The following is a 72,089-nucleotide window of genomic DNA, read 5'->3' on the forward strand; positions in this document are numbered from 1 at the left end:
TAGAAGCCAATCGTCTAAATATGGGACGATTTCTAGGCCTTCTAGTCTCAAGATTGCTACCACGGCAACAACAACCTTGGTAAAGGTATGCGGAGCAGAGGAGATTCCGAAGGGAAGGGCAGCAAACTGAAGGTGTTTCACTACGCCACAAAGGGATACAGCCACCCCCAGATATTTCCTGTGGGCTTGGCAAACAGGAACATGTAGGTAAGCGTCCTTCAAGTCTATTGAGATATTTATTACAGAGCGTATGGACTCCATGCAGAATTTCTTTCTCGCTATGAACTTGTTCAAATAGCGTAGATCTAAGATCATCCGCCAGTCTCCTGTGATCTTGGGCACTAGGAAGACTGGCGAATAGACGCCGAATCCACGCTCTTCTGGAGGAACTTCCTCCAAAGCCTTCTTCTGTATATAGGCGTGGATAGATTCCTCTAGGACTCTTTGCCTCTCGCGCGAGAGAATCCTTGTCAGAACAAAATTTGGAGGAGGTAGGGGAAACAAAATTTATTTTGTAGCCTGATCGGACTACATCTAACACCCAAAGGTCTGGTATGGACCTCTCCCAAGCCTCCAGAAAAAAATATAGACGACCTCCCACCAGGGGGTCTAGTACTGGAGGAGGGGTTACCTCCGGACTCTCTGGCGCCAGACTCTCGGCGTCAAAGGTCCTTTCTCTTCTCATAGGACCCGCGGGAGCGACCTGCTCCTCTCTGCTGAGTCCCCTGACGCCATTGGGATCTAGAAGGTCCCTGGGACCTGGATCCTCTGGACAGTCTGCCCCTCCCTCTGGAAACCTGCTGGGGGAGGGATTTGCCTTTCTTGTCCGAAAGGCCCTCCATGATCTTGTCCAGCTCACTGCCAAACAGCTTGCCAGGTTCATAAGGCAACCCACAAAGCGAAAATTTGGAGGCATTGTCCGCTTTCCAGGGTTTTAACCATAGGGGTCTCCTTGCAGCAGCAGATAGCGCCATAGATTTGGAGGCTAGCTTCAGATGTTGAGGCGCAGCATCCGAAAGGAATTCCACAGCCAGTTGAGCTGTCTTGAACTGCTTCAAGATATCGTCTCTACATCAATATCCGACTGGATTTGAGACATTCTGGTGCTCAGAAAATTAGTAACCTCAGTAGAGGCTATAGCCACAGTAGCAGAGGCAGAACCAGCCGCATAATTGCGGCGCAAGGAACACTCTATGCGCCTATCCATAGGATCCTGTAAAGAAGATCCATCATCCGCGGGTACCACGGTCCTCTTGGACATCTTGGCGATGGCCATATCGACTTTAGGGGGAGGACCCCAAGGGCGCTGCTGGTCTACATTAAGCGGAAACATAGATTTGAACCGCTTGGTGATAACCGGACCTTTTTCCGGGAGTTTCCATTCAGTCTCCATTAACTTAATGAGAGACTCATCCACTTTGAAGGCCCTAGGCCCTCTAGAGGTGGTCTCGGGAGCTTCCTTAGAGTCAACATCTTGGTCCCCCGACCGGATGGACTTTAGCAACCGTTGGGTTTTCTCAATGGGAAACCAGAACGATGAAGCAAGTTCTTCTTCAGAAGAAGAGTCAAGCTCATCTACAGTGAGATAAGCGTCTTCAGACATAGGGACCACCCTTGCAGGGGACTGGGCCCTAGGTCTCTTTATCTGGAGTGTATCCTCAAATCTCTTGATAGAGGATCCAACAAAATCTTTAACCCAAATCATCATATCCCGTATATTGGGTTCTGCCTCAGGGGAATCTCTGCAGCTTGGGCAGCGACTATAAGGGTAAGCATCCTCTAAAGGTGTATCACACCCACGGCAGGTAAAATGTCTGCGCTTGGCAGTGGACTTGCGCCCCTCAGGAGCAGGATCCTCTGCAGTACGGGAAGACATCTGCAAAAGAGATGACCAAAATAATATAAAGACATTTATTTAAACATAAAAAAAAATCTTATTAGTTATACCTACCTTGAGATTGAAAATGCAAGGGAAGGATAACACACAAAGCCAAAGCTAGACAGCAGATTCTAGGAAGGCTACTAATAGCTGTACCAAGAGACAGCCTAAAGGACACTAACAGGTTAATATACACTGGCAGAGGGCCAAAACAGGAAGCCACACCCCCGGAAGTGACATCAGACGCCACAAAAGAAATCAGGAATCCAAGTAAGAACATAATCTCTAATGGATACTACTGCTGCTGAGGGAAAGAAATGGATTCCTCCCCCTCAGCAGCTCAAACAAGTACAGCAGACATGAAGATAAGCAGCTGGGAGGAGACATCCAAACCAGTCAGGTATAGATCCAAACAGGAGAACACCTGAAAGAAAATAAATAAAATAAAGGTTAGCAAGCTAACACAAGGTCTCAAACAGAGACTACCACCTGTCCCAATATGTCCAAAGGACAGAAAAAAGCACACTGTGGTTAGGGGTGGAGTTCCCTTTATAGGGGGGGGGGTAAGGGGGTTAATTGTTTATTTAATTGTGTAAATCATTAATTTTCCACCTGTCCTAATTGTTCACAGGGGCAGTAATACCCCTCTTGTGCTGCCAGTTAGGACGTAAGGGAAAGCAGGATTTTATAATGTCAGGACAAGGACCATATAGTAAGAACAGGGATATCAGGTAGACCCTATTAAAGCTCGTAGCTTCTCCGAAGCTTCTATATACCTCAAATAATAAGTTTAGTGATCCCTTATGATGACACTGCCCAGGGCCAATGTGGGGGTGACTGGATACAAAAGCTAACGTAAATTAGGTATGCTACAAATGTAAGATTTTAAAGCTATTTTTGAGCCAATTGGCTTGAGACAAAAGTTTATGAAGTTGCATGATCCACCAATATAAGGGAAAGGCATGTTCTATCATTTTGCTGCCTCTACATGGCATCAAATCTCAGACACTTTATTCCTGAAAACATGCATGTTCAGACTATTACTTGCTCCTCCCTATTTGATTATGTAAGACAAGAATCTGCAGTAGCCCACCAGAATTGAGGAAGGGTCCTGATGCAAGCCTTAGAGATTATCTATACCACTGTAAATTCCATTTTGTAGGACATGTTCCTCAATCTGTGTATAATCAACATGTCTGAGATGTTCTCACAGTGATGGAGAGTCTTTCTATAAACGACTTGAGGCCCATGTTCTTTGCATATCTGAACAGTGACATGTAGCCAAGAACTCTGGTAGTTCTCCCTAATGTGGACAAGCATCCCACTTTTGATGGAGTTGACAGTTGTACTACTCTTTCCATTTTCATGAGGAATTATTCCTGTTCATTCTTTTAATTGAACTTGTATGTCAAGTTAACAACATGTTTCTCTCCATCTCAACTCACATGCTTCACAGTTTAGTTTAATCTTGATGAGAAAACCAACTTAGTTATTAACCAACCCCTATGTTGCTATTGAGCTGCAATTTTACAATTAACTCATTTAAACTTGGTGCTTATCGGTAGGCGGAACTAGTGTCCATGCCTCAACAATGAACTAGGATTACAGACATAAATATATTGCTTCCAATCCCAGTAGATGTCCCATAAACTCATCTCATCTTTTGGTACACAACCAAAGTTACCTCATTCTGTTCTATCAGTAATAAAGGTAAATTCTGTAGATGCAATTAGTATGTATCATTAACCATTTAATTAGAAACAAGGCACAGGGAGAGTTGTATACACTGGGGAAGGGCATTCCAGAGGATGGAGAGAACCCTTGAGAAGTCTTTTAGGGGTCCATGAGAAGTGGAGATAAGTACGGAGGACAGGTGAAATCATCAGATGAGTAGAGAGACCAGTAAAAGCCCAGCTTTAAAAGTAAGAGTCATGATTTTAAATTGAATCCTGAAGTGCATAGGCAACCAGTAAAGAGACTGACAGAAGGGAAAGGTGTTAGTAGAGCAATGGGTAAGGAAGATAAGTCTGTCAGCAGCATTCATAATGGATTAAGATAGAGTTACAGTAATTAAGATGGGAGATAATGAGAGCATGAACAAGAGCTTTAGTTGCATCTTGCATTAGGAATAGGCCAATGCAGTCAATGGTTTTAATGTGTAGAAGGCAGTTTTGTGATACAGACTGGGAGTGTTAGTATTGGAGAGAGGGAACTAAGTCTTGGGGTTCACCAATTGGGAGAGAAAGGGTAAAGGAAGAATTAGTAGGAGAGACGTTGAAGGGGCAATCAGAAAGGTAGGATGTGAACCAAGAAAGAGCAGTGCTATGGGTTGCAAAAAATGTGATTAGCAGAGAATAATGGCCCTTGAATTGAGCACTGATTGAATTATTGATCACATTAGTATTCTCAGTCGAGTGTCAAAAGCGGAATCTATATTGAAGATGATCAAGTAAAGAGTTGGAGTCAAGAAACTAAGTTGGGTGTATACAAGTTGTTCAAGAGGCTTAGAAGTAGAGAGATGGGGCGGAAGTTTGACAGATTGGTGGGGTTGAAGGAGGGCTTTTTCAAGATTGGAGTTATGGTAGTATGATTGAGGGAGAATGAGAAGGATCCAGGAGAGATGGAAAGATTGAAGATGTGAGTTAGCATTTAAACAAGAGTTGATGAGAGACACCAGGTAAGGTGAGAGGGAATAGGATTGAGGGGACATTTGGTCGGGCAAGAGAAGAACAGAAGCCTTGCCTTCAGTGACCAGAGAGAATCTAATTTAATGTAGAGGAGGAAGGAGGGATCAGTGTGAGTGAAGGAGCAGAGTCAAAAGGAGGTTGAGAGCAGGAGGGAGACTCCTGAAGATGTTGCATATCTGACTACCTCAATTTTATCATAAAAGTAGGTTGTGATGTCGCTAGTGCAAGGAATAGTTAGGACAGGGAGAAGAGGGGAAGTAAGGTAAGAGGTAAGAGGTTTATGGTTATGAGACAAAGAGGAGCTGAGAGGTCATGAAAGTGGAACGAAATGTAACCATAGAAAGACATAACAGCACGAATTTATACACACAAATAGCTACTTTACAATATACAAAACATTAAAATATACATACCATTACTGAGAAAAATTACACATTCTATGGCATATTTTACACTGTATCTAGATTTTTAACATTCTAAATATCGAGGGAAAGATTTACTCACTAACCTGAAGCTTGTGAAGTGTTAAAAAGTGGGTTTTTTTCTCCTTTTAAATAGATCTTTTTAAGTTCTATTTAGGTAACAATCCTATCCCTCTCGGATCTCAACATCTAGCCAAATGCTCTTCAGATAACTAACTTCCCATTATTTATCTATTATTTAACAGGATGTCAACATCAAAAGATAATGGCTTTTTTTCAGGTTATTATATTCCTTCATTTGAGGGTCACAATAAGCGCATGTATCACTTATTTTGTTAACAAAGTAGCATACCTTAAGTTATCCACTAGGACACTTTACCCGTTTTACTTTGCTTTACATTAAGTTGTCGATTTTGTTTTCTTTTACTCATGAAATAGCCGATGTCATACAACATCAATATATGGAAATAAAACACAGGAGCAACCTGTGAAGCTGTCCGGAATATTTCAGATGCACAGGTATCCTTATCTCTGATATGTAACTGCGTAGGTGTGTTCACGTTGCCATGGAGATTCCATGTATTTCTGAGTTCCGTCAATGACCATGACAAAGAAGCACGACTGTTGATGGGATCCAGAATACCAATCTTTCCAGCCAACATCCAGATCTCCCCTCCTTTATGTTGGCTCCAATTAAGTATGAACTTTAGACAATATAATTTTTTTTGTATTCTTTATTTTAGCTGTTTCAGCTTTCTATTGATGTAACAGCAGATACACATCATGTTGAGACATACTGAGAATGTAGTTACATATTTGTTATTTAATTATATATAACATAACATATAGCGTTACATAAATATATAACGATAATTATAATTGTGGGTATCGCTACAGTGTAACAGAAAAGACAACCAAGGAAAACATACTAGGTTTCATGCATGTTAATCTTAAACAAAGATGGAATAAGGTTAAAATAGTGCGTGTGTGTATGATATATATATATATACACATACATACAATGATATGTTGGTAGTTGTGATTATTTATCGGCTGTACTAGAGATCTCTTCCTATCACGCTGCGCACTAAACAGCGAATCCCATCTGCTTTCGGTATACCAGCGCATGTCGATATTATACTATTACCGAAGTTCGAACCTCTGTGCCAGCCCTAAACAATCATGGCGAAACCAGCCGCGTCACCTGACTGACCGGGCGACGCCCCATTCCGTGTCGCGGGGAAAGGTGACGTAGAGAGGGTGATTCCTCTCCTCACAACAAACAGTACCGAGCAGCTGAGGCTAGTCGGCAGTGCAACGTAGGTCAGCTCGGGCCCGGCGTAACCCGCAAAGCGGAGCGAAGATTGCCATATCTGCTAAGCACTCTTTTCTTTTTTAATTTTAAACACCGAGGAATGGCGGAGGAAACAGAGCTGGTTTCTACTTCGGACAGGGGACTGATAGGCTCCCTGAGAGCGGCTGCCTGGTCTCTCCTGTATCTCCCGGCGAGGCAGCTCGACAGAGAGTGAGTGCGCGCCTTTCCTCTCTAGGGGTAGCGGTCACCTGTGGAACCGGCGGGGGGGCCAAATGCCTTCTATTTACAGAGTGGGGAAGGGGGCGGGAACGTGCTGGTCAGGAGCTCGCAGCCCTCCCACCCCGTGACCTCCACGCGGAAGGGTCCTGCTCAGTCCGTGGGTGAGATGAAGGTGTCATTATTGTGGCTGGGGCCACGAAACGTTGTGCGCGGCCCCGGCAGTGACACCTCATCCATACAGCAATGGGTTCGCAGTGCGGTTATAGGGGACTATTAACCGTTGCGTGAAATCTTTGGCTGTTACTTCTATGGCATATTCTTGTAGTTTACTGTTAAATGATTTACTGAAGTCATGGTGTGGCTTTTATATGACTTTGTGTTTTTGATGGAAGTGATGGCATTAATAATGTGCTGTATGTATTATACAGTTATTTTACAGGGATGTGTAGGCAGAATGTGTTGAATGTACCCGCTTTGTGAATAAAAGATACTGTTCCACTTAGCCATAGCATAACCCTCTCTAGTATGTTAATAATAATAAGCTGCAAACTTTTAAGAAGCTTTTTCAGTTTCTATGGCAACAGCCACCAGTGTCTGCTTGTGTGTCACATGACAAGTGTCCCCAGCAAAGATTATTATAAGAAAACGATGTGATGGATTGGCAAGAAAATGGAACCTTAGTTGAAGTTGATAACTTTTTATTGTTGGGCAAACTTAGACAAGGACGTAAACTGGCAGAAGCTTTCGGGAGGTCACAGGTCTTCTATCTGAGAAAGAGACCTCTAAGGTCACGAAAAGTTCATGTAACATAGTATTTTAGGTCTGGAAAAGTTCACCAAGTTCAACTGTTCTGCCTACCCTTCCAGCTGTTGATCTTAAAGAAGGCCAAAACATTTTTGGAATTTAACCGTTTAGGGGGGAAAATCCTCCTTGACTTCAAAAGGCAATCAGATTTCTTCTTGCATCAAGAAGCTTTAAATATGAATTATTTATTTATTCTCTAGTACATATTTTTCTAAATTGACTCAATAAAAGGTTACAACCAAAGAAGGCAAAAATTATAAATGAGGCAAAATATAATGTGATTACAGATTGTTTTTTTTTTTTTTTTCTTTTTCTGGGAAAGGTATTAGCAATTCTGTTTCTAATTCTGGATCAGTGTTTAACAACGTTATCCATTCTTTACAAGCTTTTGGCCTCTAATGGTTTATGTTGCTACGCTGTGTCATTGTGTTATTACAAAGTCTTCAGAAGTTCCTAATAGCCTTATGTGGGTAAAAACACATTCATAGAGTCAAATAACCTTCTGACGTAAATGAGATGTATAAAGGACCACTGAGGACTTAATTTCTCCACCTAATGTATCGATTTGTCTTAGTCTGTCAATTCCAGTCTCGTCATTCCCCTTGAATATATGGATTGTAAGAAGCGCTGTGTAAATTGTTGGTGCTATATAAATAAAAATAATATAATATAATAATAATAATAATATTGGTCCACTGAAAGGTGTCACTAGCTTTGGTAACTGCGTTCCACAGCAATACCCACTTTTGTGGTGTGTGCGTGAAATTAAGTTTCGGGATGCCGTTGTGTCGACTAGAGAGACATTTAATTTGTGTCTCTTGTGGATGCTGACTTCTTCTTTCTCCTGTAAACCGGGTGTCTTTAACCCCTTCAGGACCGGGATTTTGATACTAACGTGTCGCTAAAGGACCGGAGCCTTTTTTGTGTTTTTGCCATGTCTTTCTTCAACTGTAATTTATCTCTTATCAATTGGTGCACCCACACAAATCATATATTGTTTTTTTCAGCACAAGTAGGGCTTTCATTTGAAACCATAGTAAGCTGGGTAGTACATTGTTTTGTTTGAAAAAAACTGGAAAAAGTGGGGAAAAAATGAAAAAAAACGCATTTTTTTACAGTTTTGTATACATACAAATTGTACACACATTAAACCAATGGGAAAAAATTATCCCAGATATATTCATTAACTTGTCCTGATTTGGAAACCACCCAACATGGCCAGGATTTTTATCTATTTTGACCAGTATAGGGCAAATATTGCAAGGCATGCATCACGTTTTTGAAATGTAATTTTTTTCAAATTTGGCATGGTAGTCTAATAACTGCAATAGTTGTCACAGATACTGATTACCCCCCCAAAATTATATGTTTATGAACAGTAGATAAGTCAAGGTGTACAACTAGGGTCATTTTGACACTTTTCAAACAGGGATTTTATCGCCAATTGCTGCCAAATTTTGAGGTATTTTTATATTTATTTTGGTTTTTTTGCATATGTTGCAATGTTGCTTTAGATTTTATATTATATTTTGTATAGAATATGTGCAACTGCAGAACAAAACACCAAATTGTGTTCACCAACATCCCCCGGTTCCAACAAGGCCTCACATGCATGGTTCATGCATTTTTTGAGGAAGCTATGAGGGCAAAACTGGTACATGCACATTTTCGTTTTCACATTTGGAATTTTCAGAAATTGGTTTCCTGGGCCCATATCCCATTTGGGACATTTTGGAAGCCCCCTGCTGTAAATTACCCCATAAAAGTACATATTTATGAACAGTAGACAAGTCAAGGTGTTCAACTAGGGTAGTTTTGACAGTTTTCAGCTAGCCTTTTCTTCACTGATGTCTGCCAAAGTTCACGGAAAATTTATTTTATTGCGTTTTTAACAAATACATTTCAATGTTAAAATTTATTTCTTGCACAGCATATGTGCAACAGTGGAAGAAAGCACCACATTTTGTTCACCAACACCCCCCGGTTCCAACAAGGCCTCACATGCATGGTTCATGCATTTTTTGAGGAAGCCATGAGGCCATAACTGGAACATGCGCAAGTTTTCAGAAATTGGTTTCCTGGGCCCATATCCCATTTGGGACATTTTGGAAGCCCCCCCACTGTAAATTACCCCATAAAAGTATATATTTATGAACAGTAGACGAGTCAAGGTGTTCAACTAGGGTAGTTTTGACAGTTTTCAGCCAGCCATTTCTTCACTGATGTCTGCCAAACTTCACAGGGAAATTATTTTATTGCGTTTTTAACGCATACATTTCAATGTTGCAATTTATTTCTTGCACAGCATATGTGTAACACTGGAAAAAAAACACCACATTTTGTTCACCAACACCCCCCGGTTCCAACAAGGCCTCACATGCATGGTTCATGTATTTTTTGAGAAAGCTATGAGGGCAAAACTGGAACATGTGCATTTACATTTTTTAAAATATTTTTTTTCATCAGATTACTTGTAAGTGACAGGTTTAGGCCGCTGACATCAATCAGGGAGACCGATCAATAATCAGCGACTTAAAATGTCACCGACAAGTGATCAGGTAATAATTATGATTTTTTTCATTTATTAATAATTTGTGTTTTTTCATAATTACCCTAGATGACCCCTCTCTCTTTGTAGAGCAGGGTCATCCGTGGGCTGCCATAATGATCCGATCACTCCTATTGGCCAGGAGCGATCTGATCAGCCCAGCATTTGACCTGGAAGCACCCTGGACTTTCAGGTCAGTGCTGTTATTTTTTTTTTATTATTATTATTATTTTATTAATTTTTTTTAATTTATTTATTTTTTTATTATTATTATTTTTTACATTATTTTTTTTAACTCTTTCAATGCTGATGCTCCATTGAAGCACAGCATTGATTGATATTTAGTCCCCACAAGCTTGTGGGGACTAATATTAACCCCTGCAATGCTGCGATGGGGGTCATACACAATCGCAGCATTGAAGGGGTTAATTGAGGAAGAGGGGGGTAGGGGTTAACTGAGGAAGGGTGGGGGTGGGGGGGTCTGGTCTCCACACTCCTGTGGAGACCAAAGAACCCTGTCTCCCTGTCCCTGAAGCTGCCTCTGGCAGCTGGGACACAATCTCCAATAGACTGGAGATTGTAGGGGAGGAGTCTCTCTGATCAGTCCTACAGGACTGATCAGAGGACTTCTGGGGGCTCGTTTTTGCTGTTGCTGGTCTGCCTGGGCTTCCAGGCAGACCACCAGCAGCAGAATCCCCTAAAAAACGGGAATTAACCCCTTCAGGACTCCTGGGCAGACAGCAGCAGCAGCAGCGCCCCCACGATCACCGCGATTGTGGTGATGTGGGGGCATTTTTTGGAGGAGACGTACCTGGTACGTCCCGGTCTACCGGTGACTGTTAACCAGGAAGTACCAGGTACGTCCCGGTACTGAAGGGGTTAAAACAGTTAAACTAATGGATTTAGTTCCGCTAATAGCTATGGCAAGACCTCTTTAAGGTTGTACGTCCTTTCTTTCGATGGACACAAACGAGACCAGCAGTGTAGTGAAATAACTTGTGTGTACAAAAAAAAAAAATCCTCAACTTGTCCTATTATACATGGAAAATAGATACCTTTAGACAGATTGACATTAAACCGCCTCCTCTGAAATGTCCATGTGCTTTGGGGGTATTTTGTTTGGTTTTCATCTTCCCGTGATGATAAATTAGATATAACATTGCAAATGCATGCGCTTTCCTATTAAAAAGAAAAGAATACAACTACATTGGGGTTAAAGAAAGATCTGACCTCATTTATCTTTTGCTACAGGAGGAGCTGGACTGACCCTGGATCATTAAGTTTTTTTGAGTGCCAAACTCAACTAGGGCTGCAACTAACGATTATTTTCATAATCGATTAGTTGGCCGATTATTTTTTTGATTAATCGGATAAAAAAATTTAAATTTTTAATTTATTTAAAATTTAATAAAGTAACGTAGGATGTAAGAAACGAACAGCAGAATAAAAAAACTGATAAAAATGCATTTCTTGTTTTTATTTCCCAACCTGCCCCCCCCAGTTATGCACATTTGAGCCCAGAAATGCCACACTGCCCTCCGAAATGCCACACTGCCCTCCCCACATATGCCTTATATACCCTATATGCCTTATACCCCCAGATATGTCACTCCGTCCTCCCAAGGTATGCCGTATACCCCCCTATGCCATAGTGCACTCATAGATTTGCAGACTGGTTCACAGACAATACTTTTATAAATAAGTACTGGGTTAATCTTCACTGCCCCCAGGATTTAGATTCCCCTCAGTTTGCCCCCCTTTAGCTCTAACTGCACCTTAAGTTAACTTTATTTAATAACAACTGCCCCTAAATTAACCCTAAACACCCCATCAACCCCAACTGCCCCTTAATTAACCCTAAACACCCCATCAACCACAATTAACCCTAAACACCCCACTAACTATAACTGCCCCTAAATTAGCCCTAAACCCCCTCACTAACTATAACTGCCCCCCATTTGCTCTGAAAAATCCTCATTTTATAATCGATAAAAATCGATTCAACTATTTGATAATGAAATTCGTTGGCAACGATTTTCATTATCGATTTTATCGATTAGTTGTTGCAGCCCTAAACTCAACTAAATCAACAGCCCAGTGATTACACACCAAAGAGCCCTTGTATTCCAATAATGCTGCAATCTGGTGACAAAACAGGCCAAGAGTTTAGTAAATGACTCAATATGCAACACCAAACGAGTCTGTCACATCATTAGAGCCTATAAAAAAACATTCAGAACACGCTTGATGTGTCATTCACAAAAGGGCGGTTATCTCTTGGTAGAATGAGTACTGAATACTGTTTCCATCGCTGACTGATCAAATGATTTGCTGTACTTGTGCACATCCTTTTTGAAGACCAAGTCCACCACCATGAACAGTCAGGTCACAGCACAGGTCTGTGTTTTACCAACTAGGCACCGATGATGCACATCACAATTATAGCTGCATTTGTCCTTTTGAGGGACTTGAGACAATTGTGACACGATGATAAAATTGAACAATGGTGGTTATTCAATATATCAACAGCGAAGTTGCCTGGGGAGTTGTGGTTTGTAACTCCCACTTTACTATTAAAGGCCCTACACAAGAAAATGTGTCCGGGCCGAGTTGGAACCATATAATACATAATTCAATGTGTAAGGAGGCTGAAGAGATCTCACCAATGTAATTATAAATTCTAATTTATTGTCAATAAAATATGAATAACAGTGTAACAAACTACAGGCACAGAGCTCCACATACAGTTATTGAAAGACATGTAGTTTGCATAAGGTCCTGTATAATTCTTGGCATTTGTTTATTACATGTATTTACTTTTTACACCAATCTTCATTTTTCCATTATTTTCATTACCATTATGTAGAAATTAGTCCTTTATCCTCTATGGATGTATCTCCCCATCTTTGAAGGAATGGAAAGGTTTTGTTTTACTTGACATTGTATATTCAACAATACTAGAAGTGACAGAATAAGACAATCTGGCACACTGGGTAGAGAGGGCCCTGCTCAGAAGTTTATAATCTACATATTAAAATAATCTAATAAAAATCCATATTTTAACAGTTAGACCAATGCCTTAGACTGAGGTTATTGTATGTGCCGAAAGCTCTCGTTGGCACACGGGAGGCAGGGGGTACCAATCATTGGAGGCAAATAGCTGGAAGATGATAGGAGTTAATGCAAGTATATATTTTTTGTCTTAAATGTCTCTATTCAAGAACAAAAAGTCATCATGCTTCCCACACTCCACAGTTTTTCCGTGTACAGCATTCTGTACCTTGAGATGGGGGGAGGGGCAAACTACTCTGTATGGTGGGTTAGTGTGCCAAAAGCACTATTGGCTGCTGCCGGGTTAATATCTGAACCTAGCTGCTAGGAGTGAAGGAATTTGGAGTGTGTGAAGGACAATTACATTTCTTTATACAGCCTATCTGTCTCAACCGTAAGGTGTAACTAGAATAACCGTTTGTGTAATGACTGTTTGGACCATCATTGAATGTCTTATTGCTAGAAAATGAACTCCTGACTTTGCTATTATTTGGAAGGTCCCGATGTAATTGCTTATCCTACCGCGAGTACTGCTCTGCTTGGGAATTACCGTATTTGCTCGATTATAAGACGACCCCCCAAATCTGAATATTAATTTAGGAAAAAAAGCCTGAATATAAGATGACCCTATAGGAAAAAAGTTTTACCAGTAAATGTTAATTCATCTAAACTATTTTTTTTTTAAAAAGCTATGATTGAGAAAAATATTTTGGTTTTATTTCCTTCTATTTTCCAACTTGCCCCCCAGTTATGCACATCTGCCCCAGAAATGCCTTATACCCCTATATGCCACTGTGCCCCATGATATGCCTTTTAACCCTCTAAATGCCACTGTGCCCCATGATATGCCTTTTAACCTTCTAAATGCCACTGTGCCCCATGATATGCCTTTTAACCCTATATGCCACTGTGCCCCATGATATGCCTTTTGACCCCCTGTGTGCCACTCTGCCTCCAGAAATGCCTTATACCCCTATATGTCACTATGGCATTTAGAGGATTAAAAGGCATATTATGGGGAAGAGTGGCATATAGGGAGGTTTAAGGCATTCAGGAGTCAGAGTGGCGTATAGAGGGTTAGAAAGACATTTCTGGAGGCAGAGTGGCATTAAGGGGGTTAAAAGGCATTTCACAGAGCACTCTGCCTCCAGAAATGCCTTATGCCCCCCATTTAACACTCCCCCGCCCCCCCCAAACTTACCGGTGCTTCTGACTTCCCTATCATGTAGCCGGGGCAGCGTGTAGATCCCAAGCACTTACGCTGCAGCCGGAAGGAGGCGTGGTTAGCAGCGGGGGTTGTCTGCGTCCATCGCGCAGACCTTCCCCGGCTGTCAGAGATCAGAGTTCCCGGCACCGGCACCGGTGCGGGGAACTCTGATCTCTGACAGCTGGGGAAGGTCTGCGCGATGGACGCAGACAACCCCCGCTGCTAGCCACATCTCCTTCCTGCTGCAGTGGAAGTTGTCTACGCGAATCGCGTAGACATCTACACGCTTCCCCAGCTACACACCGGGGACTCAGAAGTTTGAGTTGATTTGAGGTCTGATTATAAGACGACCCCGATTATAAGACGGGGGGTATTTTTCAGAGCATTTGCTCTGGAAAAAACCTTGTCTTATAATCGAGCAAATACGGTATTAAACAGCTGAATTCTGTATTGCGAGTTCAGTTCTCTCAAAGCATAACATTCCACAGCACATCTGTAGTCCTTAGTGGATTAATCACGCTATATGCCTTTTGACCTAGTTTCTTTCTATTGTTCTGTCTATTGCCAGAGATTATCCTCCTTTTTGCTATGGGCATATCAAGTCAAAGCAGGGTCCCAACTTCTAAAAAAAAAAAAAAAAAAAAAAAAAAAAAAAGCTTTATATGAGTCGGTGGTGCATGAAATGTGCAAAAAGATTTTACTGAGCTAATCATATTTTAAAAAAAGAAGTTGTCCGTGGTCTGCTATCACACATACAACCGTCTGATTCTAATGAAAAAGTATATTTTTCTGAACCTGTTACTTTATAATGTTAATATTATGGCCCGATTTAACCTCTGATGCTATTTCTGGGCCTGTGAAATCTTTCACTGTTCTAAAACTTTGAATGCTGTAAACCTGGACACTAACTAAAATCCCAGTATCTCCGAGCACCCCTTCAATGTGTTCTTAGGAGTTCTCCACATGCTATACATCTATCATGTTCAAGTATCTGTCGTAGATTCTAGGGCCACTTATATGCTAATAGAAACCTAACATTTACGCTCGGCTTCCTGCCCCCTTGTATCTCGTATCCCCCCTGTGTCTGCTGTGTCTTATTGTAGCTCCCACCAATATTGAAGACATAACAAATCATCACCAGAGCTTAATATTAAGCTTTGCTACGTACTCCATTCAATAGCACCTCAAGCACCATTTACACAAGATGTTTGTGTTCGAGTTATATTTTGATATATCGCTTTCCAAGCTTCACCTTAAGTCCTTCACCTTAAAGCAGATCTGACACTTTACGTATTGGTTTTTACATATTATTTTTATTAGCTTTTATTTATATAGCGCCAACCGTTTACACAGTGCTACTTAGAATACTTATATTCAACAATACTAGAACTGACAGAATAAGACAAACCGGTACATTGGGCAGAGAGGGGGCCCTGCTCAGAAGTTTATAATCTAAATATTAAAATAATCTAATAAAAATCCACATAACGGTATATGTGCACGATGAACACAGGAATTGATCGGATAATACTGGTTCTACCACGAGCCTCTGCCCATCCCCCATTCCATCCCCCACTTTAAGTACATTTCAGTATTACATACGTGCTCTGGGGCCCCATTGTGTACTTAATGCGGAGGATGCCTGTAGTGTGTTGTAAGTACAATAAAGACAGACAGATCAGGCAGAAACTCCTTTATTCCATGCTCTCTCTTCCTCTCTCTCTGCTGCCCCCTCCTAGTTGCATAACAGGACTTAAGGTAGACCATATATTAGTATTTAAGGTAGAACTTTAGAGTTTGGAAATTAACAACATTAACAGTGTCACAAATCAACATAACATTACATCACATCTTCCCCCTCAAACATTTACTCATTTAATGTGTAACAAAGTCCTCCCATATTTTAGGTTTCAATCTGCGACCGTAACTAGAGTAGGTGTCCCTTGATTCCATAGGAGTGTTCAGAGCATTCTCTCTTTCTGGAGCCGTAGAACATGCTAAACCCAGGGAGTCGGTAGTTTTATATGGTTCAGTGTTGTCCTCAGAATACGAGTCAAGCTTGTCTGTTAAGGCGGGTGTGCTGGAAGCTGCAGCATCATTTGAGGTACATGTAGTAGAACTTGAAAAGTCACGACGTAGATGACATCTGTTTCGTCTGAGTTCCTGACCCAGCCGATTCTCGATTACATATGACCTTGGGGTTTCCAATACTCGTACTATACGTGCAGGTTCCCAAGTTTTTCCATCTACTCTGTGTCTTACAGCTTGTCCTGTGGCAAGTGGTGTCAGAGATTTGGCTGATTGGTTATAATATTGCTTTTGTTTGGAAATTATTTTGTTTCGTTGCGCAGCTACATGCTCGTGTGCAAGGTTCTGTGGCTGAAGTTTCTTTGGAGAAATTGGCACTGTAGTTCTCAGTGCTCTGCCCATAAGTAACTGTGCAGGAGAACATAAGCCCTCCAGAGGTGTTGCACGATAGTTCAGAAGACCCAAATGAACATCCTGCCCGGACGATTGTGCTTTCCTTAGAATGGATTTGGCAATGCCTACATATTTTTCAGCTAGTCCGTTAGCCTGTGGTAGATGTGGACTAACGGGACTGTGCTTGATGCCCCATTCGTGGAGAAAAGATTGAAATTCAGCGCTGGAGAATTGTGGACCATTGTCAGAGACAAGTTCTTCACATACACCATGCCTGGCTAGTATTGATTTGAAAGCCGAAATTACAGATGAGGACTTCAGATCCTTCAGTTGTACTATTTCAAAGTATTTACTGTAATAGTCAACAATAATCAGGTAGTCATTTCCTTCAGTATGAAAAATATCAGTAGCCAGTCGTTGCCAAGCACGAGAAGGGCTACTCCAGGGGATGAGGGGTTCTTTTGTGTTTCGTCGTTGAAATTCGTTGCAGGTTTCACAAATCTTCACAAACCTCTCAATGTCAGAGTCTATGTTAGGCCAATAAACCAATTCCCGTGCCCGTCGTTTGCACAGAGCCATGCCTAAGTGTCCTTGGTGAATTTGTTCCAAAACCACTTTCCGTTGACTTCTAGGAATGAGTATACGTTCACGCATGAAGATAATGCCCTCGTTATTTGACAATTCATGTCTCACAGGCCAGAATTCCTGTAATTCTGGTGATAGTTTTTTGCGCTTCTCCGGCCAACCATTGCACATGACCCGGCAAAGTTTTTCTAGTTGCTTGTCCAGTAACGTTTCCTTTTGAATACTTTCCAATCTGACATCTGAGACGGGTACATTGACTAAGACTGTGTGCACTTGTTCCTCCAGATCAGGTTCATCCCGTGCGTCATGTCCTGCTGGAAACACTCTGGATAGCGTGTCTGCCATTGGGATTTCTTTCCCTGGTCTGTATTTGACAGTAAGGTCATATGGTTGCAGCTTCATTACCATTCTCTGTAGGCGTGGAGGGACTAAGTTTAGTGGTTTCAGCATTATGTGTTCTAAAGGCTTGTGGTCCGTTTCCACTAATACTGGACGCCCATAGATATATTGATGAAATTTTTCACATCCGTTGACAATGGCTAGCATTTCCTTTTCAATTTGGGCATAGTTTGATTGAGCTGCCGTAAGTGCCCTCGAGGCATAGGCCACTGGGTGACCTCTTTGTGTCAGTACTGCACCCAACCCAAATTGTGATGCGTCTACTTGAAGAACAGTATCACAGTTTACATCAAAATATTTCAAGATGGGTCCGGGCTGTTTGCTTATGGTGGCCTTTATTTTCTCAAACGTTGTTTGCATATTAGCATCCCAAGACCAGCATGCATTTTTCTTCAGTAGAGTTCGTAGAGGTGCTGTTTGTTGGGCTAAACCCTGCGAAAACTTTGACAGATAATTGAAAATGCCCAGTGCTGTTTCTAGTTCTTTTCTGGAAGTTGGTGCTTGCATTTTAATGATTGCTTGTATCTTGTTGGGATCAGGTTTTAAACCATCTTTACTGATGATATGCCCAAAGTAGCTTACCTCCTCAACACCAATCTGCAGTTTGTTCGGGTTGAGCTTCATATTCTTCTCACGACATCTCTTAAGCAAAGCAATCAGGTTCTTGTCATGTTCCGCACGGTCTTTGCCATAGACCAATAAATCATCAATTATGACTTCCACACCCTGCAGGCCTGAAATTAGCTTGTGTGATTTTTTCTGGAACATTTCTTGAGCAGATGCTACACCAAAAGGTACTCTTGTAAATCTCCATCGTCCAACCGGGGAGTTAAACGTGGTGAGGCGACTGCTGTTCTCATCTAAACGTAGTTGCCAGTACCCAGACTGTGCATCTAGTACACTGAACACTGATGCCCCAACAAGTTTGTGTGCTATGTCCTCTAGAGTGGGTAGTCTGTAATGTTCTCTCATTATTACCTTGTTCAAATCACGTGGGTCAATGCATATACGGATTGCTCCTGTGTTTTTCTTTTCCACCACCACCATAGAGCTGACCCATTCAGAAGGTTCTGTGACCTTTTTGATCACTCCCAATTTTTCCATCCTTGAGAGTTCTTGTTCTACTTGGCTTTGAAGCGTTAAAGGTATTTTCCTTGGTGCATGTATAACAGGGTGTGCCCCTTCTTTGATCCGGATTTTGCATATCCCTGGAAGACATCCGAGTCCTCTGAATACATCACTGAAATCATGTTTAATGCCGTGAGCTGTAAGTATGTTTTCACCGTTGTTAACAGTCATTATAATTTTGATAAATCCAATCTCTTGGCTCGTCCGCAGACCCAGCACAGCAGGAGCCTGTGTTTCTATTACAAACACCTGTAAGTTAGTTTCAGATCCTTTATAGGCACATTTTGTATGACAATGTCCAATAACATCCAGGACCTCTCCTCCATAACCTCTTAGCTTTGGTAGCCTTTGCGTTTCGAGTTGTAATTCCTTACTGAGGAATTTGCGATATATGTGTCCTGGCACGCAATTTACCTGAGCTTCTGTGTCAATCTTAAACTTGACAGGGATCTTAGCATCCCCTAGATGTAAGGTGACCACTGCTTCATCTGCAGAGTGTTGTGTGTTCTGCACCGATGCAAGGTATATCTGTGAGCCGTCTGTGTCATCATCTGAATGGTTGTCCAAATCATCTATATTATACACTGGTCGTGTCTGTGGCTTCCTATAGCTCATTCCATTATGACACATTTTGGCAAAGTGCCCCTTTTTTCTGCATTTATTACATATTTGGCCTCTTGCAGGGCATAACATATCTTTGTAGTGTGTGTTTCCACAATATCCACAGGTTGTTTCTGTGTTCCTAGCTCTGTTTTCTCTTTTATTCCCTCTCCAGTCAGCTTTTTCTCTTATGTGACTTCTAGATTGCTTTTCAATTGCACTGACTTGTGGTTGTGGACCTCCCAGTACCTGCAAGTCTTTTCTTGACATCTCATATGCTCTCGCAATTCTGATAGCTTTTTCAAAGGTTAATTCTTCCTCTTGCAGTAACTTTTCCTGCACTTCTTTGAACTGACTGCCCATTAATAACCTGTCTTTTATCATATCACTGCTATCATGAAATGCACAGTCTTTTGCAAGCAATTGTAACTGTGTGACCCACTCATCAACTGATTCACTGCCCCCTTGGTTCCTCTCATAGAACAGCTTTCTTTGCACTGTGGTGTTTTTTCGTGGATTACAATATTCATCAAACTTTGCAAAGAGTACCTCTGTCTTTTTCTTGTCCTCTGGAGCTATGTTTCCACTTGCACACCATGCTCTGCATACATCCCGGCCTGTTTGGCCAACACTGATGAGAAAGTATGCAGCCTTTTGTTGATCAGTCCATTGTGCTGCATCAGGGCCTGCATAAACCAGCTCTATCAGCTCCTTCCACTTTGCCCAGTTCTCTGATACATTTCCAGATTCTAAATCCAGGGGAGGAATGTTTCTTGTGCTGCTTGCCATTATTCTTTAGATACACTCCTGGTACCATGTGTTGTAAGTACAATAAAGACAGACAGATCAGGCAGAAACTTCTTTATTCCATGCTCTCTCTTCCTCTCTCTCTGCTAGTGATGTCCGGATCATGAACGAATCGTTCATTTGATCCGGTTCTTTTTAGTGATCCGGATGAGTCGGTTCACTAGACTGAACGATTCGTTTGTAGCGGTTCAATCTGTGAATCATCATGCAGCTGTAACCTGATCCTAGAGCTGTGAGTCATCTGCAGAGCACTCTGGGGTCAGGTTACAGCTCATTAATTCTCACAGGAACGATGACTCATAGAGTCAGAGATTCGTTCAAAGAGTCGAATGAACCGAAGAGTCGAATGAACCGAAGAGTCGAATGAACCGAAGAGTCGAATGAACCGAAGAGTCGAATGAACCGAAGAGTCGAATGAACCGAAGAGTCGAATGAACCGAAGAGTCGAATGAACCGAAGAGTCGAATGAACCGAAGAGTCGAATGAACCGAAGAGTCGAATGAACCGAAGAGTCGAATGATTCGAATCTTACAGGGATCCGGATCTTACAAGGATCCGAATCTTACAGAGATTCGAATCATTCAGAGAAAATCACTGATACCATACTTTTATAAATAAATACATTAATAATGTTCACACTGCCCCCAGGATTTAGATTCCCCTGAGTTTGCCCCCCTTTACCTATAACTGCACCTACAGTTAACTTTATTAAATTAATTAAATTAACCCTCAATCATCAGCATAAAATTAACCCTTATACCCCATCAACCATAACTGCCCCTGAAATTAACCGTAAAGATCCCATTAACCATAACGGCCCCTGAAATTAACCCTAAATACTCTATTAACCATACCTGCCCCTAAATTAATTGCATGTACTCCAGATAAATTACCTAATAAATTGGTATGGTTGATGGGGTCTTTAGTGTTAATTTGGGGGCAGTTATGCTTAATGGGGTGTTTAAGGATAATTTAAGGGCAGTTATGCTTAATGGGGTCTTTAGTGTTAATTTAGGGGCAGTTATGCTTAATGGGGTGTTTAAGGATAATTTAGGGGCAGTTATGCTTAATGGGGTCTTTAGTGTTAATTTAGGGGCAGTTATGCTTAATGAGGTGTTTAGGGTTAATTTGGGGGCAGTTATGCTTAATGGGTCTTTAGTGTTAATTTAGGGGCATTTATGCTTAATGAGGTGTTTAGGGTTAATTTGGGGGCAGTTATGCTTAATGGGTCTTTAGTGTTAATTTAGGGGCAGTTATGCTTAATGGGGTGTTTAGGGTTAATTTGGGGGCAGTTATGCTTAACGGGGTGTTTAGGGTTAATTTAGGGGCAGTTATGCTTAATGGGGTGTTTAGGGTTAATTTGGGGGCAGTTATGGTTAATAGGGTGTTAAGGGTTAATTTTAGGGGCAGTCATGGTTGATGGGGTGTTAAGGGTTAATTTTAGGGCAGTCATGGTTGATGGGGTGTTTAGGGTTAATTTAATGGTGAGGGTTAATTTAATTAATTTAATAAAGTTAGCTTAAGGTGCAGTTGCAGGTAAAGGGGAATGTAAATCCTGGGGGCAGTGATTATGAATGTATTATTTATAACAGTATGGTGACATTCTCTGAATGATTACAATGCCAATGAAGGCAGAGAGTCGTTCAAAGATCCGGATCTTACAATGATCCGGATCTTACAATGATCCGGATCTTACAATGATCCGGATCTTACAGTGATCCGGATCTTACAGTGATCCGGATCTTACAGTGATCCGGATCACTGTAAGATTCGGATCCCTGTAAGATCCGAATCTTTGAACGACTCTCTGCCTTCATTGACATCACTGGAGGCAGGGGGGAGGATTCATAATGAAAGGGGCGGGGCCAATCGTTAGTGTGCCTGCACGGAGTTACTGGAAAACAGTAACTCCGTGCAGACACACTGAGTGATCCGAAGATCCGGATCATGAATCGGATCATTTCAGTGAACGAATCGAAATGATCCGATTCACTTTAATGATCCGAACTTCCCATCACTACTCTCTGCTGCCCCCTCCTAGTTGCATAACAGGACTTAAGGTAGACCATATATTAGTATTTAAGGTAGAACTTTAGAGTTTGGAAATTAACAACATTAACAGTGTCACAAATCAACATAACATTACATCACATGTAGTGTCTAATTTAACCCCTTAATGACAATTGCCGGTCCTGGCACGGCACGGAAAAGCATGTGCTTTACGACAATTGACGTGCCAGGACCGGCACGTCTTTAAACGGGTGCAGAAAGCGATCTACTATCGCTTTCTGCACCCAAAAAGCGTTGCTGAATGCCTCGACCTCGAGGCATTCAGCAACGCCGCGATCGGCACGAAGGGGCCATCTCTGGCCCCTCCACGGGGCGTCAACATCCGCCATACTTTGTATGGCGGCGGACGCCCGTTTTAAAAGCGTTTAGGAGGCGATCGACGATCGCCTCCTAAACTTAAATGGTGTCGCTGGAATGCCTCGATCAGGAGGCATCCAGCGACACCAAACACTAACCTTTTGATGGGCTGTGACCGCTCCGGAGAGCGGTCACAGCCGCAGCTGCCGGCAATCTTCGCCATCAAGGAAGATGGCCGCCGTCCTGTAACAGGAACCACAAATTTTAAAAGTTCGCTAGATAGTCCAGACCATCTAGAGAACTTTGGCTCCACTTGCAGGTTGAATACAGGTACTGCATTCACCATGCAAGTCAATGGAGCCCAGCTTTCTAATCACAGTGTGATTAGTAAAAATAAATTAAAAAATAAAATAAAATTAATAATAATTAGAAAAAAATAGTAAAAAAACAGTAAAATGTAAAAATCATTTCCCACTGATGTCACTATCAGGGGAACCTCCAAGTTGAAAAAAAATGTTAAATTTAAAAAAAAAAAAAAAAAAAAATATATATATATATATATAAAAAATATATTTTTGTGAGCAAGTCCTAAAATTAGCATATTAGCTTAAAACAATTCTCGCATGGAAAGAGTTAAAATACTGGCATATTAAATGCCCGTGGGGTGTCTACTTTTAAAAAATGTATGATTTGATGGGGTAAATTGAATGGGCCAGGTTCAACAACGTCCCAATTAACACGGGGGGAAGGATGGCCACACATCTAATTTCCAATTAGAAAAATGCACACGTACCAAATGTGGCCTTTTAGTTCCCCAAAAAAATGACACACCCATGCATGTGGGGTATCACTGCACTCAGGAGATGTTGCTGAACACATTATGGGGTGTCGTGTGACAGCGGCATATACCAGGAGCTGTAAATTCATACATAAAGTAGGTGTGTGTGGGAAAAATATACACACAAAAATATTACTGCAAACTTTGAAAAAATGCTGGTGGTAAAATATGTGCATGCAAAGAGTTAAAATACCAGCATTTAAAATACCCTGTGGTGTCTAGTTTTGAAAAATATATGGTTTTGTTGGGCACACTGAAATGGCCTGGCTCAAAGATGTACCAAATAGGGCATGGGCAGTGGATCCCCAAATGCCAAAGTTCAACATTGAAAAATGCGCATGCCCCAAATGTGGCCCTTTTGCCCCCAAACAGCCAGGCAAAATCATTCATGTGGGGTATCGCTGCGCTCAGGAGATGTTGCTGAACACATATTGGGGTGTTTTGTGATAGTGACATAAACTAGAACATTTTAATTCATACCTGAAGTAAAATGTGTATGACAAAACAAATGCAAAAAAATGACTACCATAAAGTTTGACAAAGACTGGTGGTAGATATGGTGCATGGAAAGAGTTAAAATACTAGCATTTGGAATACCCTGGGCTGTCTAGTTTTCAAAAATATATGACTTGATGGGGTAAATTGCATTGGCCGGGTTCAAAGATACCCGAAATGGCACATGGGGGGAAGAATTACCAGATTTGGAAAAAATGGCTTTGAAATAGCAAAACGCTACCTGTACTTATTGCCCCATAATGGGTAGAAAAAAGCAAAAAAACATAAAAACATTGGGTATTTCTAAACTCAGGACAAATAGTAGAATCTATTTAGCAGGTTTTTTCATTACCTTTTATAGATGAGTAAAAGATTTTTCAACTAAAAGTTAGAAACAGTCATTTTTTTCTAAATTTTTCACCATATTTTATAATTTTTTTAATAGTAAATAATATGATACAATCAAAACAATGTCATCTAAAGAAAGCCCTTCTTGTCCTGAAAAAAACAATATCTAATGTGTGTGGGTTCAGTAAACGGGAAAGAAGAAAATTACAGCTAAACACAAGCAGCGCAGAAATGTTAAAAAGGCCATTGTCACAAAGGGTACAAAAAGTAAAATCAGCCTTTGTCTCGAAGGGGTTAAAGAACACTTTAATAACAATTCAGCATCTTTCACTTTTATTTCATGATTTTTTTTTTTTTTACTCGGTTGTCTGAAGACACAAGCTTTTATTCAGTGGGGGCCTACCTTGGCACCCTGAAACTATTTAAAGGAAATGCCCTTACTGCCATCATGCCGCCGCTCCAAAGGCATGGCATATGACATCATCCAGGTTTGCGTGAAATGAGAATACTATGTGAAAGCTGACCACTCTACCTCTCATAGACCCGGCCAAGTGTGCTAACAAAGCTTGAATAAAATTTTAGGTTCAATTGTGATTTTTAGGGCTCAATGTTGGCCCAGATGGTTAGGTCTTGTGTAGAGGAGAAATTATTGTAAGTGTTTGAATTTTTGAGGTTTGTAAATCAAAGAAGTTTAGAAGTGTGGCAAATACACTTTAATCAGCGCAATTAAGAAGGAACCACATAGGATAGGAACAAGTACAGGAAATATAATACCACAAAATGAGACCTCAAGTTCCAAACGTCTCCTATGTCATCCTCTTTAGGGGGTTTGCAAGGCTCTGAATACACATTCACACAATGCAGAGCTATTTAATAGTCCCTATAAAATTGGAGACTGTAGTGAAAAAGCGTCTTTCTGGGGACTGCCGGAACTATATGTAGTCGTAAACATATAGTACAAGGCTCTCGTAACAGAACCGTTTACCGCACTTTTGCTGGGTGAGGAGAAGGCTCTGACGTGTTTTTGTTCTGGGACATACGCGCTGTGCCAGCATTGCGCAATAAACCTCACAAACAATGTAGTAGAGGCCTGCAGTTGGAATCATAGGTGGCCATGTGCCAGTGGCTTGTGTATGAGAGTGTAAATAATAGCCTCTCTGCTATTGTCCTTTTGGGTTTTTTTGCAAAGTTTCCTTATAATTACAACAGTTTTACTACTACTTCGCAGCCCACTGTGATCATTTGTTGATCTCTGTAATTGTGGTCCTTCCCAGTGCTTCTAAATTCATGGATAAGAACACATGGGAGCTAATTTCAGTGCTTTTGCGTTGCCTTTTGGCCTACGCTTGGAAAGGTTTGCCTACTGAATTTTGTCCGCGAGGACTCCGTGTACCGGTTTAGAAATAGCCGATGTATTATCTGTTGGTTTGTTTATCGCGAGCAAACAATTCAGAGTTGTTAATGCGTGCGTGGAATTCATGGTAAATTCAGTCTGCCAAAAGTTCTTCGAAAGAAGCTCTGGGAATATAACTTTGTACACACAGTCCCCCCCAGCTGCTGATATCGCTCTCCGTATGTTGAAATCTGCTGATCTGGTATAGTAGGTATGTGTAGAGCCGGGAATAACCCAGGCATTTGTTCTACTAGTGTAGAGCCCGTCAACAAAACAAGGAGCTTTCCTACATCTTAAACTCATATTCTTACATTAGCTGTAAGTCTACTGTGTGCCACAGGCGAGGGCTATAGGATTAATAACACCAGATCCCTGCTTACCTCTTACTATTCCCAGCAACCACCAGATTAACCCCTGAAATCCCTCCTCCCCAGTACTACAACTAGCTGCCACCACCAAGACTTTATATCTGGGTGTCTTAGGTTTCCCCAAACACAACAGAATTACAGTATAAAAATAATCGGACATGATTAACCCTGTTGTAGCTGAGCTTTCTTCAGAGTAGAGAGTTCATATTAGAGAACAAAACCAGATAATCTAAAAGGTTTCAAACAGGAATATATGATGGAAATAATAGTTACAAATTGTGTGTGTATATACCGGTGCCAACCCCCCCCCCCCCTGGGTCTTACCTGGGAGAATCAGAGGTTTGACCTGACAGTTTATGGCCCATCAGACATGTCAAGGACACTAGTGAAGATTTTATATGAAAATACATAAGGCTTCCCCGGACACACAATTTACAGCACCCCCCCCCCCATAATTTTATTATAACACTCCCATTTCTGTGAATATCTGGACATCAAATATGCTGGTTCAACGTCTTGCAAAGTAGCCATTCTCGTAACTCGAGACAGGAACAGATGTTTGGTATCCACCAAAAGGATAAAACCCGGATATTCTAAATGTGTATTTACATTGAGCCTTTTAACAACATACAGTATAAACTCCATATTGTCCGTATTATATTGCTAGACCCTGGATAAACCCACCTTGGACCACCTTGGATTTCATGAGAAAATTGTCAGGTGGTTGTGAGCAAAATAAAGAACGTTGCATTTTAAGGTCTTTAAGCCTCAGGGATTGCAGGTTTAACATTTAAATCCCTTTGTTTGAATCGTGTATGGCTGTAAAATGCTTTGCAACATTAAATCCTTGGTCTGACATCCAGTTCTTAGTATACGCTGGCTATAGTTTGCCATTATGGCTAGAAAGCCCTTCTTATGCATGCCATTGTTATCACAGTTACATCACTGAGCTCACTATATTGTGTTTTTTATTTATATTAAAATGTTGTTTCATACTCTCTTCCCTCCAATCTCCCCTGCACTCATCATATTGTTATTAACAAGCAGGGCTCCATAGACTTGCATTGCTGATCTCTATGCCTGCGATCAGCCAGCAGGGGGAGCAATCGCAGATCCCATGAGGGTCTAGACATACAGTGCTAAGTCTCTCCTGTCCTCAGTGGGTGTCAGCAGTGACGCCTACGAGAAGGGAATGTGCGATCGTGCAAATGTGCATTCGTTATGTAACCGTGTACAGGAGCGTCTGCTGACGGGGGAGGGGGGGTTCCAGGCTGTCAATAGATGTTGCTGTGAAAAACACATGATGTACAGGTACGTCCCAAAGGTAATCTTGTCACACCTTTTGTGGATGTACATCTATAGGGTAGTAAAATGGTTAACGGAAAAAAATAAAAGAAATTTATTTCAAATATAGCATTAAAAGTGAGTTTTCCAAAATATTGTTATCATTTTGCGATATTTGTAATTATTGGATAATACACGTTTCAAACAGCCGCTCATTTGCCATTTGCAACTCTGTTATCATAGCCCAGTCTGCTCGACAAACACCCTGACTACTGATATCAGTATAATGGCTCAGTCACCCAAACAGACACGTTTACTAATAAATGTCTATAGATGAAAGCATTAAGCAGAACTTCATTCAGCTCGATGTGGTGGTCGCGCATGGAGCAATGACAATCTACGTCTGTAACTAAAGGACGTTTACTGAAACCACATTTTCTTCAATGCTAGGCTGCATTACTCTATTTAAGGGTCAAAGAAAAATATTTATTTAATGACCATCACGATAAATTGTAAAAATCACACAATTATGGCACACGTCATGCCTACAGGATAACTGTATGGTCTTTGATCATTCGCACATCAATATCTGGGGCGGCACTTGGCATGCTCGCATGGGTCACATCTCTCCCCACTTGGGCGAGATAAGCCGATGACGAAGGGACAGCGGAAAACTTTGTGTGTGTTTATATGTCATGGCTGAAAATCCTACTTGGATTAATTTGGCTGAGTGTGTTGTGTGTCTGTGTTGTACGTTGGCGTGTCTAACAATGGTCTGTGTACTTGTATCACTGTGTCTGAGGTTGGTCAGTGGGGCTGACTGCAGACATTATGACTAATAGATATTAGGCCCTCCGTTTATGAAATGCTACCATATTTTTTCTTTCTTTATTACAGGTCGGGATGGTTTTCTAGCTGGCTCCCGGCTTGGTGTCCTACATCTGTGCAACAGCTCAAAGAGGCCGAGGAGAAAATGCTGAACAGTAAGCCGCTTTTGTGCACAAGGGATGGGGTAAAAGGGTTAAACACTTTGAGTCTGTGAAATAGAATACAACTTTCAATATAGTGTATTCCTAAGAAAACGAGAATGTGAACTAAAACCTCAATACAAATGTTTGTTCCGTAGCAGACAGCAGCTAAAACTGTCCATGTAAACTAGCTTTTCATTTATATAGTCAGAGTACGGGGGACGGGTTTGCCCCTATCGTTTTGTATGATTTATGGGGATCTTTATGGTGTAACAGTTAATAATGCAGTGGCGTTAGTTCTTTGTGTTTTAATAGGGTCAGCTTCCAGCACAGTTCAATTAAAACAAAAATCTAGGGGTATATTCACTAAGTGCTGGGTTGGCCTGAGAATAGCGTTTAGTTGGTTACTTTTTGTCTCTGGGTATTTGCCAATGGCCAACTCACACCTTGTTTCAAAGAAGACGTGGATCAGGGTGACCTAGAACTCTGAGGTCCAAAGAAACAAGCATTTGCAAGAGTTACTAAAGTCCCAGCGGCTTTCGGCATGTAGCGAGCGGCCCCAGCATCGCATTCAGACACCTGCAAGATTGTCGTGTGCAAGACTCCAGGCTTAGCAAATGATTTCTTTAAATGACTTTTACTCGGGATATATTTTAGTACATTGTACAAACTTTTAGAAAGTTAAATACTGCAAATAAATCGATGGCTAAAAGATAAGACGTGTTTACTCCTTTTTTTATTATAAATCATTATATCACTGCAGACAATTATGAATGTAATGCATTTTTACTGTTTAATGACGCGTTTCTATACTTTTTATGTTCTAATTGTAACCTCACACGCGCCTTACCCTGTCTGGTGACAGTATGCTTTCTGTATGAGTTTATAAGTACATAATATCTCTGTTCTGAAGGCCTTCATAATCTGTGCAAAAAAAAAAAGTTATACAACTCCTACTGTTGGGATTAATGTTCAATCTGTTGGAGTTGTCTATATTTCCCAGCAAACCCTACTTTCTTCTCATAAACGGCTGATTTGACTCTGGTATTTATTTTTTCTTCTTCAATTATTGTGTGAATTGTATTTTTCTCATATAAATATATATATATGCACTTGCAGGTATTGAAAGCTCCTACAGTAAAGAGCATGTTTCAATATCCGGTGGAAATACTATATGGACCCTGTCATTTATCCGCTCATCGAATAAAACCCCCGTTGTCTTGCTGCATGGGTTTGGAGGAGGGGTTGGACTATGGGTACTCAACTTAGATGACCTTTGCAAGAACAGAACTGTGTACGCGTTGGACATCTTGGGATTTGGACGCAGTAGTAGACCACACTTTGATGGCGGGGCAGAAAAGGCAGAGGAGCAGTTTGTCCAGTCTTTAGAGGAATGGAGGAACGCCTTAGGTCTGGAACAAATTATTTTCCTTGGACATAATCTTGGTGCATATTTGGCTGCAGCCTACGCCTTAAAATATCCTTCTCGGTAAGTAGTCATTGTAATGATCCTTGGGTTTTATTTACCCATTTTTTGTATTTATTTTTATAGCACACAGTAATTTTAATTTTTTCTTTAAAGGATCACTCCAGGAGAATGCATATTGTCATATGATAGGTCTTAAATGTTCATTCTTTGCCTGATAGAAAAAAACAAAACACACACCTTTAGGAAAAGTTACATCTCCAGATAACTGCATGGCTCAAGTGTTCCTCTAAGAAAGAAAAATACAGAAACCCAAAAATCAGTACAAAAACAAACTTATGCATTGCTCATCTTATTATATTGATTTGTGTGGACATATTTTGTGATAAAAAAAAATATGATTTTTAGTGGTAATCTGTGGTATTTTAATCCAATTTACTTTAAAGTTAAACTACCAATGGAACTATTTTAGTTGTAGTTGACACCTACAAGAATTCTTTTATCAAGGTCCATTAAGCCATGTGACAGGACTTAATTGTTTAGTTTAGAAGCAACCTGATAATTCATTATCTATAAATGCCATGTTTTATTAATATGATCTAAATTATAGTATAGTATTATCATGCTTAGAGTAGCAAGGAAAATAGAATGCACGTATGCCAGTGCTGCTTGGAATTCACTAAGGTGCAAAGTTTCCAACACGCTCTAGGAATTCTAGGCAGAGGCGTACAGATAAGGACGCAAGGTATGCCACTTATGAGTCCTAATCCGGTGCTACATCAGCTCCTTCATAGAATTGAATTTCATTAGCATCTCATTAGTTAGGCCTCATTAGCAAAGCATAAGATCAGCTCTGTCTGACCCATGCAAGTAAATCACAGGCTCAGTATGCTTATGGTAGGCTAAAAAAAACCCCGAAAACTGCAAAAGAGGTGTGAAGGGTCATAAAGTTAGCAGCAACGTAGAAATTTTTGTTATGCACGTTGGCATATGTTTGTTGATTTCAATTCACACTAAATACAGCAGAAATGTGTTTGGTTAATGGTGGTTATTTCCATTCATAAGCTGGTCAGGGAAAGAAAGCCAACATTTTGTGTATTTTTATTATAGGGTAAAATGTCTCATTTTAGTGGAGCCCTGGGGATTTGCAGACCGACCCGACAATGCAGATGAGGATAGACCAATTCCCATTTGGATTAAAGCAGTCGGAGCTATGTTAAGTCCATTTAACCCTTTAGCAGGACTTCGCTTAGCAGGACCTTTAGGTGAGTAACTAAATGTTTGGATATTGTACTTAAAGTACAAATGCTGTGGGCTGTAACTGTTTCATGCACAGTGGCATGAGACTTCCACATTTACATGTATTGTTACCTAGGAATGAAACTCCAGGTCATGTACATTAGTCATCACTTCCAACAAAATCGCTCAGTCTCTTGCGAATACAAGGTTCACGTATGACACTAACGTAACCTGATTTCTGAGTAAATGACATATTGGCCATAATAGCGATCAGTGCTAAGTTTTATGAAAAGACTTTGTCCTAATGAAAGTTTCACAATATTCTCTGTGCCTAAAGTATTCATTATTTCAGTCCAGTTACTTGTTCAGGGTGACAAATACAGATTGTACAATCTGCCCTACATTCTTTACGATTAACAAAGATGCAACTAGGTCTCAACCAGAGCAGCACCCCCAGCCCTACCATATGCACAGAGCTATAACATCTTCACCCAGCACTTATCCCGCAAGGGAGATCTCTGATACGGAATGCTTGCGAATAGACATGCTTATGCCTTCTCAGTGCTTTTTCCCTTGGCAGATGCGTCCAGCACAGAGCCCAGCACAGCCTCCATGTGCACGAGAAGCGCCGAGGGGCTTAGAAACAATCTGCTGGACTCGTCTGGACGAGGCTTTGATTAGACCTAAATGTCAATAGATGCCAATATTGAACTGTTACATTGTCAGTTTTCATTGTATTTCCTAATAGGATTAAGCCTAGTTCAGCGACTCAGGCCTGATTTCAAGAAAAAGTATTCCTCATTGTTTGATGATGATACAGTAGCAGAATATATCTACCACTGCAATGCACAGCCACCAAGGTAAAAGAAAAAGTAAATGAAAAAATTGTCTTGATTTTTATCACAAAACTGAATCAGCTACAAGTTTTTGCAAAACATTTTTACTATTGCAGCGGTGAATCGGCTTTTAGAAGTATGACGGTTCCGTATGGCTGGGCACAAAGACCCATGCTGAGGCGTATCGACGGCCTTCACCCAGATATTCCGATCACGGTGATCTATGGCGCACGGTCTTGCATAGATGGTAACTCTGGAAACAACATTCAGTCGTTGAGGCCAGACTCCTACGTGAAGACCATTGTAAGTCTCGTTTGATACTTTGCTGTGGGGAAGACTAATAATTCAAGCTGTTGTTCCACCTACTGTTGTCCATACAGGACAGGGCTTTCTAAGCAATGCTGGTAAATTTACCCTTTAATTTTGTTTTATGGGACAGGGAGAAAAATAAAAGTATTTTTCTGCATATTTTCTTTCTCTCTACATGAATCAGCACTAAGCTAGTGGTATTTCACGAGGCACCGTAGGTGGAGCAGTACTTTCAAGTTCATAATGGTTTGAAAATGACATTATGTAAATACTAATAAAAGACTAGTGTTTTACTCTGTGTTCACCATTATCAAATGCTTTTACTTTTATATTATCAGAACTATTATCTGTGGTTCACTCATTTGGTGATTTTCTGAATGCTAAAAATGGCACAGTTTATTATTTTATTGCCTTGCCGATAATAGTAGAATATTATTATTTTGCAACTGTTATTTATGTTGGTGTAGTTCAAAGTTCTAGCATGTGGCATACTGGGTGTTGAAACTTAATAGCTCTATATATTTGTATGTTTTAATTAGGCTTATCGACCTGCAAACTATGCATTTTTCTTTGACTGCTGTTTTCACATAAAAAAGTCCCTAACCACTCTGCTCTGGCCAGTGTTTCTGATGCTCAGCAAATGAAATATTGCTGTTATATCTTAAGGTGCCAGTGAAGTTACAAATTATTTTGTATTTTGGTCAAGCTATATTTCCCAAAACACCTTAACCGTTTTGAGAAGGCAGATTTTACGTTTGACCACAGCCAGACCATTACCCAGTTGGGTTGTTGCAAAGTGCGTTTTTATTTGTAGTTCTCTTTGTAGAGTTTGGTGAACAATATAATCTCCTCTGTTGCAGGCCATCCGTGGTGCTGGCCACTATGTCTATGCTGATCAGCCCGAAGACTTCAATCAAAAAGTTTCAGAGATCTGTGATTCTGTAGACTGAACTACTCCATCTGAATCAGAGAGCACTGAATCCTCCACATGGTAGAGAGAGAGATCTAAGCAATAGGATGCATGGAGAGCAAGATGTTTGCTCTCTCTCCTGGTAACTGGTGCTTCTATTCTCTTTTTTTTTTTTTTTTTTTTTTTTTTTTTTTAGAAAAAAGACATTTGCACATTTGAACCAGAATTGTGCCTTTTGTAGGAATTTGTTTTTAGATGTAGCATTGTATAGCTTTTACAATTTCCAGAGTGTTTATATTTATTCAATTAAATTTCTAATAAGCAACATTTACTTTGTGATATGCATAACTATGTATATATTTACATAATAATAATATAGTATCCATATATATTGTTGAATTGCTGAATAATAGGTCCTGTTGACTTACTCCAAAGACCAGGTTCCCCTCAGCTTTTAAGCTCTATACTCCACTGGTGTTGTGACAATGTCACTACTGAATAACTCATTGTACATTGTTATTATATTTATGCTTTTGTTAAATTTGTGACTGTGCCAAGAATTGCATATATAAAATATGCATGTGTAATAATGGTTGGTTTCACAATCATATAAGAAAGCACTCAATATTTGTTTGCACCACAATCATTGGAATAAGGGTAGGTTAGATCTCAAGCATTTGATCTCTAACACCACTGAGGATGAAGATACATTTTATTTTAAACATATATGCACCCAATTCCTTTTTGAATTCCAATTCAATAAGTTCATCTCTGCTGAAGAGTGTGTGTGTGCATGTGTGTAATTTTTATTATTCTTATTATGCCTTTCCATTTTGTTTATATATGTCAGGCTGCTGGAAATGTGCCAATGTCTTACACAGATAGTGTTCCTTTAAACAAATACCTTTTACACTACCAAGTCTCATTGGTAATCTTCAGGTATGTATGCACTGATGTAACTTTAAGTATTGCGGTATAGTGGGCAACAATGTATGTGAAAAGTCTAGCTGATTCCACTAGAGGGTTATCACATTGTATGCCAGGGCTGGTGGGTGTATAACATCTGGTGTCTGGCCTAAAACAGTTATCGCTTGCCAGCTGTTGAAGAAACACTGGACGGCCATCCATGGCCTTCAATGAATACAGAGTCCATCTGTATAATACATAGGACTCCTGCATGGACGTTGAAGTCATAGTTGGACATAAACTGAGCCACATGATATCTTCTCCAACATGATTTTCTTTGCCTCAGGAAATTAGTGTTAAAAACAGACATATAATCTGTCTTCCCGCCTTTTTAAGATGATTCACATAGTCCTGGTGAATCACATATGTTTTCTAATTGCATAAGCCATTTTGCATTTAACAGTAGCGCGTTAATTTTGAATAGTAGTAAAAATAGCATTTTCTCTATATGCTGTCATAATCTTGGTTTAAGAAAATTATTTTATTTCGTCATTAATCCAAATTAAAGGGTTGAACAAATGCAAGTGTCTCTGCTGTCCATTTGATCTATTTAAATTGTATATATTAGTGTTTTATATGCACATGTTATAGAATACAGTTTTGGTGCTTTACTATACCACAATTATGTTGAACATACAAAGTTCATCACTGTGAATCATCGTCAGGAAATTTATTGAGTTTTTATATAAAACATCAAACTGTTGCTTTGAAAAAAAATATGTATTTTAAAAGGAGCTGTTTCACCTTGCACAACTGGAATAAATTGGGTGTTTTTTCCTAAACCCTATTTTAATGCAATATCACTGGCCTGTTTAACTTCACATTAAGAGGCCAGTCATTTGAATAGAATTTGGATTCCTCTACAGATTGCAATAGGGCCATACCATGTGTCTCATTCAATACACAGTACACAGGCGATTATGATTTACAAAAAATGCTAAAATATCATATTTCACTGTTTGCTGCTTTGGCAATGTGTGAATAATTTGATGTCTTGTTGGTAAATCTGCACAAATTACAAATAAATCAGGAATCTTTGGCAAACATTTCTTCTGTCTCTTTTATTTGCCCTTGCTATATGCTGATGTAGCTATGCATTCTCATTCATAATGTACATTTTTCATGTCATGTTTCTGCGAGTGCTCCTTTTTTTCCTTCTATGATGTAATAGCATAATTTACCACGCTTTGTGTGAAACATGTTGATTCACCTGATTTTGAGGCTTTCGTACCGAAAAGAAAAATCAAGTTTAACTTTGAATTTGTGCTTAAGTAGAAGTAGGTGGTATAAAGGAAGGGAGCTGTGGTAGCTTTGGCTAAAGTTATGTATCATTTGCTCTTGGAAATTCCAGAAAATGCGGTGTAATAAGGCATATCTACTGATCCTAGATCCCTTTTAAATCTAGGTCAAAATTGTTTAATTCACGAACAGTATTTGTCAGACAGCAATATAATGATTAGAGAAACTTTAACACTATGGCAGATTATGGACCTCAAGGACAGAATTTCTAACATATGGGTTAGACCATCGTTCTTCAGCTAACGGCTCATTGCTTGATATTGGCCATTGAGGGTTTTTGCATGGCCTCTGGAACAACTTGGACAGTTCACAAATTCTATCATTGGCTCCCAATTTACACACCCTCATTTTTTTTTCAGTGGCATAATACATTGTTGTGGAGAACAAAGTTGTTATACTTTGACAAGTAGGATAGGATCTGCCCCAGTGAAGGAGTTGCTCATCAGCTAAGTATACAAAACAGAGAATAATCTGTACTGTGTTAAGGATCAAGGACTGTATGGAATTGCTGTATCATAAACATGCAGTATGACTATCTTTTGTGAAGTTTTTATACGAGGCATGACAAAGCAGGGGTGGAATGTTTTTATAGCCAACAACCTACTAAAGTTATTCTAGCGTTTATATTTTTTTTGTTAACATAAAACACAATGCATCTAGTGTTATTATTCCTGCAGTTCTTTTCGGTTTATTTTTAATGAATGAGGTTTCCACGTTCCTTACGATAACCAAAAGTTACTACAACCTACACTATGTGACCAAAAGTATGTGGACACCTGACTATCACAACCATATGAGCTTGTTGGACATCCGCTTCCAAAACCTTGGGCATTTATATGGAGTCTAGAATAAAAATGAGTAGTGCGCAAAAATTATATAAACAATATAGAGTAAAATTACATAAACAAAAAACACGTAATAAATAAATGTGAATGTGCTGCTGGTACACCTTAAAACAAAACCCCAGTTTGTTAAAGGAAAAACTGCAAAAACATATATAGGTAACCGTGCCCCTCACACCAAGTGAGTATAAATAATGCAAATAATACCAATTCAATGAAGCTCCAAAGAAATCCGAGCAGTATGTCAAATTCAATCGTAAAGCAAGAGAAAAAGAAAAAAACATCATAGTGTAGGTCATCAAAATAAGTGTATATATATCTAGCAGGCAAATTGGACCCTTACGTTTGATGGGTCTTATTCAAGCCCATAAATCGCGTAGAGGGATGAGCGGGAGGGGTTGTTCGTCTCCCGGATAAGTTTTACTCTCCACCACAGGATTTTTAAACTTCGTGATCTCAGAAAGAGAGCAAGAAATTGAGGGAAGACTTCCCAAATTCTTCAAGGCACAGATCCGGAGGCGAGGATTATATATAAAAATGAATACTTTAATGAATAAATAATCGGAGTAGCGGCAGTTCTCAAAATCACGGCGTCCTGTGTTCATCCACTGCTGCCCAACCGAACGTATATCCGCAAATAAAAGTCACGTCCTCCTCCTCCGTCACAGCGTGCAACATACGACACATTTCGTGCTTTACTTCCTCAGGTACGTTGGCAAATCACTTTCTGTACTCATTTATATTTATATGGAGTCGTCCACCCGCCCTCCACCACCTTTTGCAGCTTCTGGGAACTAAGGGGCCTATCCCAAACCCTAAAAAACAGCCCCAGACCATTATTCCTCCTCCACCAAACTTTATAGTAGGCACTCTGCATTCCACTAGGTAGCATTCTTCACCAAACCAAGATTTGTCCATAAGACTTCCAGATAGTGAAGTGTGATCTTCAACTTGTACGGAGCTACTCGACCATGGAAACCCATTTTGTAAAGCTCCAGACGCACAGTCCCTGTGCTGACGTTGCTTCCAAAGGCAGTTTGTAAATCTGTAGTAAGCGATGCTACAGAGGACAGGCAATTTTTACATCCTACGCCACTCAGAACTCAGTGGCCCCACACCGTGAGTGGCCATAGTCTATCGCTTCATGACTGAGCTTCCATTTCAAAAAATACAGGTTGTTCTGGACTTTTAAATGTGTTTTTAATTAGGTTCAAGTGTAAATGTACTTAGCAGGTGTCACGGTCAGGACTACTTGCCAAGCCATGCACAGCCATGACTGTGTGGAGGGCATGGGCATGAAGGGGTTAATAGCACCAGGCCTCTGGATTTACTAACTTGACCCCTTAACAAGGCATAAATTACACCAAATTAACCCCCAAATCCTGCCTGTATCCCCCCAGGTAGTCTGCCACCACTCACGATTTTGATACCGGATTCGTGAGAAATCCGAATTAGAACCTTTATCTCTATATATATATATATCAACCCACCCTGGGCAACCAACATATATATATATCCTGTAGAAATTAATAACAATACGGTAACGTATTGTCGAATATTAAAAACGAATATTTTAATAACAAAAAGACAAAGATTACACAGTGCCAGAATTACAAAAAACAAGACATACAAAAGAAAAATAAAACAGCAAACAGTTCTTAAAAACAATGGGACTTAAACACAGGACCCTCACTCACGAGTTTCTCCAATAAGTAGGCCTGTGGGAACTCCTTAAGTCCAGATGGTTTCTTATGATGTTGTTCTGATCACAGAATATCGTGGAGTTCTGCGTTGAGGTCGCTGCATTGTCCCTAAATCAGACTTTGTTTCAAGAAAAACGCACCTCTGACCACATGACCGATTATATGACACCATCCCCAAGAATTGGTTCCCATCTTTGATGTGCCAATAAGTTATGGTGGGGTAAAGGTGATGGAAACCCCTCCACTTAAGATAGGAATGGAATTCCTATAACTCAGGGTCCTTATCTGTTAGGCCATGAATCACCACAGGGGTCCTTTGGGAAGATGACACCTCTAGCCAGAACAGATACAGAGGGCATGCACAAAAACACATTTATATCAACCTCAGATTAACTAATTGAATGCTTAAACAAAGAAACGAACCACCTCTGCTGGGTTACCCTTCCATGCATCCATTACATTATATGAGTTAATCATGACAGCAGGTTCTACCTGATGCAATGCATGCTGGGAAATTTAGTTTTCTGGCATAAACCAGAAACTTTTACTCTGACACTGTCAGAATATATATATATATATATATATATACAGTGCCCCTTGGTAAATATGAGCAAAGAAGGATGTGAAAAATGGTCTATTGTTTAACCTTTTGTACTTTTCTACAAACAATACTCAAAAATACTCTGCTCTCGTGCATATCAAACAATTTCAAACACAACACAGGTTTAACCAAAAAATTACAAATGGTTAAATGTGTTACAACTCTTGGCACCCGTATGAATTCATATGAGAAAAAAATATACAAAATATATTCTCAGTGATATTTTACAATTTTTAGTACACCTGTGTGACTAGGAACAGGAGATTGTTCAGCTGTGACTTCCTTTTTCACAGGGGTATAAATATTAGGTGACACATAGGCCAAATTCCAGTAGTCATTCATCACAATGGGTAAGACCAACGAATATAAATGTGATGTACAGCAAAAGGTTGCTGAGCTTCACAAAGTGGGGGGAAGTGTCAATAAGAAAATAATTGAAAATGCCCATTTCCACCATCAGGGCAATAATTAAGAAGTTCTGGCCAACTGGAAATGTTATGAATTAACCTGGAAGAGTGCCTCAATGCACTGCGAAGAGGATGGTATTTGAAACCAAAATAGAGCTTCTTGGCAATAAAACACTAGAAGTGGGTTTGGCGTACACAGAGAGGTAGCCATATGGAAAAGTACCTCATGCCCACGGTTAAATATTGTGGTGGCTCTTTAATGTTTTGTTAAAGTGAGGTAGCACAAAGTATTGACTAAAAGGGTGCCAATAATTGTGCAACACACATTTCCTTTTTTGGGATAAACCTGTGTTGTGCATGCATGAGAGCAGAGTATTTTTGTGTATTGTTTGAAGAAAAGATCAAAAGGGTAAACAATAAAGAATTTTTACAGCAGCCTTTGCTCAAATGTACCAAGGGTGCCAATATTTGCGGAGAGGCACTACATTATATATATAGTATAATATATATTTATATTATATACAGCGACAGGAAAAAAGTATGTGAAGCTTTTGGAGTTGCCAGCATTTATCTATGAATCTGTTTCAAAGTATTACATGTTGCAATAATGAACTAACTAATAACACAAACAAATATTGTATTGTACTTGGCCCTATTGAATATATCATTCAAACATTCGCGGTGTGGGTTGGAAAACGTATGTGAACCCCTAGGCTAATCACTTCAACAAAAGCTAGAGCTGGAGTCAGGAGTTGGCAAACTGGGAATTAAACTGGATTGGAGGTGTTAAGAATTGTTTATTTGCATAAAGCTGGAAAGGGTTACAAAGTAATCTCAAAGAGATTACACATTTATACGTCCACAATTAGACAAATTGTTTGTAAATAGAGACAATTTAGTACCGTGGTGTCGGTGTGGCAGAGCCTTTCTTGGTGTGTGTGTTTGGGTGTCGGTGTGGCAGAGCCTGTCCTGATGTGCGTGTCGGTGTCGCAGAGCATTTCCTGGTGTGTGTGTGTGTGTGTGTTTGGGTGTCAGTGTGGCAGAGCCTGTCCTCGTGTGTGTGTTTGGGTGTCTGTGTGGCAGAGCCTGTCCTGGTGTGTGTGTCTGGGTGTCATGTGGCAGAGCCTGTCCTAGTGTGTGTTTGGGTGTCGGTGTGGCAGAGCATGTCCTGGTGTGTGTGTTTGGGTGTCGGTGTGGCAGAGCATGTCCTGGTGTGTGTGTTTGGGTGTCGGTGTGGCAGAGCATGTCCTGGTGTGTGTGTTTGGGTGTCGGTGTGGCAGAGCCTATCCTGGTGTGTGTTTGGGTGTCGGTGTGGCAGAGCCTGTCCTGGTGTGTGTGTTTGGGTGTCGGTGTGGCAGAGCCTGTCCTGGTGTGTGTGTGTGTTTGGTTGTCGCTGTAGCAGAGCCTTTCAGTTTCTGGGATTTTAATACAAATAATGTGCTAAAAAATAATGATTTATAGTTATTTGGAGGGCAAATAGTGTGCGTCTGGGTACAAGAGCTGGACCACGAGATTAAATATATGGAGGCTGGTGTCCAAATGTTTTCAGGGCTGCTTTTCATTCACAGTCCAGCCCATTTTGAGTAGCTGCAATGGAGGTCTGTGCTGTTGGTTTTATTGTTCCCTGGGTCAGGGTATATCAGAGAATCTCTCAAACTGGCTCATCTTGTCAGGCTCATCATATCTCAGCACCTACTGGATGTTGGAGTCCTGGGCACAGGAGTATAAGAACGCACACAGTCATAGACGCACACTTCACAAATGAGACAAAAGCTGAAACTGAAATAATCATGACCAGCAAGAGGTCACACATAGCAAAAGAGTCCTCAGAATAAAAAAACAAAATTGCTACTTGAATAGAAAACTAATGTTCCCTTACACAGCTTCCCCAAAATATGATATATTCCTAACTTAAACACAAAGGTTAAGCAACTAACAGCTATATAAACCATTAACCAAGTATAAACCATTAAGCCTGATGCATTTCTTCCTGACTGCCTCCATGGCTTCTTCTCTTCTTTTAACTTCTGTGGTCATGCAAGAATTGTATTATATTTTAGGAGAGCTGAGTGAAGCAACATTAGTTTTCTTTTCAAGCCACTGTTTGTTCATTTTGAGGAAACATAGACTCCTTCAGGCATTTACGAAAATATAATGTCCAAAATGATTATTGATTGATTTATACTGCACCATCATATTTAGCAGCGTGGTACAATAGAAATTAACATATGTCTGTATACTGAATTTCAGAAATTAAGTGACTGTATTGAACTATGTACACATTGAATTAAAAATCTATAATGTATCTACATGTAAAAACATGTTTTATTTGTTATGGAGAAAATTAATTTTAAATCAAGAGTCGTGCAAAACCATACACACAAAGAACTCTGCTGCCACCTCTGGGTAATTTCTGAAACATATAACAGATTGGATCCCTTTAACTCATTAAGGGCAAAGGCATTATTACACTTTTTTAACATTACGTTTTCAACATTTCTGTCATGTCCTCTCGTTTAATGTACCTCCACAAATTATATGTTTTTTCAGGACTAGTAGGGCTTTACACTCCTGTGTACATCCTTCGTAACAACTGACCTGGCAATGCATTTATTTGTAAGAACACGGAACATGTGGGGATTTATGCTTATTACACGAGACCTGTCTTTATATAGATTCTGAAAATATAAAATAGAACAGGAGCAATGGAGATATTGATTACATTCCAAATCATCTGGTCATGCAAGGTCAGCTTTCTGAGGCAAAAAAGGCAATGAATGCAATTTTTTTCTCATACTAAAATATTTAAATATACACCTTCTGACTTGGAAAGTGTTTTTTATTGTTGGATGTAAAATGTCAGCTTTGTCAGCAGTAGGATGGACAATTTTCCATGAAATATGTAAAAATTAAGTGCACAATTTGGTAAATTCAGCAATGAAAAATACTATTAATCTAATCAATTGGATTTTGGAATAATGTAATTATGGCATTAGTAAAAATGATATAATATAGTCAGCCATTAACAATCATTTATAGGAGTATTCACATAATCAGCTATCGCCATAATCATTTTGACCTTGGTATGATTAGCGAAAAGCTTTGGTATAATGAGTATATGAAACAAGCGTAAAAGGTCAAGGCCGTTGCAAATTGATTCCACTAATGGGGAATTTTGGTGCTTTCAAACCTAAGCATTAATAAACTCCAAACATGTTTATTAATATGTCTGAAACATTTGCATCTGAAATTAGAGGATGGGCATTCCAACTAGTTTAAGAACTTTATTCCTTCAACCCTCATCTATGTACCGGAACATTTATATGGTCAGTTCTATTTAATAATATCCTACTTAAAAGAACTTTGGTGTGGTTCGCAGAATGTATGTCATTGAATGGGGAATTCTGCAGAGTCCGCCATATGCAATTGAACCTTTCTCTGGCCCTGGCCAAACCTTTTTTTGCCATATGGTGTACTTACCACCAGTTGGCTCCAGTGCTAGCTCAGTGAGCGTTTAGAGCAGTCTCCTATGCACATGTGTATAAAGTGTGCTCATTAATCTCAATGGTATCGCCTTACTGCCACTCATCGGCTGCTTCAACTTCGGACTATGGAGAAGGTGTCCCGCTGCAGCTTCTCTGTAATATGTCTTTTTTTTTCTTTAGTAAATGTATATTCAAGAACTTAAAAAGTACTTTAACATGCATTATTTGGTGAGACTCCTACCTGGGATACTGGAGTGTTTCTTTGAGGCACAATTTTATTTTTTGTCATTCAAACTATGTATAATATAGCAATCTCTTTGTCTTTACTTAGCCTTATTATTATATCAAATCATCCTTAGATTTTAGCGAGCCTGCACACGTCCATTGTGAATCTCTTCTGGCAGCAGGAGCCATGTACTCAGATGGCGACAGGTTGGAAAAGGCGTACCTTCACAAAGGTATGGTGAACAGACCAAAATTTTGAGGTATAGCTATGACACTCAATTTATTTTACAACTGGAAAAGAATCAGGTGTTTTCTGGACGCATAAGGAAAACTTTTCACGTCAGGTTTATCCACTTTACATATGAGGAAAAAATAATATACATTTCAATCTGCTAAGAATTCAAACCCTGAAATAATTGAAGTATCAAATAATTCCAACATGGGAATTGACCTTGAAATCTAGGATGGTTGACAAGTATGAAAAATAGTGTTTAAAGTATGTGTGAAGCATTTTAAGCACTTTGGGTGTTGAATTCTGAAATCATCCTTTAGGAAGCCGTCAAGAATTTCTTGTGAGGAAAGTGATGTTGCAGGGAAAAATTGTAAATTAAAAAATATTTTCGAGGTAAAAGAGTAATTAGTAATTATGTAAGACTTCACTAGTTAAGGTCAAAAGGCTGCTTTACTAAGAAAATTATCCATAACAAAGGTATGGTTAAGGTAACCAAAGTGATTTACTCAAAAAAAAGCATTTGTAAACATGGCCAAAAAAATGGATGATTGACCTTTTGATATTTTCTGAATGGTAGAAGCTGTTATAAGGTTATTAACAAAACAAGCACAGAAAGCTAATAAATCCCAGTTTATGTAACATAACTGTTGCCAAAGAAATCCTGTTTCATGGCGTTTCTATTGAGTATCTTATTGTTGTTATTATTTTTTTATTCATTTAGGGCCATTATATTCAGCAGAGCTGTACAATGGGTAAACCGGACACAATAAGCATACCCAGTACAGGCTACTAGGAGCTCTTCCTCTTCTAGGTGAGTGGCTTTGTGAAGGGATGGGTGTAGTTGCATGTAGGGGCAGGGCTAGTCTTACATCATGTTGAGGTTTACCCCAGATAGCCTTTAGTGGGAGGTAAGTCGGCAAATTGTAGGTAGGAGTAGATGTGGCCAAAAACTGTTCTCCTTGCTGGGGAAAGAAGAAAGTCCCTGAAGTATTCCCAGGTATGATAAAAAGCAGTACATCACATACAACATAGCTAGGAAGGCCCTGTTCAAATGATCTTACAATCAGGACACCTAAAGAAAAAAAGCATTAATAAGACCAGAAAAATCTCTGGACTTACAGCAATAGGTGACATCCGCTCAGGGAAGTAACCTCTGGTGCGACCTGCTCTAAAGTCATGTTCCTTGACCCAGACGTCAAGATCCCTAGTAAGAGTTCTGTCGGAGACCTTAATGTGGACTTGTACGTATGAAACATTCATTATGTCTTTAAAATTTCCCAAGCTGTCAGTCAAATGTCTATCTTAAAAAAAAATAAAAAAAAAATCTAAAGTTTACATACATTTTTCAAGGTCATGTGCTGTGATGGACCAACTTACTATGTGTGCCTTTTTTTTGCACACATTCCAGAGGAATAATACTGTGTTTTGGACAAAGTCCAATCCTGCTAATACGTTCTGCCCTGACAATTTCTCCTTGCAACATTTTAGCACTGCCATGACATTCCTAAAAATGAGATTCAATATGCCATGGATTTGTACTACACTCTAATTTATGTCTTATGATCAGCTGGGGTATACAATATTAACCTGTGTTTGGAATGTCCTTCAGATTTAGGGGACAAAGGAGACAGCTTGAAGTATCTTAGTGACCAAATGCTATTTACAGAGATTCAACACATTATTAATAAAGTAGACAACGCCAACATAAATGTTGTAGCTGATATCCAAGTTTAAAGTACATAGCTTTATTTTAGGAAATATTGGGGGCCATTTTGTGATAATTTATAAGAATGGTAAAACAGTATTTATCTGATGAACAAGAATACATGTATTGTAACATTTTGGTATCTATTATGCAGTTAGTCAGCATATGTTTTATATAAACAGAAACTTGGAAATCCCAATAGCCATTTTAAGGTCCCCCCTTAATTCATAATGCACCTTACTTTTAGATATGCCACACTGCCCCCCTAGATATGCCACTCTGCTCCCCATATACGGTATGCCTTATACCGCCTAATATGTCACTCTGCCCCTTGATATTCCACTCTGCCCCGTGATATGCTACTCTGCCTCCCAGGTATGCCACTCTGCTCCCCAGATATGCTTTATACACCCCAGATATGCCTTATACAGCCTAATATGCCACTCTACCCCCCTGATATTATACTCTGCCCCCCAGATATGCCACTCTACCCCCAGACTTACCACGGCATCCCCAGACTTGCTGCCGTGTACCAGACTCCCGGGTGTCTATTGGGGGAAGCCGCTGGACATCTGCGCGATGCACATAGCCACTTCCGCTGGGGCTTCTATGACGCAGCACCGTAAGGTCGTCTGCCGGCAGCAGAGGAGATTGTCTGCGTGCACCGGCTGCCAGAGAGGAGGATCCAGGTCCCCTGCAGCGGGGCTGAATGGAAAAAAAATACCTGCCTGGCGTACGGAACTGCATGTCCCAGACGTCGGCTGATACGAACTGCGCAACCCTGCGCTAGTCCCTGATTATAGGCCGCACCCCCACTTTTAAGACTTAAATTAGGGATGAAAGTGAGGCCTATAATCGGGGAGGGCACTTATGGAACATGTATACTTTCTACTGAAGGGTTGCATTGAAATAGGTGCTCTCTTGTATCATATTTTTTAATAAGCACTTAGGGGAACCATCTGCTTACCTTGCATAAGCATGCGGCTAGGCTTGTACAGAGCCATGGCCATGAGTACGAAGCTAGCACTCCTCACAAATGGCAAGTTCCCCCGGTATAAATAAAAAGGCATAGACATCATGCACCCATCTCCAAAGCAATTAAATATTTATGTAATGGAGGCAAGCATTTGCACCCCACAGTCTTGTCATGTTCCAATAGAAGACCTCGCAGAAAGAGTGACTTGAATTGTAGGAAGCTTTAATTTGCTAGTGTTTATTTTACACATCAATTTTGAAATGAAAATAAAATAAACAGTTCTTTTTGCTGTAAAAACAATCTCTGTAGGAAGGTGTGACATTAATTTGACAACAAAATTACATTTCTTTTCAGTATTTGTTAATCTGTAATGACATTCTTTGACTTGTTTTTGTATCAATTATTATATCAAACCCAAAACAGTTGTGAGCTAAAATGGAGTGAATAGTCTTGTCTTCTTTCTCCACATACTATTGTTGTTTAGAATAAATGTAATTATTCAGTGATCTCATCAGATGTAAATTAGATTTTGGCTCATACTCTCAATAATGTTCTCTAATTAAAAGAGAAAATACCAAAAATTGTGTTTTTCAAACGAAAAGGTGGCAGAACATGAATATTTTCATTACTTCCTTGAACCATTTCTGCAAGATTCTTGATATTCTTGATATATTGACTTCTGGGTCCATCAAGGTAAAAAGGAACAAAGGTAAACATAACCCAAGGACAAACATTGGCATCCAATGAGTGTGGGTAGTAAGTGATCATACTATCAGTGATCTAAGTATAGTTAGCTTGGACATACGGAAAAATGGATGGAGCAAAATACAGGGAAATACAGCAAGAGAACTTGAAGCTTAGATGTAAATTCACGTTTGAGTGGGAGAATGTTCCCAAGATCCCAATCAGGCACCAACATTAATTATGTTCTATGGACCTACACAAACCTTGCCACAGAATCTGGTGTCCTTGTGCAGACAATTTGCCTATCCAAGATCCAAAGGAACACTGGAGTATCTCACTAACAAATTGGCGAATGTCCTAGACTGACCCAATTAGAGTCCTAGACTGGCCCAGTCAAAGTCCTGATCTTCGTCTGTGGCAGTAGTTGAAAGTAGATCACAAGCAACATCCAAGCAACCTGAACAATGGGCCAAAATCACCTGACCATGTGTACAAAGCTTGTAGTTACCCAAAAGACATAAAGCTGTTATTGCAGAAAAAAAGGTGGCAAATATTGATCTTTGTAGGTTGAATACTTTTGCAAGAAATATCACTGTTTATCAGGAGTGTGATGTCATCTAACCCTCCATTCACATTATTTGGCTGTGACACATCACAGCACACCTACTGTTATACCATGCACCCCATACCCAGCTTACAGACAGATAATCAGAATGCCAGGCAGGCCCGGACTGGCCATCGGGCACACCGGGCGTTTGCCCGGTGGGCCGGGCCGCATTGACTTAGGGGCTGATGGAGCTGCAGCTCCAGGCCCCTACCCTACCTACGGCCGCATTAACGCGGCCGCACAGGGTTTAAATTAAAACATCGGGGTTTTTTTAACTTTATTTAACATGCTCCATGTTAAATAAAGTTTTTTTTTTACTTTATTTAACATGGAGGATGTTAAATAAAGTTGAAAAAACCCCCCGATGTTTTAATTTAAACCCTGTGCGGCCGCAAACCCCTAAGGGCAGGACCGGCCTTTGGGGTGTGCGACCGCACAGGGCGTCACACTCTAGGGGGCGGTCCGCACCGGGTGCCGCTCATCAGGGGGTGCCAACTTGCGGCACCCCTCCAGAGACGGACAGTAATGTCCGCCGCTGGAGGAGCAGGCTTGCAAGGGAGCGGTATCGGAGGTCTTTAACAGACCTCCGGTTCCCTTGAGTGATTTTAAGCCGGGTTCAACCCGGCTTAAAATCACTCAAGGGAGCCGGAGGTCTGCTAAAGACCTCCGATACCGCTCCCTTGTGATCTGCGCGGCAAGAGCTGCTGTGCGCCGGGGTTTGTTGTTAGATCCCGGCGCACAACACTGAAGCCGCGCCCACCGCTGTCCGTGCCCTCTGAACCGGGAGAAGACAGAAGAACTGAAGAAGAGGAGCGAAGAGGAGGAAAAGGAGCTGTAAGGAGAAAAGAGGAAAGGTAGGAAAATATTCAGTGAGAGTGGATTAGTATATATGTGTGGATTGGTATATATGTGTGGATTGGTATATACGTGTGGATTGGTATATACGTGTGGATTGGTATATACGTGTGGATTGGTATATACGTGTGGATTGGTATATACGTGTGGATTGGTAAGTGTGTGAGAGTGATGGGTGTTATGCTGTACCATTTCCAATGTCTTTTTCATGATCTAATTATGCTCTAAAAGTACATCATAACTCCCATCACTCTATACTGTTCCATACAGTGGCAGAGCTGGGAGGCAGAGGCCTTGCACCCTCACCGCAGGACTCCTGAAAGGTAAGTGAACTTCAAAGAGGGAGAGGGTAGATAGTTAGGAGGGGGTAGATAGGGAGAAGGGCGTGAGACGGGGGAAAGGGGGTGGATAGGGGGAAAGGGGGTAGATAGGGGAGAAGGGAGTGAGAAGGGGTAGATGGGGCAGAAGGGAGTGAGAAGGGGTAGATAGGGCAATCATACTCCTATCATGCCAAGTCTGCGAGTACATCCTGGAATCTGGGTATGCCTGGGCATGATAGGAATGTGATTGCTGTTAACAATCATATATATATACATATAATATTGTTTTTTAATTGTTTTGTCCTATTTTGGTGTGTTACTTACTTTAACTAAAAGGGTTTTTTTTATGGTGTGGGGAGGTCATATTCGGTTTCGGACAGGTAAATGCTGCATTTTCGGTTTCAGTCCAGAATTCGTTTCGGTGCATCCCTACTACTAAGTGGTAGGCCTACACCACAACAATGTTTGGCGTAGTATATAGTGATTGGGGTTATGCTGCACTATTGTCAATGTCTGGCTCAATGTATAGTGATAGGGATTACGCTGTACCACTGTCAATGTGTGCCTCAGTATATAGTGATAGGTGTTATGCTGTACCACCGTCATTGTCTGCCTCAGTATATAGTGGTAGGTGTTATGCTGTACCACCGTCAATTTCTGCCTCAGTATATAGTGATAAGTATTATGCTGTACCACCGTCAATGTCTGCCTCAGTATATAATGATAACAGTGAGAAGAGGCAGAGGTGGTAGATAGTGATACAGGGGGATAGATAGTGAGAAAGGGGAGTTTTGTTACAAGTTTTTATTCCTTTCTTTTTTTGGGATGGGGGGGCACCAGAGGAGTAGTCCGCACAGGGCGCCAGAACACCTAAGGCCGGCTCTGCCTTAGAGTGGCGGACCCGGTTGCAGTTGCGGCGGGCTTAAGGGGCTCTGCCTTAATGCGGCCATATAGGCCCAGTCAGTCCGGTCCTGACTGGGCCTATTTTAAGGTAGGAGCCTGGAGCTGCAGCTCCATCAGCCCCTAAGTCAATCCTGCCCTGCCACAGGCGCGGTCGCAGTTGCTGCTTGCTCTGGCAACAAGGTAAATAGGGTGAGGGAAGGGGCTGCAGTGAGAAGGGGCAGAGGGGGGTTAGGTAGTGAGAAAGGGGGAGAGGGGATAGATAGAGGCGGTATATATTGAGAAGTGGGGAAGGGGGTTACATAGTGAAAAGGGGGAACATAGTGAGAAGGGGCAGATAAGATGATGAGAGGGGGTAGTGTGAATGCGTATGAGAATGAATGAATAAATGTGTGGATGAATTGTGTGAATGCGTATGACAATTAATGAATTCATGTGTGGATGAATTGCTTGAATGATTTGTGAGACTGCATTAATGAATGTGTTAATGATTTGTGTGAATGATTAAATGCAAAGATGGTACATGAAGGGTGGGCTTTAACAATAAATAAATAAATAAATATGGGCTGCTCAGGCTTAAATGCCCGGGCCTATTTTTTGTCCCAGTCCGGGCCTGATGCCAGGACATTGGTTGAAGTAGCCACTCTAAGTGACATAATCATACCTAGGAACTTCCCTAGAAAGGCTACCTGGAGCTCCTTTCTTCTGGCTGAGTGGCTTTATGAAATATCCTGTAGGCTGTATCTTTTAACTTGGACGTATTGCAAACAGAAATATACATATATCATATATACATATATCATGTCCTAAAAAAATTGGTTTTAGAATACTTTTGTGGAACAAAATTGAGCATTATATTCAGGCATGTATGGCAATCTGCATCAATCTCATCCATTTCCCTCTCTTACAGGTATGGTTATTTCATAACTTCTGATCCACCCCTGAACCCCTCATCTTCTGCTGCAACACCCCTGTTTTTTCACCTAGTATGGTTATTTCATAACTTCTGATCCACCCCTGAACCCCTCATCTTCTGCTGCAACACCCCTGTTTTTTCACCTGGTATGGTTATTTCATAACTTCTGATCCACCCCTGAACCATTCATCTTCTGCTGCAACACCCCTGTTTTTTCACCTGGTATGGTTATTTCATAACTTCTGATCCACCCCTGAACCCCTCATCTTCTGCTGCAACACCCCTGTTTTTTCACCTGGTATGGTTATTTCATAACTTCTGATCCACCCCTGAACCCCTCATCTTCTGCTGCAAAAACCTTTTTTTTTTTTACCTGGTATGTCTTTTTCCTCCCTGTCTCCACACCCTGCTGCTATCAAAGGGTTAATATCGGTGCCCTCTAGTCTAGCCTAATTGTAATTGCTAGCCAAGGTGTGAACCATCTGCTTCCTGTATGCAATCATCTGACCACTTGTGAGGCAGCCTTATATAGCTCTAGACCCCACTTGGAAACATAGCTGCTGTGGCCTTTCCCCGAGTGGACTCTTCTTAAGTGGACAGATAAGAGTTACACTGGAGTTAAACGCGAGGGAAATGACAAACAACATACCAAGGACAGTGCAAAGCAGGTAACCCACATAGGCACTTGCTTGCTGCACCCCCTCCCTACTCTGAATCCATACATGTTTCCATGTCCTCTACCCACAATTCGCACAATCGCTGCAGCCTCCACGCCCCTTGACAAACCCTCTACAGTCCACATAACTCCATCCCATCTATCACCCCACCCTAGCTAACATGCCTTTCTGTTCTCTTCATACCCCAACATCACTAAGCACGCACAAGTAATGGCATCCAATGCCCACAAATCACATTCCCATTTGTTTTCTGTCTGTATCCTTCTCCTTCTGTGCTCAGGTGACATTGAACGAAACCCTGGCCCCACCATCCCACCTTCTTCCGTCCCCGCACACGCCGAACTAACACAAACCACTGCAATCCCTCCAATCTTAAACCAGTCCACTGCAACCCCGGCCCCCCTTTCTCCTGTGCCCTCTGGAATGCACGCTCTGTTTGCAATAAACTAACGGCTGTCCATGACCTTTTCATTTCTAACCACCTTAGCCTTCTTGCGCTCACTGAAACGTGGCTGACACCCTCTGACACTACCTCTCACTTATGGTGGCCTTCACTTCAGCCACACTCCCAGACCTGGAGACAAACAGGGAGGTGGTGTTGGTATTTTCCTCTCTCCTCGCTGCACATTTCAATGTCTACCACCAAGTCCCTCTCTGTCTTTCTCATCTTTCGAAGTACACTCTGTCCGCCTTTTCTCCCCAATTGCTCTTCGTGTTGCAGTGATCTACCGGCCTCCTGGCCCTACCTCTCATTTCTTTGATCACTTTGCTGCCTGGCTTTCCCACTTTCTTTCCTCCACCATCCCTACACTAATCCTAGGAGACTTCAATATACCTATCGATGACCCATCCTCACCTGCTGCTTCCACTTTCACTTTCACTCTCCTCCTCCCTTGGACTCTCACAATGGACTAACTCCCCAACGCACCGTGGCGGTCACCAAATAGATCTAGTTTTCTCCCACCTTTGTTCCATTTCTCAATTCTCTAACTCTCCCATCTGTCTGTCTGATCACAGCCTGCTCACATTTACTCGACATACCACACACACCCTCCCTACCTAAGAAACCACCACAAACCTACCGTAATATCAGCAACCTTGGACCTCTCTTGGACCTTCTTGGACCTCTCAGCCGCTTTCAGCACACTTGGACCTCTCAGCCGCTTTCGACACAGTCGTCCACTCTCTTCTCCTAAAAACCTTCCATGCTCATGGCATCCGTGACACAGCTCTTTCATGGCTTAAATCCTACCTTTCTAACCGTACTTTTAGTGTCTCATTTACTGGAACATGCTCCTCTCCCTTACCACTATCTACTGGTGTTCCTCAAGGCTCAGTTCTTGGGCCTCTGCTATTCTCCATCTACACTTCTTCACTCGGAAAACTTATTTATTCCTTTGGTTTCCAGTACCACCTATATGCAGATGACACCCTACTCTATATTTCTGCTCCTGACCTTTCCCCCTCTCTTCTAACTCACCTCACTGACTGTCTATCAGGAACTGCATCATGGATGGCGTCCCGTTACCTAAAGTTTAACATCTCTAAGACCGAACTCATGGTAATCCCGCCATCTGCTATGTCCACTTTTCCTGACATCTATATTACTGTTGATAACTCCACTATCCATCCAACAGACCAGGTTCGCTGCCTTGGTGTCACCCTCGACTCTGCTCTCTCCTTCATCCCTCACATCCAGTCCCTCACCAAATCCTGCCGCCTCCACCTGAAAAACATCTCCCGAGTCTGCCCTTTCCTCACACAAAATACCACCAAATTACTAATCCACTCCCTTGTGATATCCCGCCTGGATTATTGCAACTCCCTACTAACTGGTCTCCCCCTCTCCCGCCTTTCACCGCTTCAATCTATCCTCCACACTGCAGCTAGATTAATATTTCTCTGCCGCCGCTCCTCATCTGCTGCTCCACTATGCCAATCACTTCACTTGCTCCCCATACCCTTCAGAATCAAATTTAAACTTCTAACCCTCACCTATAGAGCCCTCAAAAACTCAGCACCCCCTTACATCTCTACCCTCCTATCCAAATACATCCCTACCCGCCCTCTTCGTTCCTGTCACGACCTGCTGCTTTCTTCTACTGTTGTTACCTCTTCCCACTCCCGTATTCAGGATTTCACCCGCGCCGCTCCCCTCCTGTGGAATCCCCTTCCCCGTTCAGTCAGACTTTCTGCCTCGTACACAACTTTCAAAACCTCTCTGAAAACCCACTTGTTCAGGGAAGCGTACAACATTGCTTTACAGTACTCCCAACATCATCCTAATTACAGCCATTGGAACAAATGGCTTCAACACATCAGAAGCAGATCAACTCATCCTCACCCAAGCTGTCCTCCCCTATTGTCTCACTCCCCTCAACGACCGGCTAGATTGTAAGCTCGCAAGAGCAGGGCCCTCTTCTCCTTTGCACCAGTTTGTTATTGTATGTGTTATTGTGTTTGTTTATAAATTGTTCTAATGAATGTAACAGCGCTGCGGAATCGGCCAGCGCTTTATAAATAAATGTAATGTAATGGTGTATCATAAGCAGTGACCAAGGCTACCAGCAGTCACCTTTAAGAATGTATCTTTGTTCAATTACAATAATGTGGATTTTCAGTAGGTGCTGACGTAGTCTTGGTCTGGGATCAAATTAATAATTTTGTACTCATAAAGAGATATTTATCTCTAGGCTGGTTTTGTGAAGGAAAATGTTCCCATTAGTATAGAGGGAAGCACTTTGTACTGGCTGGGAGATTGAGTCAGCAATATTAAGAGATAATGTATATCTTGGCTCTGTGCTCTTCATTAAGAAAAAAGGAATTTTCAGCAGGATTTATATGAGGCAAAATTATGAATTGAAGATTAGAGAATGAGCCCCTTCAAACTTGTCATCTGGCTGGATTAACCATACCTATACAAATAACCTATACTTCTTGTGCAATTTCCGTCTTTAACCTTTGTAATGCAGGGAAGGTATTTAGAGTGTTCCCCAGAATCTTAGTATATAATTTGGATTTTTTGTTGTTTTGAAAATTACCTGGTATGTATTTGTAGGGAATGTGATACAGTTTGCTTTAATATTTAATGCAATTTAAAAGCAAAATATAAATTATTGTTCTAGAGATCCTCTTCATAAAATAGCACTGAAAATAAGAATGTAAAGAAATTGCTCTTTTTTTGTTAATTTTTTACTTTTTTTTTTACAAAATCTTGCGGGAAATGCAGATGCTTAATTATGTTTCTGTGATGTCTATTTTATGTCTCAAAGTCATTCAACATGTGGTCTAATTGTCCACCAATGTTACCAAAAGTTATTAATATGCAGACAGGAAGTTTCAAGGCAGAGGACACAAGGACTGCAGTCTATATCTTTATACAGAGGTGCCCTTAAATCGAAGTTATTTCTTTTATTTTTCTACAAGAAGGATCAATAACAACCAGAAGTATCTGAAAAAGATTGGTTTAAAACAGGACCAGGTCACTAGACAAGAAAAAAACAAACGAGGTATGTTGTTTAGTTATTGCAGTAATCAAAATATCTAATTTGATGTATCAGAGAAGAACTCTGTATGAACCATCAATTTAACTGGCTTTAAGTTTGGTCTCTACTGTAGTAAGTAGTCTAGGGTGCCATATGGGATATCCACCTACATGTTAATTCTGATACTTCTAAGACCTACTAATTCTTTTTTAGCAGTGACTTTGTGGTCAGGGGGTTAATGGTCTACATTTGCTCATCTTCCTTCTTTGAAGTTTCTTAAACTCTGTTGAGCAGAGGGAAATGTTCTTCCATTAGCATCTTAGGACTTGCCTTTAGCGCTCAGGAACTGGTCACGGCTGCACCCCTGCAACCCTATATATTTACACCATTTCCAGAGTTTGCATGTTAATTACTGACCTGGATTATTTAATTTTTTTCTATGTTGTAGATGTTATATCATCATAGGCATGTCTAAGTTACCAAGTCCACGAGGCAGAAAATCAAAAGGACTTCATACCAAGTTTCCAAAAGTGCTTTATAATAAAATCATTGGCAACAAGGGCTAACATACAAGACTAGCACAGTGAGGAATGGGATAGCGTATGTGGTTGGATGATATTGGTTCGTTGTCTATGGATCTATGGCTTTATAGAATGTTTTTACATGACACAAAATATATTGTAACTTTATATATCACAGTAATCTTGTATCCTCAACCACTGGCTGAAAGGTAGACGGCAGCACGAATCCTTTACATTTATTATGTTTTTGTCTGGGCTGGAGCACTTACCCTTGTGCTGACATTGGTTGTTGCAGTACAAACAGTAAGGACATCCAAACAACATGTCTATAAAGTGCAGGCTATAATCAGGATTTAAGAACTCAAAGCTGTTGCTAATACTAACAAGAGAGAAAACCCTCTGTCTCACATGGCAATAACACTGAGCGTGAATATATTTACTTGGGAACAAAGCCATATTTGTAACAGCATTATTGCTCAATTTTCATATGTCTTCTTAGGAGTGGGAAGTGAGAGTAGAATTTTATGCCCATTTTGCAGTACAGTTATAACACAAAGTATTATAATATTACTTTCCTCCTGGGATATACTTACCCTTATCATCCACCATGTGAGTACTAAAGGGAATTCCCTATGGAGTGGGATTAAGCTGCCCTAAATAAAGGGTTAGAGTGGTTTGTACCATATAGAAATGTAAACAGTTTACTGCCTCCGATAAGCTTTATTTAGGGCAGCCCATGTCTCTGTAGAGATTAATCCCACTCCATAGGGAATTCCCTTTAGTACTCACGTGGCAGATGATAATGGTAAGTGGTCTGCAGGATAAAAATCACCAGGAAAGACTACTTGGAGAAAAGAAGAGAAATGTAATGTAATAGAAACATATAACTGCTTAAAGGGATTTAACAAAGTACAGAAGTCAGGTTTATTTGAAAGGGGGAGAAATGTTAGAACACGAGATCATAATCTAAAACTAGAGAAGTCTGCCATCATGCTCCTTATAAAAGCTCTTCCTATGTTAGATGCCAGCACAAATTACCTAGCACAGCAACAGCTTCTGCAGCCAGCTTGGCAGCAGAGCTTACACTTTGTGAAACAAGCAAAGAATTCTCAATGCGGGGGTCTCTGTTACTCACCTGTTCACATAAAAATACATGACAGAATATATTTAGCCTACTATGTGGAAAGAACACACTTTTTTTACGTGACTTTAATACAGTAGGTATTATATATATATATTTCAAGATAAATATCCGTCTGTTCTATAAATTGTAATTATATTTGGATGGAGCAATAGGCAAAGTCATTTATCAGTTGCACTTGTTCTTTGAAACACAAAATGTCACTTTGGAAAGAGAGGGAACCATCAATTATTTGCAAACCATGAAATGCTGTAGACATTTCCCATTGATTTTACATAAATAATTATGCATTTTAGTCACACTTTATTAAGTCTGCTAGAATCAGAGTATATATATCTAATACAAGCACGTCCTACTTGAACATGAAGAACCCACAGTTTTGTTGTATATATATATATACCGTATTGGCTCGAATATAGGCCGCACTTTTTCCCCCCACTTTAAGTCTTTAAAGTGGGGGTGCGGCCTATATTCGGGGTCTAGCGCCCGACGCCTGGGACATGCAGTCCCGGGTGCCGGGCAGGCAGCGGGGTTAGGATACAGATCCCCCGCAGCGGTGCAGGGGACCTGCATCCTACTCCCCGATACGCTTAGACAGCCTCCCCTGCCAGCACTTCCCACGGGGGGGGTGCCGGCACGGGAGGTTGTCTAAGCGCATCGTGCGGACCGTCCGCACGATGCGTTTTACCTCTGCCCCCCCCGACTTACCGGAGCAGACTCCCGGGTGTCTTGCGGGGCCGGTGGGGGACATCTACGCAATACGCGTAGATGTCCCCCGCCGGCCCCGCAAGACACCCGGGAGTCTGCTCCGGTAAGTCGGGGGGGGGGGCAGAGGAGGACAGTGGCAGCATATCTCGGGGGGGGGGGACAGTGATAGCATTTCTCGGGGAGGGAGGAGGACAGTGGTAGCATATCTCAGGGGGGGAGGACACTGGTAGCATATCTCGGGGAGGGGGACAGAGTGGCAGCATGTTTTTTTGGTGCTTTTTTAAAGAAAAAAACTTTTTCTTTAAAAAAGCACCAAACTTTTAGGGTGCGGCCTATATACGGGGGCGGCCTATATCAGAGACAATACACTGCTCAAAATAATAAAGGGAACACTAAGATTACACATCCTAGATCTGAATGAATGAACTAATCGTATGACATACTTTCGTCTTTACATAGTTGAATGTGCTGACAACAAAACCACACAAAAATCCTCAATGGAAATCAAATTTATCAACCCATGGAGGTCTGGATATGGAGTCACACTCAAAATCAAAATGGAAAACCACACTACAGGCTGATCCAACTTTGATGTAATGTCCTTAAAACAAGTCACAATGAGGCTCAGTAGTGTGTGTGGCCTCCACGTGCCCGTATGACCTCCCTACAATGCCTGGGCATGCTCCTGATGAGGTTGCGGATGGTCTCCTGAGGGATGCCCTCCCAGACCTGGACTAAAGCATCCGCCAACTCCTGGACAGTCTGTGGTGCAACGTGGCATCGGTGGATGGAGCCAGACATGATGTCCCAGATGTGCTCAGTCGGATTCAGGTCTGGGGAACGGGTGGGCCAGTCCATAGCATCAATGCCTTCCTCTTGCAGGAACTGCTGACACACCCCAGCCACATGATGTCTAGCATTGTCTTGCATTAGGAGGAACCCAGGGCCAACCGCACCAGCATATGGTCTCACAAGGGGTCTGAGGATCTCATCTCGGTACCTAATGGCAGTCAGGCTACCTCTGGCAAGCACATGGAGGGCTGTGCGGGAAATGCCACCCCACACCATTACTGACCCACCGCCAAACCGGTCATGCTGGAAGATGTTGCAGGCAGCAGAATGTTCTCCACAGTGTGTCCAGACTCTGTCACGTCTGTCACATGTGCTCAGTGTGAACCTGCTTTCATCTGTGAAGAGCACAGGGCGCCAGTGGCGAATATGCCAATCCTGGTGTTCTCTGGCAAATGCCAAACGTCCTGCACGGTGTGGACGTCGGGCCCTCATACCACCCTCATGGAGTCTGTTTCTGACTGTTTGAGTGGACACATGCACATTTGTGGCCTGCTGGAGGTCATTTTGCAAGGCTCTGGCAGTGCTCCTCTTTGCACAAAGGCGGAAGTAGCGGTCCTGCTGTTGGGTTGTTGCCCTCCTACGGCCTCCTCCACGTCTCCTGATGTACCGGCCTGTCTCCTGGTAGCGCCTCCATGCTCTGAACACTACGCTGACAGACACAGCAAACCTTCTTGCCACAGCTCGCATTGATGTGCCATCCTGGATGAGCTGCACTACCTGAGCCACTTGTGTGGGTTGTAGACTCCGTCTCATGCTACCACTAGAGTGAAAACACCGCCAGCATTCAAAAGTGACCAAAACATCAGCCAGGAAGCATAGGAACTGAGAAGTGGTCTGTGGTCACCACCTGCAGAACCACTCCTTTATTGGGGTTGTCTTGCTAATTGCCTATAATTTCCACCTGTTGTCTGTTCCATTTGCACAACAGCATGTGAAATTGATTGTCCATCAGTGTTGCTTCCTGAGTGGACAGTGTGATTTCACAGATGTGTGATTGACTTCAAATTACATTGTGTTGTTTAAGTGTTCCCTTTATTATTTTGAGCAGTGTATATACATAGCCTACCCTAACCAATATACAGTCCATACAAAAAACAGGGCTTTTTATGAAACATAAAATATCAAGAATTTAATGGATCAACTTTCAGACCTCATTGAGTGCCTTTATGAAGACATCTTCGATAAACGTCAAACGTCAATTAATGAATGCTTACCATTGAAGTCTTGATAATTTATGTTTTCTAAAAACCCAGTAAGTGAAGCCTACTAAGTAGACATGGGTAAGAGGTGTCATCCTTCATAGTTAAGAGTGCTTTCCAGGGATAGACAGAGGTTAGAGTTTATGTCCAACCCCAGAGAACGGCTTTGTATTACTTTGAACAAACATGGAGAGTTCAAGCCTAATTTATAATTAAATAAAATTTATTTTATCTCCCCCCTCCCTGCTTTCCTATAATGTTTATATAGCTATATAATACTGACCACTAGATGGGGCTATTAACAAGTACAATATACATTTTTATTTTTTTCCCTTTTATGCATTCTTGTTGGCCTTTGTTGTTTGCCAGGTAACCCACCCTCTTAAATAGTGGTGATAATCAGAATTATTGGTGAGAATACACTAACCAACATATTGCTATTCATTAAAAATGTTATGTCAGAATTTATTGGCAAATACGCATACAAGGGTATGTGGCTCATACTGTCAGAAATGTAAAATTCTTATGTTTTTTTTTACTTGAAATATTTATTGGCTAGAAAGTCCAAGTGAATATAACAACCGTCACATGACATAGTAGTGCAATTTTACACAGTACCATACGATTTTGGATGGATAGATGGAAAGATAAAAGGGGCATGGAAAGTGGGTCGTGTTTTAAAAAGGTAGTGTAAAATGTGCAATAGGTTGACTGTATGCATATTGTACTGTAGTCCCTTCTGGAAAAAATATTTGATGAATATCCCTGAATCTGCTGATTTAAACACTTCTAACTAAATACCGTACTACAAACCCAGTTCCTGGTACTGAAGAATGCTGTAATTCTTCCTTGAAATAATTCTTTACTCATGTAAAATTTTGCCTCACTTATAATTTTTTGCTGGGAACACGTAACTGTCATATGTCACAAAGGCAGGCACTGATAGGTTGTTGCCATATAAACTATTTTTTTCTTAAACGTTTCCGTTTGTGATTAAACTTTCATAGGAAGTGATAAATGATAAATAACGTGTAACAGCAACTTTAATATATATCTATGATGCCCAGCATACTCAATATTCATATATATTTTCTTAATTTATTTAGATTTTATATGTAATTTTTTTTTTACAGTTGCAGAATCGTGTGTAATTATTCCAATAATTAAATGTTTTTTTATTTTTGTTTTAAAAGTTTTATTTGCATTTCCAAATAACAAAACACTATCATTACAAATATTGTTATGGCGGTATAATTCATTTAAATTATTTTATCAATTTTTAGTTCAGTTATCTAAATATTTTTCATTAAAAAGCTTAGGTTTGTTTCTTGCAGAATGTTTATTACATATATTAAGATTTTCTGAACTGGGAGTTGTTGCATCCATTGAATGTATAATGCAGTTTGTGGCTGATTATAGGGTTTTACAAATATATCCTATTGTTAGCATTTGGAAAATGATTTACTTGAAGAAATCGTAACAAAAAACAATGCATTAACCTAATTGGTTAATACCTTTTAAGTAGTCAATTGGATTTTGGGTTTTTTTGTTGTAATTTTTTGTTTACTCCTTTGTTGCTATTCTATTGAATTTAAAGATGTATTTGTTGTGCTTATAAAACAGTTTCTTCCAGTAAATGAAATGTCTCTCAATAATAATTTTTCAAAATATTGACCCTATTTGATGTTGCCAAGGCAACATCTATCAAGGGTTCAAAGATGCAGAAGTCATTGGAACTAAAATGCAAAAGCAATGTAAAAAAAAATGCAGAGAAATCAATTTGTATTATTATTCCAAATGTCATGTATTACCCTATGCTAGAAACAAGCTCATTGTATGCTTTTTTGAGCAGGGCCCACCTTACCTCTTGTTTCTATAAGTTGAATTGTTATGTTATTCACTACTTGTTATGTCCAGTTTACCCATTGAACATTGCAGCTGAATATGATGGCGCTATATAAAACAATAAATAATAATAATTATAAATTTAGTTCTAACTTTTATTACAATACAGAATCTAGCAAGATCACGTGCACGTATGTCAAGATTACGGGTTTAATATGTTCTGCCTTCTACCCCACGCATGTTCATTTAATAAGTAAATTCACCAGCATTTATGGAGGTAGTAGACATAGGACACAAAACACTATAATATTATATGATAAAATTTGGGCTGAATACACTGGATAGTATTCTATGTAAAAAACAATTTGAGTCCTTTTAAGGGAGTAATAACTTGATTAGGTTGGGGGGTCCACCAGCAAAAACTTTCACCACTTCTCCTGTGGATAACAGTTGTTAATGTTCTATTTTTATGATATGTTATAAAACACCAAAACTCCTAACACATTATATATATATATATATATATATATATAATATATATATTATAAATATGAAATTTAATATACATCAATGTAATGTATGACATAAACTAAACTGAGTATTTAAACTTACTGTAAACTATAACAAAAAAAAAAACAACAATATTAATGATGTTAAAAAGTTGAATTTATTTGTAAAGTTTATGTTTAAATTTGGCGTACCTCTTAGTTTTTTTTTTTTATAAAGCTAGGCATTAAATATAGCTAAAGATTTTTTTGGTGGTCACAAGTGCTTATGGTTTATGTTCACAGATATGTTTAGGTATGTATACCACACACTAAAGCTCCCAATTGGTAGGAGCTGCTCCACTACTACCATGCTAGATATTGATCGAATGGGATCCACATCTATGGATCTATTTACCTTCAATACCCTTACCTGGGAATGCAGCTAGCCCTGTCGTTGCATGTATGGCATGTTTACCTTTGCTCTGTGGGCAGCCTGGTTTCCTCAAACACTGCTGAGCCCATGGGCACTTATGGCATTTGAGAAACACTGGTGAGTTATCCTTTCTACATATTGCATATATCATTGTATCACTTCCAAGTATGCAACACCCTATCCTCTCGCTATATATAGGGATACACACTAAAGCTACTATTTTTTTACATTATAAAATATTTAATTTAAATTTAAAATATATGTATATGCAAAATATAAATTGAAACCAATTCTGCTTCCTTACCGATAATATTTAGATCAGTGGGATAGCAAAAGAGAAGGTAAGCAAGCAATAAGGTCAGGGGAAAAAAAGTTACAATAATCCATGATTTTCTGTGGATTAGTAATTCCATGGAGCACACAGCATTGTGCTCTCCAGGGTGCTGAATTTTAGTTTCTACTGCCAACTGTCGTACTTTGCACATTCAACCTCTATAGCGGAAGTTTGCAGTTATTGTAGATTTTTAGTTTTGAAGTATATTTTTTTTAGCAATCTTGTTAAATACATATAGACCCTTGATGTGTTTAAAATGTCAATCATACAACTATAAACATCCCTACCTGTTATTTTCTATTTACTACTACAAGAGTTTATATTGAACACCTATTATGTTAGATAATATAACTAATGCAGATGCTTAGAGCTCTGATTTTAAGTTCTTACAGTTTAGCAGGATGTGTGGATGTTATACTCAAAAGCTAATGGGTCCATTTGGGCCGAGATCGTATAATTCCATTGCCAAATTTATAATTACATGGCTTTACACTGGAGAAATGTTAGGAGGCAAAAGGATTTGGTCCATGTATTTCACATAAACTGACTGTAGCACTCTACCCCGAATGATTGCTTTGTAAATAACTAATACAAACAACAAACACATATAATACATTTCTTGATTACTGTTTAATTTCATTTTCGTGATTTTAGAACCCTATTAAATTTAAAAATGGGAGGTCAAAATGAAAAAGCTAGACTTGAAGAAAAGAAAGCAAACAGAGAATTAAAGTAAATGTTTTATGATGATTATATTGTATGTCAATATTTAGATGCTTAAAGGGACACTCCGGTCATCATATACACTCATCCACTCAAACCAAAAAAAAAGTGCCGCCCCTTCTGAAGTGCCGCCTGGGGCAATTGCCCCAGTCGGCTCCATTGTAGGGCACTTTTTTTTTGGTTTTTTTGAAGCGGAGGAGAGAGAGAGGGGCACCGAGTGGTTTTCGCTTACCCGCTCGGCGCCCCTCTCTCTCTCCTCTGCGGCGAGTTTCCCTGTTCGGTCTCGGTGCCGGTTTGTAATGCAGAGCGCCGGAAGTGACGTGAATTTCCGGCGCTCAGCATTACAAGCCGGCACCGTGGCAGCACAGGGAGACTCGCCGCAGGACTGTTTAAGGGTAAGTACCGGGGGGCGGCATTTTAAACTTCGCCCCTGGCGGCGTTAAGTCTTCGGCCGGCCCTGCACTCATCATATGCATTTGATAGCTAAGAGGCCACTTTAAATTTTTGTCTGGTCTCCATTACAAATGTAATTGCCCCTTTCCCTGCCCCCCAGATAATTGGCATGCAGGAGACATGTTTCATTGTAGCTCTGCAGCTGCAGATTCTCCCGAAGGTAGGTATCTTACATTAGGTAAAAAAATGTCATGTTTAAAGAATGTGTATTAAACTATTTGCAACGTACCGTAATATGCTTTTTTTTCAGGATGTTGTCTGGGGCACTGGAGGGTCCCCTTAAATTTGAAGTAGTAACAATTTACTCATTAGAAAGCCAGCACAACCGAACAAAGGCCAATTAAGAGTATAAGTCAATATGCAAGATAGTAACTAATAATAAAAAAATATTTTTTAGGGAATTTACATTTTTTATACTCTTTGTTACATTAAGTAGTTCACAAACATTGACTATCCATTGCCTCTAGATTGCTGTTCTTTTGTATGCATTATTCTTTAGTGGAAACAACCATAAATGATTATTATTGCCAACAATTTACGCAGTGCTTTATACAATACATACATTTAAGGGGTATGACAACTAGAATTAACAGACTAAGACAAACCGATACCTTAAGTAGAGAGGACCCTCCTCACAAGCCTATCAGGACACTTTTTTGGTAATTGTCACATTTGTAACAATGTAGTTACTAGATACAGTCAAGTTATTACATTGGCTACTTGATGTGTTGACCAGGTTGGTTACTGTAGATTGTATAATTTACATTGTCTTCTACACTTTCTTTTAAACTACTTCCCATGGCTAGCATCTCATTTCACATCTCTCGCTTCTACTTACCAGACTCCCAAGCTTCACATACAGTAATTCAGAGAGTGTCTTATGCCCACTTAACTAACCACTCCATCTTTGTCTCCTCTGTAAGCATTGGCTGATGATTCTAGTGATCATGGCTTTCATGGGTCTGCCTGGGGAAACAGCATCTGCTTGGTATGCTGAAGGGGATATACCAAGACACTTTGGACAATGCTATGCTTCCAACTTTATTGGAACAGTTTGGGGAAGGCCCTTTTCTATTTCAGCATGACTGTGCCCCAGTGCATTAAGCAAGGTCCATAAAGACATGGTTGGATGAGTCTGGTGTGGAAGAACTTGACTGGCCCTCACAGAGCCCAGAGCCCCTCAAGCTCATCAAACTCCTTTGGGATGAACCAGAACAGAGATTGACCTCACAAATGCTCTACTGGATGAATGGGCAAAAAGTCCCACAGAAACACTCCAAAATCCTTTGTAAAGCATTCCCAGAAGAGTGGAAGCCGTTATAGCTGCATAGGGGAGACAACTACATCTTAATGTCTATGTATTTAGAATGCAATGTCATAAAGGCCCCTGCTGGTGCACTGGGCGTAACTTCAGGGGTCGCAGAGGTCACAACTGTGACAGGGCCCACGCTTCTAGGTGAGGTGGGAAGTGAGACATATGGTTACTCTTACTATTTGTCAACAGGGAATGTATTACTATCTTTATATCAAGGTTGCTTCTAAATGATTTCTCAGATGGAACAAATTGTGAAAAATGCAATGGCATTTAGCCAAAGCTACCTTTCGAAAGCGGATTAAGCTACTTTAATACTAATAAAATGTAAATACCAAATATCTCCTTCAGAGTATTTCAATTTTCTTCCAAGTCACTCTTTAGACTCTTACAGACTTTGAAGCTCTATCCCACCCATTATTAATATGCTTACAAGCAGAGGGTGACATTTATTACAAAGTTGGATGATGATGATACTAATACCTTTTTTGTATATCCCCTTAACTGCATCAAAAGGATTCAAATGACCGGACTTGGTTTTAATATTTTATTCATACATTATGTGACTTTGGAACACATTTACATATTTTATACGTTTTAACTAAGAGGGAAAACTTTTGTGATATTGTGATATTGTATCTCTTTTTTGGTTTTCCCCTCGTTCATATTCCTTCAGCTTCATTTCAAGCTCTATAGATATCTGAACAAAAGATAAAATGAAAAGAAGACAGAAAAAAAGTGAGGAAAGGATGTCAGCATCTGAGGTGCAAAAATAAATTGCCAAAGAGGGAGTAAAGAATAGTACAGAAGGAAACACAGCAAGAGACAGAAAGCAGAGGAAAAAAGGGGTGAGATCTTGCTAAAAGCAGGAAATCCACACAAGGGACCCTTCTTGTATAATTACTACAGGGCCTAAAGCTCTTTAATCTGGCCTTGTGCATATCGCTCAGATTTCTAATATCTTGTATGTTAGCATAAGAAGTTAAATCTGCCAGTCTACCTCTGTCAAACACCCAGAGCCACCTGCACAGAATCGGAAAACAATGGCGTGTTCTACAGCTTCTACTTTAGTTCCATTGCTGCTAATCAGTGCTCATTAATACAATATAATTTTCATCAGATAACACGCACAATGTGATACATGGACCCAAATCTGTGAAAGGCTACATATACTTATTCAGTGTTGTTATGGTTAAAAGCTGAAGACTCCAGGAATCCAATCAAATTCAGAAGAAATTGTTCTTTCACAAAATCAAATTGAAACTCAAGGTAAAACAAGCCAATTAAATTTCAATTTTGCCTTCAAATGCTGACATTAGCATGACAGTGTTTTAGTTTCTATATTAAGGAACTGTTTACTGACAATCACATGACAGAGTAGTCTTAAAGGTGAGACGCAAAGTCGCAAACTGATATTGGTCTTATTCTGGTGTCTGTTCTGCTTCTCCATGTCAAAATACTTTACAAAATACATTTTTAACTATTAATGGGAGGTTTTAAAATTAGAGGTTGAATGTTGTATGTAAACTAGAGGAGAACCACTTGAAATTATTATTATTTATTGTTTTATATAGCGCCATCAAATTCTGTACAATGGGTAGACAGGACATAACAAGTAGTATGTAACATAACAAATTGACTAACAGAGACAACAGGTGAGGAAGGCCCTGCATATCAGTTACAATTTACCTATTTATTTGTAAAGCTTAACTTCATATGCAAAAATAAGTCAGAAGATTAGAGCAGTTTGTAAAAAAATTTATGGTTTAGGATTATATACATGTGTGACATCACGTATATGAAGAAGCTGGGGTTTATGTACCTGTACGAGATAAAACCATGTTTCTTGTGGACACTGCTCAAGACCCAGATGATATTTAAAACCAGAAACCTGGAGTCACCAAACAAATTGGAAAATGGATGACATGATGTGGCATATAACATAAACAGAACTCAAGACCATGAAATGCTATATTGTATACCATAAATAAATTACTAGTGTAATCCTATTTTAAACTTTATAAAACGTTACTAGATGTGGAAATAGATTATTGCCCATACTATCTCTTTGAGCTAATGAACATTGATTAAAGCTGCCCACAGTTCAGATTAAAGTTAAAATTTTAGACACATTAGTGATGGTCAAACTAACCATGCAAAGAAATCAACGTGGAAAATGTCATAGTTTTCCCTTGCACCATGGACACACCTGATTTATAAACTATACAGCATTTTATAGTGAATTGAAAGTAAGCTCCACTAAAGGTACAGTAGTAGATAGATATTACAGCATATTGACTCGAACACCATCTTTCTATCATACTCAAAACAAAAAAATCATACTCAAACAAAAAAAAATGAAGGCTCCAAAAGTGGACATGCACAGAATTCCAGTTTTACCCATTTTGTGTTTTTAATCATTCTTTCTTTTTATATCCCAGCATCAGGGGAGATCAAGCTTCTCAAATAAGAATGGAGGTTAATGACATGTTAAATATATATATATATGGTATATATATATATATATATATATATATATATATATATATATGTGTGTGTGTGTTTCATAAGTAGTTCTATTGCAATTTTGCAGAATATAAAATGTCTTAAAACATGCTTTGAAATTGCCAGCTGTCTCCTCTTGGATGCCACAGCACCAAGGATGGATTAACAATGGGACATTAGTGCGAGGGGCCCCCACTTGCTGCTCACTTGCTATAGTGTCATTTATACATTCCCTGCACTGCCCCGTAGGAACACAAAGCATGTTGTGCTGCATGATGTGAGGGGGCAGATGGCATTTAATGCATGAGGTCCCTCTTCAGCAGCAGGAGAACTTTATCGATGATAAAGTTTGATGTGACATGACAATCTGACTTGTATTTTATATAAACAGTTACAAAAAGATCATTTAATTCTGTCTGGCTTTATGTGGAATAGATGTCGGTTGCAGGAAAACGGCTTACAATGATAAACTGGTTATGTAAAATGTATAAAATAGAAAAAGTGCGAGTGAATTGGGTAAAGGATACATGACTTTGTAAACATATTAACAATCATTTTGGGTGTAAGATAGGTCAGTTTTCTTTGAATATCTGCTTTTGATTCCATGGACTCTCTTGCATATTGCAGTGCCACGCTGTCTGATACAGACTTAGCCAAGAGAGATAGCAGTCATGCTGAGTCACACAGCACTAAAGCAGTAGAACAAATGATATTAACTCAGCTCAGTTCCTTTTAACCCAGCCAGCTGGCAGGAACCTCCAGAGACTGAGTGAGAAGACACGTGCTCATATTCCTGAATTATCAACTTGTATGAAATGCAAACTTCTTGTCAAGGCCACACAAATCTGCAAGTCACTGAAGTCATCATACATTACAAAGATACTTTTAAAATAATATGATATCTCTTAATTTTTTCTTCCAATATTCTTGTCGTCATGTTTCAGGCACCCTGGAAATCGAAGATTACTTGGATAATACGGTAATTTAAAAGTTGAAATGCCACATGTTCTATGACAAAAAAAATCAGACATAAACTAAGTTTACATAACAGAGTTATGTGTAATAACATCTTAAGTTGTACTGATTGACCAACTCTATTATATGCCTGCCTCAATGTCGTATCTGCTACTCCCTTCAGCTACAGTAACCATGACCTTCACATAGCTGAATGACACCCACATGGTGCACTAACAGTGTTCATGTAGGCTGTAAATCACCGCCAACATAGCTCTATACTACCATCCTGTGTCAGCACTGGCATAACGGAGGCCCTGCGCGGGTGCATCCAACGCGGCCAAGTACCCCCGGTATACTGCTTGCTGGTCCAAGCATACCAGCCAGAATATGATATCCTTTCCCTGCGCTCAGACACAGGCAGTATGTGAGGGCCGCACGGGAGCAGAATATCTGCTGGCCAGTGGACTATCCCCTCCTCAGCCACCAAAGGTTAGTGCGTGAGAGAGAGAGAGAGAGAGAGAGAATGTGTGTAAATATGTTACTCTGTGTGTGGGTATGTGCGTGTAAGTATGTTATAGTGTGTGCATGTATGTATAAGTATGCTACTGGAGTACCCCATCTCAGCAAAAAAACGTAGAGGTATGTGTGTAAGTATTGTAATGTATGTATACAGGGGCATGGAAAAGAACTGCCAGCATTTATGTAAAAATTTGTCTTAAAATATTATATGATCTTCATCTATGTTACAAAAATGAACCAATTTACAAAAATGGACCAGCGAAATCTGTTTTAATTAATAACACACAAATTATATTGTTCTTGTCCATATTAAATACATCATTCAAACATTCACAGTGTGCGTTGGAAAAAGTATGTGAACCCGTACGCTAATCACTTCAACTAAAGCTAATTGGAGTCAGGAGTTAGCAAACCTGGAGTCCAATCAATAAAACAGGATGGAAGGTTTTTTTAGAGCTACTTTAACATAGGAAAACACTTAAACATTTTGAGTTTGCTATTCTTAAGGAGTATCTGCTGATGTGAACCATGCCTCACAAAAAGAAATCTCAGAAGAGTTAAAATTAAGAATTGTTGCTTTGCATTCAGCTGGAAAGGGTATTTTCCAGCTACCCTTTCCAGCTGTATGCAAAGCAACAATTCTTAATTTTAACTCTTCTGAGATTTCTTCCATCCTGTTTTATTGATTGGACTCCAGGTTTGCTAACTCTTGACTCCAATTAGCTTTAGTTGAAGTTATCCTGGAAAATAGTTTACATATTCCAGCAAAGTTATCTCAAATAGTTTACATATTCATCAGTCCACAGTTTGGCAAATTGTTTATAAATGGATAGTATTTAGTAGGCTTGGGCGCTGGCAAAGTCTTCGCGTTCCTCTTTGGAAATTTTTTTTTTGTGTTCTATGAATATTCACCCGTTCCCGTGTTCGTTTTGGGCACATATTCAAATAAGATCTTCGTATATGTTTTTTTTGGGCATGTCTGGCAGTTTATTAAGGTATCATATAGGATAACGTCTACTGTCCACCAGCTGAAGCTCAGTAGAGGTTGGGTTATTCAGCAGAACAATGACCCTAAACATCAATGTAAATCTACTACAGAATGTTTTTTCTTGAAAAGAAAAAGGGAAATCTGCCATTTGGAGTCAGAGCACAGAACTTAACTCATTAGAGATTCCGTGGAATTACCACACGGGAGCCATTCACACCAGATATCCTTGGTCTAAAATTCCTCCTTAATGTTGTGCAGGTCTGACCCACAGCTTCCAAAAGCACTTGTTTGAGGTTATTGCTGCCAAAAGAGGTTTGATCGGTTAATAAATCCAAACCCTTTTTCCACTAGCACTGTGAATGTTTAAATATCATTGGTTTTTTTTTAGCTTCAGCACATTGTGTTTGTCTATACGTGTGACTTAATGCAGAAAACCAGGTATTTCCAAAAGGTTAATTTACTTTTTCTTGCCACTGTATGTATGTGTTAGTATGTTACTATGTGTTTAAGTATGTCATTGTCTGTCTTAGTATGTTAGTGAGTGTGTTTGTATGTGTCAGTGTGTGTATTTATTTGTGTATTCCTATATTAATGTTTTTGTGTGTATGTATGTTACTCTGTCTGTGTGTTTGTAAGGAGAACTTGGGGCTCTCACAGCAAGTCTCACAGGGAGGTCCCCCACATTTTGTGTTACACATTTTTGGTTTGTCAGCAATCCTGGAAAGTCTACAAACTGTTTTGGGCTCTCCCTACCAAAGAAACATTAGCACAACCATTTGGAAACTAAAGGGGTTTATTTATGCTGGAGGTGGTAGAGGATATTGTAGAAGAGTTGAGGTCTCAACTTTCTGAAGTAATTATGCATTCTAAATTGTCAGTTATGGCAAGTGTTTCCTACATCCTATCCTATATCGAGTATTCAAGGCAAATTATTAGTAATTCAGGAAAAGCCGATGAGAAGGCATTGCAAGTCAACTCTCTGTTTAGTGAGTAAGCCCCTATATGAATGTGGAAAAAATAGTCCCACTGATGCAGCTCCTTGATAAGCAATATAGCCTTAAAAATTAGATAGGACTCGCCAAACTTGAGGGTACTTTAACATAGTGTTGGGGTAAGCAATATATGACCATATAGTGTGACGGAATCCCCGATATTTATGCCTTAGGTATTTTTGAATGGTAGTTGCTGTGTGTGTGCTGAATTATTTCTATATTAATGTGGCAGTGTTTTTTCCAGTGTTTAGCATGGATTTGAGCTGACTTGATAGTGTTGGGGAACCTCTATACTACTACAAGTTGAATTTTCTTTTTCATGAATTATTAAAGTGGACAAAATTCAGAAACCTAACATGCATGCCTTGGTCTAGGCCTTTCTTGGTCTAGGTGTCCATAGCAACAATGGACAGGGGGAGACATTTTAAACCTGCGTAGACAACACGGCTATTGTCTAGGGACATCAACCAGTGATTTCAACATTAGTTTCAATTAGAGATTTCTTGTCTGTTCCAGACATTTTCCTTCTTTTCCTTACTTAGCAGTGTTTAATTAACAACATCAGCAGCTGTATAACTTTTATAATTAGGAAGAGAACACTTTTTGGTTTTTTTTTACGTGGTAAAATTGTACAGATATAAAATACAAAGAAAAACATTTTATCTTGCTTTGATTTGATTGGAAATCAGCAGTAAAAAAATTTGCTCTCTAGCAAAAAAAAAAGAAAGAAAATTGTTATTTTTTCATGTCGAGTTACAGCTGTAAAAGTGAACAAAACAGAAAAAGAACAGAAAATTTAATTTTGGCACTATAAAAGCACTGGTGAGACCTCATTTGGGGTATGCAGGACAGTTTTGTTCACGGATCCATCTGGATTTATTTACTATGGAAGAAAGGCGCCTTAGACGTGATCTCATAACAGTGTGCTAATATAAGGATGCAGTAAAGCGCTAGAATCCATTACCTCGGTAAGTAGTGATTTCCGATGATGTTGACATTTTTAAGAAAGAGAGGTAAAAAAATTTGCAAGGAAGGGTATTTATTTTTTTATTTACTAAAGGACGTTCTAGGGAAAAATATGACAGCTTGTTGGAGTCACAAGGGATTTTGTTTTTATAGTCTTAGGCAAAACTGTTTTTTACCTTCATCGGAATCAGCATACATGATTTCATGGACATGGACAAGGTTAAACTTTTATTGGTTTGTTTTTTTTAACCACATCAATTATGTGCAATATTTTTTTAATCATGAGACTGGCTTTTCTTTTTACACTGGCACTTATTTCTTTGGACCTACGAAATAACTGCACATAACTGAGTTCTAATTTTCCTATGTGTGGAATGACATATTAAGAGACAAAGGCATATGCTGAGCCAGCCCTTTACATCTGTACTGGTGGGTCCATGGGACCCAGCTGGCACCCTGACAGGAGTCCTGGACTTACCTCTTTATGCCCTTATGTTTGAGTATGTGTGTCTGTGTGTGTGTTGGTCAGCCTGCCTGGATTTGTGTGTGTGTACATGTGTGTGTCCATGTATGTGTGTCTGGGCTTCTGTGTGTCTAGGGATGTAAGCATGTGTGTCTGGTTACGTATGTGTGTCTGCCTGGGTTTGTGTCTGGGATGTGTGTCCTGGCAAATTTGTCTGGGTTTGTGTGTGCCTGGGTTTGTGTGTGTCTGGGTTTAGGCATGCTTTGAGGTATGTGGTTTTGGTGGACCCTTGTGCCCAGGCATATCATAGATACCATATCATAGATACAATAAGAGAGAGGTCCCTCAGTACAGCTTGCAGAGAGCCGTCCTTTTATGTTATGTTTCCTTCCATTCCGTTATTGCATAGTATATAAGTAAAATTTTTACAGCCTTCTTTGGCTCTTCTACAGAGTAGTAGCTCCCATCCTTCCTTAATAAGCATCTGTGTTATGGTATGGGGATTGTATTTATTAAGATATATAAAATCAACTCGCCCCTACAATCCAATTACTTAGTACAAGATTTTATGTTGGAATATATTTGTCTGACCTTAGTCAGAATTGTAGGAATTAATTATAATGAATAATGATACATAGACATATTGTATAAATTACACATATAATTAGATGCCATGGCCTGGTGAAGACATGATTAACAGGGGAGGATAAGTCTATGTAGCTTTTTGGTGTAGGTTCTGTTTAATTCAGATGACTTATCTTGTGCACACTTGAACATTTATTATTATTATTACTATTATTATTATTGTCAATTTGGGCACCTGCAGAAGACCCCTTTGCTGCCGCCTCACATTTAATTTTCATTAGTTTAGTCAATGCTTTTGGTTAGTATGTTGTCCTACAATTTTTGTATGGACCTTTCAGACATTTAGTCTCAAAACCTTAAATTACAT

At 40.1% G+C, this 72,089-nt stretch overlaps 1 protein-coding gene across 1 annotated transcript; it reads left to right on the top strand.

Annotated features, from left to right (window-relative positions):
- The first annotated feature begins 6,403 nt into the window (after positions 1 to 6,403).
- Positions 6,404 to 32,893, top strand: LOC149300736 (1-acylglycerol-3-phosphate O-acyltransferase ABHD5-like). Its single transcript, XM_089484880.1, has 7 exons — positions 6,404 to 6,513; positions 28,063 to 28,148; positions 29,253 to 29,622; positions 30,670 to 30,824; positions 31,547 to 31,658; positions 31,751 to 31,937; positions 32,804 to 32,893. The coding sequence occupies exons 1-7, from the start codon at positions 6,404 to 6,406 to the stop codon at positions 32,891 to 32,893; spliced, it is 1,110 nt and encodes a 369-aa protein (XP_089341006.1).
- Positions 32,894 to 72,089: the final 39,196 nt, after the last annotated feature.

This window comes from Sceloporus occidentalis, unplaced genomic scaffold (assembly GCF_023333645.1).
Source record: "Sceloporus occidentalis isolate IW3139 unplaced genomic scaffold, rSceOcc1.0.p SCAF_23, whole genome shotgun sequence".
Classification (NCBI taxonomy): domain Eukaryota; kingdom Metazoa; phylum Chordata; class Lepidosauria; order Squamata; family Phrynosomatidae; genus Sceloporus; species Sceloporus occidentalis.

Bases quoted from the DNA above. Each gene is read 5' to 3' on its own strand.
- LOC149300736 (XM_089484880.1), top strand. From the start codon at position 6,404: ATGGCGGAGGAAACAGAGCTGGTTTCTACTTCGGACAGGGGACTGATA. The intron at 31,659-31,750 runs GTAAAAGAAAAA...TTACTATTGCAG, and splicing joins TGCAATGCACAGCCACCAAG to CGGTGAATCGGCTTTTAGAA. The intron at 31,938-32,803 runs GTAAGTCTCGTT...CCTCTGTTGCAG, and splicing joins ACTCCTACGTGAAGACCATT to GCCATCCGTGGTGCTGGCCA.